The sequence below is a fragment of the Boleophthalmus pectinirostris genome, unplaced genomic scaffold, assembly GCF_026225935.1.
Source record: "Boleophthalmus pectinirostris isolate CB_2022bp ecotype Guang Dong unplaced genomic scaffold, ASM2622593v1 HiC_scaffold_8, whole genome shotgun sequence".
In the NCBI taxonomy this organism is placed as follows: domain Eukaryota; kingdom Metazoa; phylum Chordata; class Actinopteri; order Gobiiformes; family Gobiidae; genus Boleophthalmus; species Boleophthalmus pectinirostris.
Genome location: NW_026571515.1, coordinates 6,858,709 through 6,912,556, shown reverse-complemented (window position 1 = coordinate 6,912,556; position 53,848 = coordinate 6,858,709). Strand labels below are relative to the sequence as shown.

The 53,848-nt window shown below is 36.7% G+C and overlaps 2 protein-coding genes across 6 annotated transcripts; both read right to left on the bottom strand.

Moving 5' to 3' along the window:
- Positions 1–6,868: 6,868 nt before the first annotated feature.
- On the bottom strand, positions 6,869–35,479 carry arih2 (ariadne homolog 2 (Drosophila)). 5 transcript variants are annotated; one of them, XM_020920204.2, is made up of 15 exons: positions 35,324–35,479; positions 23,317–23,770; positions 17,573–17,640; positions 17,410–17,482; positions 16,451–16,592; positions 12,665–12,786; positions 11,928–12,037; positions 11,462–11,579; positions 11,247–11,297; positions 10,940–10,961; positions 10,604–10,755; positions 9,885–10,028; positions 8,517–8,585; positions 8,317–8,439; positions 6,869–7,092 (listed from the first exon to the last, which is right to left on the bottom strand). In XM_020920204.2, exons 2-15 carry the CDS (start codon positions 23,575–23,577, stop codon positions 7,021–7,023), a joined length of 1,527 nt encoding a protein of 508 aa, XP_020775863.1. In that variant the 5' UTR covers positions 23,578–23,770; positions 35,324–35,479; the 3' UTR covers positions 6,869–7,020. The 5 variants fall into 5 exon arrangements, with proteins under 5 accessions (XP_020775863.1, XP_055021749.1, XP_055021748.1 ...); XM_055165774.1 differs by lacking the exon at positions 35,324–35,479 and adding an exon at positions 35,150–35,300; XM_055165773.1 differs by lacking the exon at positions 35,324–35,479 and adding an exon at positions 35,138–35,291.
- A 3,465-nt stretch (positions 35,480–38,944) lies between these two features.
- Positions 38,945–53,222, bottom strand: xpc (xeroderma pigmentosum, complementation group C). The gene is made up of 15 exons (XM_055166361.1): positions 52,962–53,222; positions 51,680–51,943; positions 50,695–50,794; positions 48,706–48,790; positions 48,426–48,583; positions 46,615–46,735; positions 46,427–46,519; positions 44,805–45,176; positions 43,052–43,498; positions 42,395–42,555; positions 41,860–41,941; positions 41,636–41,767; positions 40,775–40,944; positions 40,286–40,379; positions 38,945–39,651 (listed from the first exon to the last, which is right to left on the bottom strand). The coding sequence occupies exons 1-15, from the start codon at positions 53,053–53,055 to the stop codon at positions 39,337–39,339; spliced, it is 2,688 nt and encodes an 895-aa protein (XP_055022336.1). The 5' UTR covers positions 53,056–53,222; the 3' UTR covers positions 38,945–39,336.
- Between the last annotated feature and the right edge of the window lie 626 nt (positions 53,223–53,848).

The window sequence follows — 53,848 nt, the reverse complement described above, 5'->3', positions numbered from 1 at the left end:
AGATTAATTAAATGTGTTTTACTAGGGATGTAACAATTACCAAAATATCGTGATATCGTTTCGAATTAGCTAAGAAAAGACAGAGGGAACTACATAGACCATGATCCTTTGCTCCATTTCAGCGCACACTACAAGAAGAAATAACAGTTCTAAGCACTTTTAAGTCTTAGTTCTTTGGATTAAGTCTTGTTAAGTCATTTTAAGAGGAAAAAGTTTTAGCTGTTTAGCCTCCACAATATATCGTAATAAACGTACGGTGAGATGTATATTGTGAAAATATCCTACAGAGAGAGTTGGATATTGTTACATCCCTAATCCTGAGCCTTCCCATCATATCGTGAGCTTTCCCATCATATCGCAATAAATATCGTATTGTGAGATTCATACATGACAATAACGTATTGTGAGACTTGTATATCATTACACCCCTACTTTTTACTATTGTACATGCCCAACTTTGTGCACTAATGAATGGATAATGGTCTATGTTTTATCGGTATCTAACTTAGGGTGATCCGATTTTCAAAAAAAAAAAAACTAAACAAAACTGGGACACCCTCGGTTTGTGGTGGTTGGTAATAATTAAATTGTGAATCGAGTGCCAAATTAAGGAAAACTTTTCTGCACTCGGCCCAATCATGACTAACATGGGTCAGTATAGTCACATTTTCTTTGTGTTTTGGTCATTTTTCAGCAGCTTCTCTGTATTTTACTTAAACAAATGGCAATTAAAGCCTCTCTTTACTGTTAGTAGGGATCAAATTGGTCAAAAATAGGGACACCTGAGACATTTCTTGTATAAAACTGGGACAAATCACTGGTTTTGGATAAATCTGCCAAGACAGGGGCCACAGGGCTCAAAACTGGGACTGTCTCGGGTAAATAGGGACGTCTGGTCACCCTAATCTAACTTTACCTCATCTAAGTCTTGCTGATGCTCTTTTGTACACTAAATTTCTTGTGACTGCTAAAACTAGTAGCTCTCAGGCATTTTTGTTTTATAAAGATGGCTCACCGGAGGAAAAAGTTTGGCGACCCCTGTTGTAGTGTGATGATGTCAGGCTCCCACGTGGAGGGAGTCTCACCCAAAAGATAAATTTACAAATATTGGACCATATAATCATTTGTAAGAACACATTTGAACATTTGAACACAGTCTATTTTAGCTGCCCCACATCTACAGATACAGTAAATACTCTTGTCCTTTTGCAGTGTTGGGAAGTAACTAAATACATGTACCGAGGACACGTTGAGTAACTGTATTCTGGTACATTGCAGTATTTAATCAAGTAACATAGGCTTCAAACTTAACAGAAAAATATAAAAACACTGATCTTGTAGTTAGTGCATGTGTAATTGAACAAACTACAACAGCTTTCTCTTTTTCGGAATGGTCTTTTGTAAATAGTAACATTTATTTTAGGAGACTGTAAAGGGATTCACCACACTCACTTTTGATTTTAAATATACATATACAATATAAATATACAAAATTAAACAAATATAAAGCTGTTATTAATCTTATGTTGTGTCTTCTTTACTCTATCAATTTAAATCAAACTCAATGTTAAAGTATTCTAAGTGTTCAGAATACAGTACTCTGATTGGACAATGTATCAGAATACCAAAATATTTTAATGTAAGTATTTTTGTATTCTGTAACTAAATACATTTTTAAAGTACTATTCCCATTACTGCCCTTTTCAGTGTTTTGATGTCTTCTGAAATACAGCAATTTACTGTAGTGTACGGGTCAGTCCTTGGCTCCTAACATTAGTGCTTTAAATGCCGCTCCTGACATAAACATTGTTAGGGTTTGTGGTCAGATCCACTCATAGAGCTAGAACTCAGGCCAAGGTTGTTGGTTCTGTGCCAGCTCCTACAGGTGAATAGCATCATTGTGTCCTTAAGCAAGACACTTAACTTTCTTTGCCTCTAGTGTCTGCGTACACTGCGGGTACACTTGATGTAAAAAGCTTTGAGAGCCTTAAAGGGTTTTGTAAGTGACCATTTTACCATTTACACTTGCAGCAAAATGGCTCAACTAATGTTATAATAATGCTGCTTTTTGTTTGTCCACACGAATCAAATTGTGGGGACATTTTTGATTACTTTAACACTTTATTTATTTATCGTTCATACAAAAATGAGTCTAAATGTTGTCAGACAAGCAACATTTTTGCTTAGAAAGCCAAAACCATACACTGTCTTTGTTTGTGTCTATAAAAACCATGCGCTTTTGCAATATCTTACAAACAAAAATCTGTAGAGACTGTCTGGTCAGGCACGCCTCCTTTTGTTCTTCTTTTTTTTCTCTTTTTCAGAATGATATTATGTCTTGTGTAAATAGTAGTAACATTCATTTTAGGAGAGAAACCCAAAGTGTAAAGAGATTCACCACATTTACGTTAGATTTTAATTTATGCGTTACACGTTTTGATCAGAAGTTTCTCTACAGTACAATCTAATTTCAGCTGATGAGTCAAACTTCAGCTTCATCCTCGCGGTATCCTTCACAAACACAGAAGAGCCATTTGTTCTGTAAAGCGTGTCAACTTTAAACTGGGTCAGACCTGAGCCCACCACGTCATGCCAACTTCAGCTGCCACTCTGACCCACATATTAAACAAGATGTTAATTCACAAAGGTCAAGGGTCGGATAGGACTCCTTTTTTAGACTACGATAATATTTGCTCGTGCTAAATATACTTTCGTTCCAAGGAGCTTAGTTTGTGAATGTTTACTCATTTCTTTGGGAAACAGTTTTGAGTATCAGTTACCGGGCAGATAAAAGTTGTTGTTGACATTCTGTTCTTATGGGCTCTTTGTACAAGCAAGTATAAGAAGTGTAATGCTTTGCTCCAGGACAACAACAAGCAGCCTAGAGCTAAAAAAATAAAGATTATTTAAAAAAAATAGTCTACTCTTTTACTGCAATTCATGTGTTTTTTTGGTTCTGATCTTTAAATTTCATCCTAACAATTCCAAATAAACCAACAACCACCACAAGGGGTCAGTAAACGTTAAAGGGCCCATATTATGCTATTTTCAGACCTGTGTTATAATATTGGAGTTGTGTTTTGAAAATTCACACAGGTTTAATACACAAACCCTGCAGTCGAAGTTCTTCTCTCAAACAGAAAACACTCTGTTCCAACTTGTGATGTCATGTGGTAATACAGGAAGTGGTCTACAGTGTTTTTAAACTCCATACACCTTCACTAGAATCATTTGGATAATTTCAGCCCTGGAATTGCCAATCTCTGCTGAAATAAAGAGAAAAGGAGCTGTTAACTTGAAAATGACCACTTCATGAAATCACAAGGTGGAAGACAGCATTTTTCGTGATAAAAACAGACTAATAATAATAATAAAGGGTTTCTCAAACATGATACAAAACAACTCCAGATATGTTTTTGAGGAGGTAACAGTATTCTCACAAGGCTTTAAGCTCACAAGAGTCAATTTTTGTCTAATATAAGCAAAAAAAAACACAAAAATAACACCCTTAACCAGAGGTGGGACCAAGTCTTTGTTTTTCAAGTCTCAAATAAGTCTCAATTCTTTGACCTCAAGTCCGAGTCAAGTCCCAAGTTAAATACAGGCAAGTCCAAGTCGTCTATTTTGAGCTTCAAGTCATTTCAAATCTTTAAATCAAAGTACTACATTTTTGCAATTTATATGACTTTTAAGATAAATTGAACTTTAAAAAAATCATAGTATTTTTATATATGAGTATTTACAGAGTATATAAAAGTTGTAGAAATTTATTTAGTTATTTTTTTTCCTTTTTAAATGTCTTGACAATATCTTGGTGTGAATCATTACGGTCAGAACAGAAAGAATTCAGATTTAAAAAGTGCTTCTCAAGTCACAGGCCTCAAGTCCGAGACAAATCCCAAGTTACTGACCTTCAAGTCCAAGTCGAGTCCCATGTCGTAGTCCATTTTATCAAATCAAGTCTCAAGTCCTAACATTGTGTGACTCAAGTCTGACTCAAGTCCAAGTCACTTTGGTAACCCCTGTAATTTATAATGTATGAAAAGTAAGTGAAGTGTGTGAAAAAAGACACAAGAGCCAGGTACCGGTTTTAAAAACTCTCTCAGTAACTCTATTTCTGTATTAATGTACAACCGTTGAAAATTACAGACATTTTTTGGTATTTTTTACTTTTTAATTTTTTTTAAACGATCTATCTATCAACAGCCATTTTCCAGAAGTGAAAGATGGGTGAGCGAGTTCAAAGAAGAACAAAACAAAGAGAAGGGGGGGAAAACTGTGGCGTCTACCGATGCAATGAATTAGAAGTGAGTGGAGAGAGATGTAGGCTGCTGCGGAGTGTCTGTGCATGCTGAGTATCAATAGGGGGCGCTGTAGTGTGTGGCAAAGGCACGAGCTACACTTAAGGCTTCAAAACAGGATGAAAAGTCTATTATGCAAAACCATGGATGTATTAAAATAACTTGATCTGTATTTCTTAGTTCATATGGAGGGCAGGAGCTTGTGTAAATCTATGGGAGATTCACCGGTTTTGAAAGAAATGCAATCCAAACACATGATTCACAAATGCTAAATCTTATTATTATTTGTTTGGGATGGGCTCCAGAAACTTGTCATATTAATCTTGTAATTGTTGACAGCTGAAAAGACTTTACGACATGCCTTCGAGTTCGAATAATGGCACCATTTTCAGAGGCTATCATGGAAAATATAATTCAATTTTGTTTATTTATACTGACAGAAGATGTTGAACTTTGCAGTTTTTGTTTTTCACGTGGACAGAACCAGTAATTACAGAAATACTGACTATAAACGAGGTCAACAAATCTGCAATCTGACAGTAAAACAGCAAATTTCACCATAGATTTCTGTCCTCCTGCTCCATTTGAAACTAAAGATTTTAGAAAGTTTGGGTGCATTGGGACATTAAATCTAGCATTAATACAAATCTGTAAAAAGTGCACTGCGTAACTTTGCTCGTAGAGGACCTGCCACTTGCTTGCTTCCAAAAAAATGCTATTATTTACCTGAAATGTTCCACAGTTTGGCATTAAGCTTATCCCGCGCCATGGAGACAAAAATGTGATGCCAGCAAACCAAATTATCGGTTAAATCTGAAGTGTTTTTTCAATTTTTTAAAGTCTCTTGGAGAAATAAAATCACATGTAATTGAATAAATGCAAAATAGATAAGTTTAATGCCATACTGTGGAATATTCCTAAGCAAAACTATGCAATCTATTCTATGAACCCAAGCGGGTAGAGGACGCACCATCTGAAAGTTACACCGTGCACCTTTATTAACGGTCGTTTTGTTTCTGAAATAAGCAAAAAAATTGTGAAATCTACGACAAATTGATTATATTCCAGATGAATTTCAAAATTACAACTTTATTCTCAGCAGTGGAAATCGTCAAAAGGTCTAAAAGAGCAAATGAGAAACGTGTTAATTGTGAAATAGTGGCGAAATACATTTAAAAAAGCTTCTTTATACACATACATTAACTATTATACATGGGCATGCAAATTAAGTAGGAAAATACTGTCATTCCCATATCTAGTGTTTATATGGGGAACACTATTTCATAATTAACACTGAAATTATGTAAGGTTTTTTTTTTTTTTTTTTTTTTAAGCAAGTTTAGCTTCAGCCGTAACAACTTTCGAGATCATCTGTCATTGTTGTAGAGGCTATAAGTATATTTTTAAATTTAAAAGTAATAAAGATCGGAAAGAAAACAGAAAAAAAAGTAAAGTTAAGATTTTAGCAGACCAGTTCAGAAGCAACTCACTGCCAGAATAAAGTTAGAATATTATGAAATGTAATATTGTTAATACAGGAAAAGGTCCTCTATTCAAAGCTGTAAGACTAAATTTACGTCTAACCTTGTTCAAAACATTTAAATTAGAACGCTTGCCCACATGATCTTTTTCTAAATTTTAAAAAAGTAAACATTTGCGTATAAAATGTAGTGAGATTTTACTTTACAAATTGAAAAGTTGTGTGTGTGAGTGATGTGAAATAACTTGAAAATCTGCCATTATTAGTTTTATTGTCATATCATGATTGAATATTTCTCAGCGTAATAAAACTGTCTGCTCAAACACAGACGACTTTTCCCCGCCCACCCCTCCTATTGGTCAATTTTAGCGACGCTCCGAGTTGAGTGACAGCAAGATTTACCCAACCACAGCGAAGTGTGAACATTCAGAAGAAGCAGATGACTTTATTTACCGATTAAAGCTACTGTTTTGAAGTTTATTTATTTATTTTTTTACCAGTAGATCTCAAAAAGCAGACCAAATCAGGCACAATTTCAGGCTGCAGTAAAGTAGAAAGCCCCTAGTGGTGATATGTGAGATTACAACAGGGGTGGGTCGGTCAATATAATAACGAATGGTAGCTTTAACTGGCAATAAAAAAATGTAAAAGTGAGTGAAATCGAAATTGTGATTGGCTCCAAGAAAATGTTAATATTAATTTTTAGCCATATCGCCTGCTTTTCTCTACAAAGGATTTAAATATACAACAAAATCCATAAGTACTTGGTAACTCCTCTTGGTGTTATAGTAATTTATTATAGGAATGAAATAATATCATAGCAGTTATATTAGTGCATAATTATTTACTCTAAAAGTGTCTGAATAAAGGACCTTTGCTGTAAAACTGGGCCATTTTCTGTTTAAGTTTGTTTTCTGGAACCTTGTAGCTGAATTTTTCATTGTTTTTTTTTTTTTTTTTTTTTTGAGTAAAAGTTTTGGGGCAATATGACATGAAGTTTTTAGTGAAACCGTAAGTGTAGCTCTGCATGTCAAAACAATGGATGGATAAAAAGATACAATCGTGCCATAGTGAACCCTGCAGTAGTTTGAGAGTGAAAGAAGAAGAAAAAAAAAAAAAAATTCTAAAAGAAAAAAAGACAAGAGATGTGAAAGTGAAAGAGGGATGGAGGGATGGAGGGAGAGCGATGTAGGCAGAAGGGAGGAGGAGAGAGGAGAGACAGAAGGAGGAGGAGGAGTCTTATGTGTCGTGAAAATCTTTGAGCAGTGTGCGTCTCCTCTGCTCTGCGATGTGCATCTGGTTCTCCAAGTCCTGAGGAGGAAATCATAAAAGTTAGTCACGCAATTACAAAAAAATTTGAATTGAAAATGCAATTAACTTCTCAGAGTGATATGCATGTTCATTTCTGTCCCTCAAAACCTGGAGCAAAAGCATGTTAAGTCAAATGTCAGATAGAGCATAGCGTTCAAAATTCTATATTATATTATATTACTCGATATAAACCAACTTCAAATACCAATTAATTTTACTACACTGAATATATTTGTAATAATTCTATGGGAAAATTATGCTAGTTTAGAAAAAAGAAAGTAACAGCATCTGTTAAATCTGCACATGTTAAATATAATAGCACATGGTAAGTGTTATCATTTATTTGATCTTGTGGCATACAGCAGTTAATCTGGCTCAAACCAAAATAATATATGTGTGCCATTCTGAATTGAGTTCTACACATTATCCATCAAGGACGGCTCTCACTGAAACAGAGCCAAACAGATGTCCAAATAAAATTGTGGATCAATAAAGTTTGACTAAGGGCCTGTTTACACGAGAACGCTCGCAGGTAACAATGACAAAATATTTGATCAGAAGTGTCTTTCGTTTAGACGGTGATGGCGTTTTGGGGGCTTAAAAACGTAAAAATCTGAACCCACCCTCCAGAGTGGAAAAGCTGAATACACTCCGCCGTAGCGTTTCTGTCTACACTGCCCAAGAAGCAAAACTCTGGTCAGATCTGCTCACGTCGCGTACATGTTTATGTCACATACATCACCACGTAGCGTCACCGCTGAGCCGCCTGGCATGCATACCCAATCGAAATCTCACACACTTTTGCATCACTGTATGCACGCAGATTTACTCCCGAAAACACTAGTCTAAACGTGAAATAAAAAGTAAAGACACGGCGCCACTTTTGAGTCTTCTTTTCAGCCTGTCATAATATAAAAGTAGCCTAAATCTAAGATCAGAAAATGCAGAACGTCACGCTGATTATTTGAATCTGACTGGCTTGAAGCGTCACAACAGCAGAACAAGACGAAAAATCTAAGTTTAGTTAAATCCATTTGAGAGAAAAGCACAGACATCCTCCCTGTCCACAAATGCACAAACTTTCTGCACGTTTTTCCCAAATAATATAGTTTGTATTGACGCCCGAAAATCTCTCAAGATGGATTCTCGTGAGTTTGTGACCTCTCAGATATAAAACTTACCCTAACCCTGGCCAAAGTTATAAAGTACCCTGGCCATACTGACCCCTCTGTCACTGGCACTGAGCTCCTCTCCTCCCACCACTCCTCTCTCGTACGAGTCTGCCCGCTCCACCTTCCACGACAGGTTCTCGATCTCAGCCTCCAGCTGTGCCTGCTGATACTCAAACTGTACGCACAAAACATACCTCAGTATTTACCAAAAAACTATTATTATTATCATTATGCAACTCTGATTTAACTCACCAGTTTCTTGCGGGGACCAGACTCCATGTAATAAGCATATGGATAGGTGTATTGTAATGTGTAGCGACACTAGAGGGCAAAAAACAAGACATTATTATTATTATTATTAATGCAATAATTTTGGTTTTGGATACTTTAAACTGTTACATTGCATTATCCATTTAGTCTCTCTCTATTTAATTTGCAATAGTCGCGTGACATGCATCAAAAGAGCAATTTAGGAAAGGCTAATGTACCACTATATTCATCACTGTGTAAAACCACTACAACATGATCATTTTCTCAAGAGGAATAAATATGTACTAAGTAGGGATGGGCATTCGATGAAATTTTCTTAATCGATCGTCGGAAGAATTAACGATCGATTATCGATTAATCATTAATGTTTTTATATTAAAATTATCATCATTATTTTTACTATCTGCACTACTAATCTGCATAAATAAATTCAACTTTACAACATATAAACCGTGACCACTCTAGAGCCACATCAGCCCGTTTGACATTATAATGTGTTTAATGCGCAAGTCTCACAGAATCAAAACTTAAAAATGCACGGCTAAATTGCATAAACTAAGCGAAGAAAAAAAAACAGCTCTTGTGTCGCTGATGTGGTTCAACTTCTGTTGGATTAAAAGACACGACTCAGTGGAATACAGGTTAGTGTGACCAGATTTGCATTTGTCAAAACCAGGACACCGTACGGGGGGAGGGAGGTGGGGACTCGTCATTGACATTGCGCGACTCTCACCTGGTAAAACTTCTTCCCACTGGACACCGAAACATATGTTCCTGCTTTATACACTGTGCACATGGACTCACACTTGTCCCGAACACAACGGAAAGCGTGGAATTTCATGTACAAGTCATAGTTAAATACGTATTTGCTCTTCGGCACATTGCAGGCTGACCGACTGTTTGTGTCTCGCTCCTTCTGAGTGCAGAGAGACACATGTACAGACCTGTTTGGTCACACTACACACAACAACCTACATTCGGTTTGTCGATTAAAATAAACGTAATCGATGAAATTCTTAATGATCAATTATTGATTAGTCGACTAATCATGCCCATCCCTAGTACAAAGTGTGTAAGATTTTATTTAATTTAACCAAAATAAACAAAACATTCTATAGGCCCAAATCATTTAATACAGGTGAGGGAAAGCTCAAATAAATATTGTTAAATGCATTTTGTTTGTAATACAGCAGGTTCAGGTTCAACATATGCAAAATTAAAATCAATAAAATTATTTTGTGCAAGACTAAGATTAAAAGATGAATTCACACTTCTTGTCAAACTGAACAGTGATTTAGTCATTTCTGAACTCTGACTCTGGTTTGGGGCCCAGATAAGTCCGCTGTGTACCTTGGCGAGCAGCTTGGCAGCGTTATGCAGGTACTGCCAGTCGATCCACGTGCCCAGGTTGTTCATGACTCTCTCTTGGATTTTCTCCTGAATCCTCTGATATGTCTGAGCCTCCAGCTGCAGAGACTTGTTGTGATTCTCCCACTGAACAAAGACAAACCAAAGGTCAAAATGTGAAATGGAAAAACTAAACCTCTGTAAATTTAAACTGCATGTGACAGGTTTTCTCCTTTTTGTAATCATTTGTTTAATGGGACAATAATTAAAGCATTTCTCATAGTTTTACCTCAGTTAAAGTCTGCTATGACAGTGTGTGTGAATGAAATTGTGAGGCCATGATCCTGTAGGATTCTCTGCGCTTTGTCTGGTGGTGGTGTAACTATTGTGTGAAGTTTTGGCCTTTGTGAACATTATCCTGGCCACTAGATAACAGGGATGTACTTGCCTCTACATGTGTCATGTCACATCTACTGATCATGTTCAATCAGGAAGTAAAATTTAACAAGTAAAAAAAAACTAGCCAAAATAAAACATTTAATTAAGAGGAAAAAAAGAACAACATTTTGTAAATTCATAAATATATATTATGTTAATTATGTCTGGGTATGTCTGTTTAGAAGACTAAACCAAGACACATTTTCTGAATTCAATATCTTTAAATTTCATGTAGATGTATATTTCACAACAAAGTGGTTAAATTCAGTGTAGTTCCTCCTCACCCTCTCGAAGTAGAAGAGGTATTTCTTGAGCGCCTCTCGGGCCTGGGCCTGTTGGCTCTGGTTCACTATGTCGGGGTTTTCTTTGTAACGGCTGCATTCATAATATTCACTGCCATGAGTCTTCCAGTCGCCCAGACACATCCAGCAGAAGTCTGTGAAAGGAAAATGAAAGGAAATATAAGAACAAAATGGACAAGAGCGACAGTGCAATTCAAGATATCCACATAGTTCAAATTGTTTTAACTATGTTTGCAGAAACATTTTTTTATGTACAGCTACTTTTACATGATAATGAGTTTTCTGCCCAATTTCTGAAAATGTAGAAAAGTTACATACCATGTTTGCACTTGGAGCATTGCTGTAAAGAAGAAACAGAAGGAAAAGTTATTACAGTAAAGACTGTTGGACTTCTATGTATGTGTTGTATATTGTATGAGCACAGACAGTTGTCAGCTCTGGTATTTCACACTTTTACACGTAGAGATCATGTTTATCATAGAAAGTCGGACTGTATAAACTAAACCTGAAATGGACACACTAAAGCATGAAGATCACAACAGTAGCACCGGACTTTCTAGTCCAGTCAGTTGTCTCTCAGCTGTACAAGTTCTCAGAACAGTTTGTGTTGAAGACAGTGACTCACCATGTGATTGCACCCGCCGTTTTTCTCAATGCAGATATTGCACTTAGGACACTGAAGCAGAGGAAAAGAAAGAAAAGAAGAGGAAAAATCTTACTAACACATAGTTACGTTTAAACTGTTACAGTCTGATCCAAAGTCAAACATTCTAGGAATAAATGTGCAGTAAATACATACAGGCTACAGGCTGTTTGGTAAATATGGTAAATATTATTTACATCTTTAGTGTGTGCGCTGATGTAGTTGGCCGTCTCGGAGTCATCGGCACATTTGGTTAGCCATTTCCTGATGGTTGCACAGTCTGTGGGTGCGTGGTACATCTGACGGCATTTAAAGCTTCAGTAGAGAAGAGAGAACACTTTAATACCACTAGAATATTCTACAGTATTCACGCGTAACCACTTAAACCCAATTTTCCTCTTTGGGGCCATTTTGGAGTCACATTGTGAACGCACACAAATCCAGTAAATGTCCACATTTTTGTACAGCACTTTTCCATCTTCAAGGTACTCAAAGCTGCCAACTTTTGGATCAGTTTACAAAAATATATTACATATATATTCAATTTTCTGATGTTTAGGTTCTCCACAGTAAGTTGGCATAGATCTGATTTACCATACAAGTTTTCACGGGATGTTTATTTATTTCATTGTTCATAAATGAGACTGTTGATGTTGACGTTACCAGAATACTTCAGAGCAGCGGCTGCACTGGACTCTGCGCGCTCTGGGCTCCTGGACTTTGATCACTATGGGACAGTCAGCTCCAGGACACAACTGCAGCTGGAAGTGACTCTGCAGAAACAAAACAAAGCAAAGCAAAAACATGTAAGAAAACATCCTGGGAGCATGAGTAAGAGATGCTGTGGGGAAGAAGAGCTTTATTTTTTGTGTTTATTTTATTAAGAGGGATAATGAAAACCAAATAAATACAGTGAAGAAAAAAAACACATTACATTTGACTTCGTTAATGATCATGTTTATGAAATATAGTCTGAAATTTCGATATACACTATTTTGAATACACATTAGGATCATTACTAAAGCTGGTTTAACCCTGCACCAAAACAGATTTAAATAAACTAGACCAGGACCAATCTTGGACAATACTTTCTAATCTGAGTGATAAGGAGTGCCTAATATCAGTGTTTTCTGTTTGAGAGAAGAACTTAGCCTAAACATTCAGGGTTTGTGTGTTAAACATGTGTGAATGAAACAAAACACAACTCCAGATCTCTTTGCAATGAGGAAATAACATTAAAACAGATCCGAAAATAGCGTAATATGGGCTCTTTAAAACCAAAAACCAAACCGAAACCACAATTTTCAGACCACACTCTAACAGTTGTTTACTACAGACTATTCGACAGTATGGAGAGAGCAAACAGAGTGACACACTGTTCTTTGCTGATGGTGACTCACCTCTACGTAGTCTCTGAAGAGGTAGCGTCTATATTTTTCTTTCAGCTCATCTCCGGGCAGCAGCGGTAAAACAAAATCCTCAGGCATGCGCAGAGAGCAGTCCTGAGCCATACACGAGATACCTGGAAAAATCACACACAGAAAAGTTAAAATACTGACATGTTATTCTTCTACTTTAGTCATACAAAACTGATGTGCAAAATGTGTAAAAAATGTGAAAAAACCTAGATATGTCTTCGCATTGTAAAAGGTTGGTACTTTTTCACTGGCCGGTTTCACGTCGTGGAACCAGTCTGACCTCGCAGCATTAGGATTCGTTCGTTCGATGGTAGGCAGGTACTGTTTTATTTAACCAATCGCTGCTATTTGGTCGTGACGTATGTAATGCGCCGCTAACGGGTCTAATCGGTATATTAAACTTTTCCCAAATCCCATAGGAAGAAGGGCAATAACGTCTTTCCCCTTGATGAAATTCACCAAACATTCTCTTTGTTCCGGCTTTAAATCCTCGATCTCAGGAATTGTTGCCAACACAGATTGTATGACTCTTCGCTGATTGGCTGGTGCCCGGACTCACACTTCCGAGGTTCTTGTAAACCGTCTAGTGTATTTTATCCTGACCTAGTCGCTGGAGAGAAATGAAACCGAGTGGAGGCACTAGGTGGCACCAGCCTGGCTACTAAGGGGAGTCAGAGTTTCAGGTTCATGCAGCTAAAACCTGGAACAATCTTCCTGAACATGTGAGACAGACTCTTCTGTGACGCTGTTTAAATCCAGGCTCAAAACATTTCTGTTTGACTGTGCATAAAACTGAAAGGTTTTCATTCCACACTCTTCTCTCCAATTTATGTCTCTCTTTTTTCATTTTAATCTTCAAGATTATTTATGTTTTGATTTGTTTTTATTATGATTTTAATGTATTTCTAATTCTGTAAAGCACTTTGAATTACTTTGTGTACGAATTGTGCTATACAAATAAACTTGCCTTGCCTACTTTTCCCGCCTTTTGTTATTTAGATATTTTTCAATCTGCAATTTTATTTATTTATCTTTGGCATCTAAACCTCACTTGAAATTTTAACTTACACTGTGATATTTATAAATCACCAAATTACGATTACCTATAGTTAGTTTTGTTATTAGTTTAAGGTACACGCTGTAGGGAAGTTGATTCTCTGCATTTGAGCCATCCTTCAATACCTTTTGAGGAACCTGTGGTCCTACAATGTCTCAAGATGTCGAGATAGTTTTTTTTTGTCAGGACTACCTTAGCTGGAGGATTTTACATTATGCATTACACCTATTTTGGGTTGATGAGGGAAAGCAGAGCGCCAGAACATGCAGATTCAACACAAAAAGCCCAAGAGTCAAACTTAGAACCTTCTTGTATTGAAGTGAGCGCTAAACAAACTGCTACTGACCTTATGTGATCTAATAAAAAAGTTATAATATTTAAATCATAGGTCTCCAGCTTTTTTTTTTACTCTGGTGAGCTACCTTTACAAAACAAAACTGCCAAAGCTACTAATTTTAGTGCTCACAAAAAATTAAGTATAAGAGCCACAGCCTTAGAGGGTTACAGTTAGATGCCAATGAAACAAATCATTATCCATTCATTAGTGCACAGAGTTAGGCACCAAAATGACAAACAATGACAATGGTAATGGCCATTTAATTAACAGCATTGTAGTTAATTTCAGCACAATACAAATAATTCTGAAACCCTTTGGTGAGTTACTTGAAAGGGGGTAGAGAGCTCTGATTTAAATAGTTTTTTTGGGAATATATTGCACAAAATTGATTCTTGTGAGCTTTATGCCATGTTCATGTTCATCACAAACATACCTGGAGCCGTGTTTTGTTTGAGTTGTCCTTTGTTATTAGTCTGTCTACATCCCCAAAGCTCAAAATGTTCCACCTTGTGATGTCATGTAGTGGTAGTGTTCAAGTTAACAGCTACCTTTTTACCTTTTGTTCAGTACAGATTGGCAATTCCAGGTCTGAATTTATCCAAATGATTCAAGTGAAGGTGTGAGGACGGTGGATTATCACATGACATTACAAGGTGGAACACAGCGTTTTCCTTTTCAGAGAAGAACTCAGCTTAAATATGAAGGGATTTGTGCGTTAAAAATGTGTGAATGAAACAAAACACAACTCCAGGTATGTTTTTGATGAGAAAAAATTATAACATAGATCAGAACTTAGCGTAAAAGTGATTGCTTGATTAAAAATAAAATCATACAGTGAACAATTGAGAATGAGAATGCTTTATGGCAGGAAGAGGTTTTTCTAAACATATGCAACAAGTCTACTTTGTGATTCTTAAATTACCAGATCACATGATGCAAATGATTTCACTTCCATGACGATGCTCGGAGGATATTTTTGGTTCCGGTAAACACTGACCCAGATGCTTCCCCAGTCCCTTATATTCAGCTTTATAAACTACCACGGCTTTTAAGGTTATTTATTTAATCTTACAACACATTTGGTACCATATCCCAAATCCACAGAGAGCTTTTTTGCCAGAGTACACAGCAGAGGTCAGGGTTGTACAGCTGTGTAACACTGACCCAGAAAGCCCGTGTAAACAAAGTAATGTGGAGCACAGCCACTTATCACACTCACAAGGATCTAATTATAGTTCAGCTGGGGGCACTAAAGTACAGCCTGGAAAGTTAAGGGCATTGTGGCATGGGACACAGTAATATTTATTTATTTATTTATCTTACAAGATTTCAGATAAGTAAAACAAGATAAATTAAGATTTCTTTTAAAGCAATGTCACAATATAAACATTTTAAACTAAGGAATAGACTTTAAACTCAAAACCGATTCTGATAATGACAATGATAATAAAAAATAAACTCGTTAGACCAAACTTGGGTATTGTGCAGCTCCCAGGGAACATTTGGTTGACTTTGACTGGCCCGTATAAGCTCATTTGGAATTACAAAATAAACTTATTTTATAATTTTACCTCAGGCATGGACTAAAGCTGTACTGCTTTAATTTTAGAGGTGTTAATGACTTTTGTAAGGTAACCTCAGTTTTTCATTGCCTAGTCATAACATAAACTCTTACCAGTCTTACCAGCTTGTTAAACCAATGATATTTACTGCTTTTTATAAAGAAATACAATTAATATTATGCAGAATTGAGTTACTGTAAGCTTTTTGGCCCAGCCCTCCACAATATTTTCTGTTTCTCATGTGGCGCCATGGAAAAAATAATTGCCCATTCTTGCTTTGGACAATGTTTTCAAAGGAAAAACGAAAAAACAAAATCATATCTGCTCATGTCTGTTCATATCTGCATAGAGTTTTGTCACTTTTAGACTTACTCACAGGGAAGAATAGCCAGAACTTTTACTTCTACTAGCAAAATTTTAAATGCGGCAACAATACTCTTACTTGAGTAAAAGTATGGTTCTTTAAAAAATACTCCGAAAAGCTCAATTTCTTTAAGAAGTTACTCAAGTAAATGTAACTGAGAACTACTCACCTCTGAATATTGAGTACATAATTCAGTCTATAATTATCCCAAATAAGGGTAAATTAATACTTCTGTCCTTTGCTTGACTCCTGCATTACTTGAACCTGAGCCAAGACATTTACAGGCACATTTTTAAAGTCCAATTAACCAAAAGTTACATAGTGCACCTTTAAAATATTGTCACTGCTGTCATAGAGAAAAAGAATAAACATACTGTATAATCATTTTTGTCAGTATCGCTTTTTGACGCCTGTGTGTAACGTGAACTGAAGCGAGGAGGACACTGACCGACTCCCATCCCGTCTTTGACCAGGACGGTGCAGTGCTGCTCCCAGCATGCTTTGCAGAAGGAGTGCTGACAGGGCAGAGCCAGGAGCGCGTCTCTGCGGACCACCTGTAGACACACGCCACACTGCAGCGGAGGGAGGCTCTGAGAGAGACAATACCAACACATCTGTCAGAAACTTAATCATTTTCAAGACAGACAAAATGTTAAAGAAGTGGTATTTTACTTCTATGGGGTAGTAACGGCTAAAACATAACATATTTAGATCACCATGTTACCATTCATTGTTTTGAAAATACCATATTAACATGTTTAATAAGTTACATTTTCAGTTTTTGTCCCTCTTTGCTCTGAAGCTTTTGTTGATTGAGGGAAAACTGTTCTGTTGTTCTGTAAGAGGGTTTGAATAGTACCCTGGAGAGATCTCTAGATTAATCAAACATGCATGGATGACATAAAACCACTGTCATGTTAAAATACGTTCACATTATAACATTAAAGAAAGCTCCCAGAAGTCGATTTTGCATAATAACTCTGAGTTCTCCGTTGCAGATCACATCGTATTTATATCCAGTATCAGATTAAAAAAAGTTAAAAAAACATCTATATATTACAAGACCTGTCCGAAACTAATTTATGCCACTGACACAATAACCCTGGGGCAGATTAAAACCACAAAAACTATTGTCAAAAACATTAGTTGCAATAAATAAATAGCAGAATGTAGCACTTAAGTATTTAGTTTGTCTCTATAATGAGTTATAGAAGTGATTAATTCAACCTTTTATGGCTTAAATCTTATCAAATAGCCAAAAAATTACAAAACAAACCTAGTAGCACAGAGAATACCCTAAAAATATACTGTTCCAGCTTTTACATATTGAATTTAAAGTTGATATATTCATTATCGTGACAGGTCTAGTAGTGCTGCTTGTGCTGTAAAATGTGGCGTGTCACTCACAGAGACTGATCTGCTGCTGCTGCTGGGCTGAACCAGAGCGTCTGACAAAACCAGTGAAGAATTCGACTTGTATCTGAGAGAGAAACACGCAGAGTCAGCGAAAGACACACACATTTTAACATGTACTAACAGCAAATGCATGTCTTATTTAACTGTGTCCTACCTTTCTATTATCTGTGAAACCTGCCAGTGGAAATGCACCAGGATCAGCTTTGCTTCAGACGGCAAAACCTACAAGAACAAAGAATGAAAGACAACACATTTAGTTAGTGAAGTAGACATCAAAAGTAGACCTACATCTTATGACTAAAAATAAATAAATTAGGTCTGCTAGATTACGGAAAAAATCATTATCACAATTATTTTGGTCAATATTGAAATCGCGATGATTTAAATTATTATTTTTTTAGATACACGGTGCATTTATTCAGCATTTCTCCCTCATCTCTCTCTATTATTTATAATTTACCCAAAAACTTTCAAACTAAAAATGAATATACGATACAAATATGTTAGAAGAGTTTTGCGATGTATAAAACATAAAATTAATAAAAAATATACTTTGAACATGAACTAAGGCATAGAAAAACATAAATGTATCCCGAATAAACTATATATTCAGCTGTTCCACAATCTCTATATTTAAAAAAAATAGTACCAGCATCATCCAAGTTGATCAGACAAACGGTTTTGTACAATGTTCAATTTGTACATTCTATAGTGAAAATGCCCGCACTATTTCCGGCAGATTTTGCTGGGTATTTTTTTCGCATTTCATTTTGTTTTCACTATCAATCTTATTTTACTCAGTAACGAGGCTTGGTTCCAATCTAATGAAGTAAAATACTTGGGTCAAAATGTATTCAAGTAAAAGTAAAATGACCTATTTCAAAAACTACTTAAAAAAAATTACTAATTACTCATAAAAACTGTAATTTGTTACTTTCCACCCTTGCCCCTGTCTAAATTGAACCCACAACACATTTATTTAACATTTCTCCCTCATTTCTGTCTATTATTGATAATTTATGCAAAAACTTTCAAACTGAAAATTAATATAGTCTACAAATATGTTAGAAGAGTTTGCGATGTATAAAACATAAAATAAATAAAATATACTTTGAACATGAAATACAGCACAGAAAAACATAAATGTATCCAAAATAAACTATATATATCCAGCTGTCCTACAATCTCTGTATTTAAAAAATTAAATAAATATACTTATTTAAGAGTATTGTTACCGCAATTAACATTTTACTAGTAGGAGTAAAAGTATGGTACTCTGAAAAATACTCTGAAAAGCTCAATTTCTTTAAGAAGTTATTCAAGTAAATGTAACTGAGAACTACTTATCCTCTGAATATTGAGTACATATAATTTACGCAAAAACTTTCAAACTAAAAATGAATATAGGCTACAAATAACAAATACCATACCAATATCATATCCAAAATAAACTATATATCCAGCTGTTCTACAATCTCTATATTTAAAAAATGAAATAAATATACTTATTTATATTAAAATATCCCAAAATAAACTTTAAGCTTAATCGTTTCAACTCGATTATAGGAGTTTGGAGATGGTTTGACACACAAATTGAAATCAAAATCAAAATTCGATTAATTACACAGCCTGAAAATAAATGAATAACACTAAATGAAAATGATAACTGAAAACATATGTAATTATGTCGTGGTTTTCCAAAATATGTACAAGTAAAGTGTTTCTTAGTGATATTATGTAGGGGGTGTAACAGTTGATACTGGTGTAAATATCGGCACAATTACTGAAAACAATAAATAAATCCGATATCCTGGTTAAACATAAACATTTAAATAATATATATAAGACCATTTACAGGTCATAGTCGGCCCAGAATGTCACAAAATGTTTGAAATAACAACAATAACACACCTGGATCAGTTTGGTTTTATTTTTGTCTAAAGGAAATTAATGCACTAATATTATGTCATATCCTGATTATTGAAATATACACGGGTTTAAAAGGACTTGTACCAGATCTCTTTAGGCCGAGTTTGTCATACCCGTACTACAGCAGTGATATGTGGTATAAGCAGCTCAAGGTCGAAATAAGACCAGTATGTTCTGTCTGGCTTTTTATTGTCTGAGTGAGTGAGAATGCCGCTCGCTGCCAACTGCTGCTAGTGTTACAGCCGCACTAAACTCCACGCTCATCTCTTGAAGCTGTGAAAAGCTCTTATAAAGTCATCTCAGGGAATATTTAGGATCCTCAGAATACATAAAGTAAACTGTTTAGAATGAACAAGTGCCTTTTTAAAATTTTTATAGATATTAAGATCAGGTACAGAGCATTTAAAGGGTCATATATTACGCAGAATGGACTCTTGTGAGCTTTAAGCCATGCTATAGTGCTGTTCCTCATCAAAAACATACCTAGAGTTGTGTTTTGCATCATTTACATGTTTGAGTAATTCTTTATTATTAGTCTGTCTACATCTCCAAAGCTCAAAATGCTCTGTTCCCCCTTGTGATGTCATAGTGGAAGTTTTCAAGTCAACAGCTCCTTTTGCTCAGTAGAGATTTGCAAATCCTCGGCTGAAATCGCCCAAATGATTCTAATGAAACTGTAAGGAGTTAAAAATCACAGAGGAGCACCTGCATTACCACACGACATGACAAGCTGTTGTCACAGAGTGTTTTCTTAAACCAAACGTAAAAAAAGACCGAATAAACTACATTCCAGACATACATAGACGCAAACTTGGCTCAAAAAGGAGTAGGTTGAAGCAATTGCATCTACTCCCATACAGTTTCTGATTTACAACTGCACAACCTTTCACTATTATTGTGTTATTATATTATTATCGTTTGGCACATGCACATCACCGTGTGCATGTGCCTGCGCCTGACAACACACAATAGTTACTTATACCTTGGATAATTGTTATGTTGTATATTGAGTAAAAGTGTTATCCCAGCCAAATACTCACAACAGTGTCTATTAGGGGTGTGCAAAAATATCGGAATATCGATATATCGTATCGTTTAATGTGATGATACAGTATCGATATCGTGGGCTGCTGTATCGATATTTTACCAAGAGTAGTATTAGGTGTGTTTTACTAAATTATTTTGTTACAGTGCTACAGTTTTGTTGCTTGTGGAGTGAAAGGAAACTCATTTATGCGACACATTTGACATTTTTACTGTTTTGAGGATTAAAATGTTTGTGTTTCATATGAACTTTGCATAAGAAGTGGTTTAACGAAGCCCTTTAGTATCACAGCCACGATTTAGCCTTTATTTTTTATTGAACCGTATTGAATCGATTTGAAATATATCATATCGAATCGAAAGTGCACTGTATCGACACATGTATCGTATCGTGGCCTGTGTATCGAGGTATGTATCGTATCGGCAACTCCTTAATGATACCCAGCCCTAGTGTCTATGTTCCTCTTCATGGACGACTCTTAATCTTTTAGAAAGATTATGTGTATGAACTCATGTTTCGGAAGTATAATTCTTGAGGATACTAAGGATATTTTACACTTTTTTTTTTTTTTTATTGCAGTAAACGTGTTGCATTTTAAAAAATTGTTATCTTACTCATTCCAAAAATTCACACTTCCTTCTTGTGATGCATTGGCTTTTGAGGGTAATACAAACACCCTTTACTTTGAGATTAAACTTTCCCCTGAGGTTATATCTTCCCTCTCTGTTAGAAAACATTTTTTGGATGTTTTTGTGAAGTCTGCTGTATCTGTCCTTGTATATTATGAACAATGTTACTATATTAATTATGTCTTCAAGTTTTACAATTTGAGATAGAGAATAACTTTTAATAACTGCCTTAATACACAGGATTTGTGAGTTAAACTTGAGTGAATTAAACAAAACACAACTCTAGGTAAGTTTTGGATAAGGAACAAAATTATAACAATAGATCAAAGAAAGTAGTGTAATATTGGCTCTTTAATAATGATGGATATTTAGGACTGTTGCCAGAGTGGAAAAAATGTAATAAGATTTGTACTGTTTTGCACCGTCTGCCGTGTCCAGAGGTGGAAAAAGTACTGAAAATTGTAATTAAGTAAAAGCATCTTTACTTTGCTTAATTCCTACTCAAGTAAAAGTAAACATCTAAAAATCTACTTGAGTAAAATTTTAAAAAGTACTTCATTTAAAATGTAATTTGAGTAAAAGTTATTTAGTTACTTTCAATTATTTGATGTAAAAAAGGCTGAGTCATAAATCTAATCCAGCACAAGTTGTTTTAATCAACTTTTAGGTGATACAGTGCAAACTTTGTACATTTTAAAGACAACTGAGCTCACTAACACTATATTAACACTTGCATATTATATTATTCCCTATTTTGTGTTTGAACGCAAATAGCTGCCCGAGGTTTGGCCAAGGGTTTCATTTGCTTTCCTCTCGAGAATTACTCAATGCACCTTCTTCTTGAATATCTTCTCTGGCCCAGCACCAGCACCAGCATCATCCAAGTTGATCCAAGACAGACTAAAACACAACAGGCACTCCAAAGAAGTAAAATAAGTTTTTTCAAAAATCGCACGAGGAAAAATATAGTTAAAAAGTCTTTATTTAAATGGCCAAAGCCAACATGTTTTGACCTTAACTAGTCTTTATCGGGGCTTAGTTGCTTAGTTAGTTTGGGTTTGGCCATTTAAATAAAGGCCTTTTAACTATATTTTTCCTCTAGCAATTTTTTACTTTTGTTTTACTTCTTTGAAGTGCCTGGAGTCCTGTTGTGTTTGAGTTTTGATCATTTTTCCAGGAGCACCCTCTACCTGCTCCCACTGCAGCAAACAGCCACACTTTTGTTCTTTTTGTCTTGATCCAAGATCGACTGACGGTTCTGTACAATGACTGAAAATGCCGTGTGTGCAAGCCTGCGCAATTTACTTTCATTTCCGGAGTGAGATAGTATTTTCACCCCGGGGTCAATATACCGCTATAGTAAAGTGACCCCCATATAGGATTTTGACTTCCCTTAATTTTTTCTTTAGTAGTCACTTATATGATCGTTATTTCTCATGTAATTTACTTTTATTATATATTGCTGCATATTCACTTTCTTTTAAGGTATTTTAAGGAATGTTTTGACGGAGAACGACTTGGTATTTTGTATAAATGTAACGTATTGTTAAAATTGCATATACAGAGCAATCTTGTCACTTTTTATATTGTATTTTACATTGTTATGGTTTTTAGTTTGCCATGTTCAGGTAATCCTTAATCATAATGTCAATTTAGGCAATGGTTTATAAGGAAAACAACCCCGAATTTAGTCATGTTGTGTTATAATAAACAATATAGATTACTATAGCCATAGGTATCCCCTATTTAACTACTCAACTGATCAGCCCTGTCTATTTTAACAAGATTCCAAATCATTATACATCACTTTGATTATCTAACTAATTAATAACAAGTTATCTCATTTTCAGTAAAATATGTTTAAACAACTAAGTAATCTTTTAACATTCAAAAGTTATAACCGACATAAAAAAAATGCATCTGAGTTCTTCAAAAAACACTTTTAAATATGTCAATATGTTTTAATTTGCAGATATAGTATTAATATTCAAAGTTTTTCTATATAATTCAAGTTCTTTAGTAAAAAATATAGATTTTCATAGGGGGGTCAACATACCATAATAGGATCCCGGGGTCAAAATCCTATACCACACTGGCAGATTGTTGTTGTTTTTTTTCTCTATCAATCTGATTTTACCCAGTAACAAGGGTGGGTTCCAATGCAATGAAGTAAATTACCAATTTCAGAAACTACTTAAAAAATTACTAATTACTCATAAAACTACTCAATTACAGTAACGCGAGTAAATGTAATCTGTTACTTTCCACCCTTGCCCCTGTCGAAAATAAACCCACCTTGAGCGCGGCCGCCACAGTGTTGACTTCCTCCGTCAGGACCCTCTGGCTCTCCTTATAGGTGAGACACGTGAACAGGTACTCTTCCGGGTCAAACGAGTCTGCCCCCTGCTGTTCGACGTCGCTCGCTACATCGTCGTAATACCCCTCCATGTCCCCCGCCTCCTCCTCCTCGCCGCCATCTTCCTCCTCTTCCTCCGAGTTCACCCCGAAGTCTTCCTCGTTGCTGTCTGACGCCTGGCTGTTCATGTCCACGGACATCCACGCTCCGATTGGCCCAGACAGGTAGACGGCCCGCCTACCCGCCCGCACGCCCCGCTCCGATTGGCTGAAATGGTTCCCTTCCTGTCCGGAGACTCTTCCTCAGCAGCAGCGGAAGAAGCAGAAGAAGTCGCACTCCCCGTCGCTCATTTGGAAAGTTTTACAGTGGCCTTGATCAAGACAAAATGGGACTCTGGTGAGAAAAAATGAAAAGCAACTAATGAAAACAAGGATCATACAAAAAGATAAATCGTGAAGAAGTAAAAGTGAAACAAATTAGACAAACTTTATTGATCCACAAGGGAAATTATTTGCTCAAACATCACAATATATTATAATAACAAAGAGCAAAAATATAAACGGTAATAAAAAATTCAATATAAGTAACAAAAACAGGACTCTGGGGACAAAAGAGACACGCAACTAATGAGAAAAGTGATTACACAAAATGGTGAAGAAGTCAAACAAATTCCAGTTAGTGACCCGTCTTAACCCAGTAGGGGTAACTCCCTTTTATAGCCAAATTATTACAAAAGAACATTACTTAATAACTGCATTTCTAACTGTCTTTCCGGTGAGATTTTTGCCATTTTCATTTAATAAAGTAAGACTTATTTCATTAATTATTTTCACTCTGCTAGTTATATGTTGCACCTCGGGCCTTTTTAATGATACTGCCTATTTAAATATGACAAAGACGTTTCAGTATTATCACAGTCTATTTCTGTATTGATATATCATGCTTTAAAATGTGTAAAATTGTGACAGGCCTGCAAGTTAGTGACCTATTTAAACCTAGTCTGGATAACTCCCTTTTGATACAGAAACAACAACAATAGAAACAACATCCAACTTGATCTCACTGTATAATTACACTGAAATTATTCGTTTTATTCAATCATCTAAAGCAGAGCAGGGTTGAGCCAAAAATGAATAAATATTAGCGTGCAGAGTACCAAATCTATTCATATTTTTCATGTAAAAAGTTGGTCAGCAAAGAGATTGAGTTTGCAGAGGGGGGTACACTGACATGGGCCTCCTTTCATCTCCGCTCTGTGCGCTGCAACAAATGTTATCAAAATGTATTACAAATCTCAGCACCCGTTCACAGACCAATTTAGAGTTTGGCTCAGGGGACCCACTTTGAAATGAGGCTTGAATTTTCATGGTATTTAAAAGGTACCGGTGCTATATTACGCAAAATTGACTCTTGTGAGCTCTTAGACATGTTATAATGCTCTTACCTCATAAAAAAAAAAACACCCGGAGTCGTGTTTTGATTCATTTAGTGGTCAGATTCGCTAACCCACAGGTTGGCGGTGCAATTTCAGCTCCTACAGAAGAATGCTGTTGTTGTTTCCTTGGGCAAGACACTTAAAACACCTCGCCCCCAGTGTCGGCGTGTACTGGTGTGTGAATGGGTGAGTGTTCCTTGATTGTAAAGCACTTTGAGTTAACTTTTAACTTGAAAACTACAGCTTCATGACATCACAAGGTGGAACAGAGCATTTGGAGCTTTGGAGATGTCGACAGAAGACTAATTAATCATTGCATTTGTATAGAGCCTTTCATTGTTCATTCATTCCACACTTGGTGGCGAGCTACCACTGTGGCCACAGCTGCTCCGGGGCAGACTGACGGAAGCGAGGCTGTCAATCTCCGACCAACACTCACGCACTTTCTTACTAGGCAATGTAGGTGAAGTGTCTTGCCTAAGGACTAGGGATGGGCATTCGATGAAATTTTATTAATGGATCATCGGGAGAATTAATAATCAATTTTCGATTAATCATTAACGTTTTTATATAATAAGTATCATCATTATTATTACTATTACTAATCTGCATGAATAAACTCAACTTTACAACATATAAACTAGGGATGGGCATTCGATGAAATTTTCTTAATCGATCGTCGGAAGAATTAACGCCACATCAATCCGTTTGACATTATAATGTGTTTAATTCAGTTTTGCGCAACTCTCACAGAAACGAAACTTAAAACCGCATCGCTAATTTGCATAAACTCAGCGAAGATAAAACTACAGCTCTTGTGTCGCTGATGTGGTTCAACTTCTGTCAGATTAAAAGACATGACTCAGTGGAATACAGGTTAGTGTGACCAGATTTGCGTTTGTCAAAACCAGGACATCGTACAGGGGGAGGGAGGTGGGGACTCGTCATCGACATTGAGCGACTCTCACCTGGCAAAGCTTTTTCCCACTGGACACCGAAACATATGTTCCTGCTTTATACACTGTGCACATGGCCTCACCCTTGTCCCGAATGCAATGAAAAGCGTGGAATTTCTTGTAGAAGTCATCGTTAAATATGCATTTGTGCTTCAGTACGTTGCAGACTGACCGACTGTTTGTGTCTCGCTCCTTCTGAGTGCAGAGAGACACATGTACGGACCCCGTTTGGTCACGATACACACAGCAACCTTCATTCGGTTTGTCGATTAAAATGAACATAATCAATGAAATTCTTAGTAATCAATTATCGATTAATCGACTAATCATGCCCATCCCTAAAATAAACCATAAGCACTTTAGAGCCACATCAGCCCGTTTGACATTATAATGTGTTTAATGCAGCTTTGCGCAAGTCTTACAGAAACAAAACTTAAAACCGCATGGCTAATTTGCATAAACGAAGCAAAGAAAAAAAAAAATGCAATTATGTGCGCTGATGCGGTTCAGCTTCTGTCAGACTAAAGGACACGACTCAGTGGAATATGAGTGTTCTCGCCGTGACAGAGGGAAGTTGATGCTGTTCTGTGTGTGTCGCAATGTTTTCAAAGATGGTACGTGTGCAGGTTTAGCGCAGCTCTTTATGTTGCAGTAACCGGGATACTGCATATACATGCACCATGACGAAACCAGGATACAGATGTGCATGTAAACGCACTCGCTGAGTGGTACAGTGGTCTCCAAGGAGGAGCCAGAGCCCAAACGTGGGACTGTGAGGCCGCAACTCCAGTGTTTGCGCTGTCAGACGCAGCTTTGTACACAGAAACCTACATTCGGTTTGTCGATTAGAAATTAATGTACTCGACAAAATTCTTAAATGATCAATTATCGATTAGTCGACTAATCATGCCCGTCCCTACTAAAGGACACAACGTTTTTGCAACTGTGGCCGAACTGTGGCACCTGGAATTCCCAATGGTCTCCCATCCAAGTACTAAGCAGACCTGGCCCTGCTGAGCTTCTGGGATCTGGCTTTGACCAGCCTGGACTAATAATAAAGGATTACTCAAACATGTGTGAATGAAACAAAACACAACTCCAGGTCTGTTTTTGATGAGGTAACAACATTATAACATGCCTTAAAGCTCACAAGAGTCAATTCTGTGTAATATAAGACCTTTAAATATATAAGACCAAGCCAAAGTGTAAGTGTTCCAGGCAGACTCTGTGGTATGTTTGTTTGGTGTGAATGAAAACAGCGATGCTCCAGTCTGATGCTTGACTCCTCACTAATGCAGACCCTGTCGTCCTTGTGATTACATTGGGTCAGTGGGGACAGTGAGTAAACAATAAATACAGTGATCAGATAAGGTTAAGCGTGAACTGCTCCAAGTTGAATGACTCAGCCAAAACACACACAGACACACACAGACACACACAGACACACACAGACACACACAGTACACCAGCTAAACTGGCCTTCTCAATTACAACTCATTAAATGGCCTCTACAGCTGCTAATCATTATATTACTAAACTTCTCAGTACGTCTAACAATGCAACTGTAATTACTCTTGGGAACAAGGGTGGGACATATTTACAAAAGGGAAAATGTCTCGGCAAAGGATTTTTGTAGATCTGATCACACTGTTTCTTATCCACTAAAAGACTTACAATACAATAAGTAAACTTTGAACTTTTGGCGTAGAATCAAGCCATTGTAACACATACAGTAGATAAAGGGTGTAAAAATACTGATATAATAGTTATTAGCAAAGTCACCTTCTTTTAGGTTTGCAAAATGAACATAATCAAATCAAAATCACAAAGTATCTGCCAATGCCTGATATCAATCAATACCAGCGCAGAGACTGAAAACAGCTTTTATTTCCTTTAAACTTAAAGAGAAAAATTATCCACATGTGTTATATCGCTGTTATTCAACTCTCAAGTAACCACAGAACAACTTTGTATAAATAAAAGTTCAAACATTATGAGTAGGGCTGGGTATCATTAAGAAGTTGCAGATACGATACATACCTCGATACATAGGCCACGATACGATATGTATCTCGATACAGTGCACTTTCGGTTTGATACGATATATTTCAAATTGATTCGATGCAGTTCAATAAAAAAATAAAAGGCTAAATCATGGCTGTGATACTCAAAGTCTTTGTTAAACCACTTCTTGTGCAAAGTTCATATGAAACACAAACATTTTAATCATCAAAACAGTGAAAATGTTAAATGTCCTTTCCTTTCACTAAACAAGCAACAAAACTGTAGCTCTGTAACAAAATGATTTAGTAAAATATACCAAAAATATACTTTTGATACAGCAGCCCACGATATTGATACTGTATAATCACATTAAACGATAAGATATATCGATATTTTGATATTTTTGCACACCCCTAATTATGAGAGTTTCAGGACCAGTAAATAGTTTTATTGAATACCAGCTCAAGTGTCTCTCTGGCTTGAAAGTCCCAGTGCGAGCGTCCCATCCTCTCAGCAGGAAAGTCCCCCTCCTCCCTCTGAGCGCCCCCTTCTCTTGGGCAAAATATTTATTATTTCCTTACCTGCTTGTCACAAATATAATCAGCTCATGTCAGGTGTCATGTTATGCAGCAGGTGCTCATCCTTCCCAAATCAGAATACTTGCTTATGCTCAACATGAACAAACGTGTTGAGATATACTGTAACTTGCATGTGCAATTAATACTATAAACCATATTTTTCGGACTATAAGTCACGCTTTTTCTCATGGCTTGGGTGGTCGTGCGACTTATACTCCGGTGCGACTTATATATTAAAATTTGACAGCCGCGAGAGGCTCTAGGCTCGTGTGTCAGTATCTAGTACTACTTTTACTCCTGTACCACTGTCACTTTGCACTTTACTGCGCATGCCTCTGGTAGAAAAAACTTTGTCCTGCTGCAAATAGTGAAATATGCAGCCGAAAATGGTAATCGAGCAGCAGAGAGAAAGTTTGAAATGAGCGAGAAACTTGTGAGGGAAAGCGGGAATGGAGAACACAGCTTCACAGCAACCGGGAGGGTGTGCCATGAAACTTTCCTGGAAATCACTGGGTCAAAGTGACAAAGTCTGAACTTCAATGACAACCGAAACCATCCTGTCAGGATTCAGAAAGGCCGGAATAATTCTAACTGGAACTGATGCTGAGTCTGACAACAGCTACGCAGAATAGGAAGCGTCGCTCTGTTTATATCATGGATCTATGGTTTATCTCCGGAGGTCGTGCAGAAGTGACACAGGGGGTGAAGAATTCAATTGATTTAGTGATTTGGAGTGAGATCCTGAGTTTGGTAAACTTATGTTGTTTATGCTATAATTATCTGAATAACTGTTAATATGTTACGTTAACATATTAACACCTATTCAGCCTGTTGTTCTTTATTCTATTGTTATTACTATAATTTGCCTTTCAAGATGAAATGTCGGTTCCTGTTCTCTGATTTTACAAAATACATTTCCGCAAAAAGTGCGACTTATATATGTTTTTTCTTCTTCATTGCACATTTTTTGCTCGTGCGACTTATACTCTGGAGCAATTTATAGTCCGGAAAATACGGTAATGATTTTTTTTATATGCATATCAATTAACTAACTTGGTTTCATAAAGGGCACAATTCACGGGGTCTTTCCAGCTTGGGGACTTTCCAGCTTGGGGACTTTCCAGCCAGGAAGACTTCCCAGCTGATTTTCATCTTATTACATAAATAAATCTGTCCAACTTGGATATTGGCTGAACTGATATTTGGAAGTCAACACCCGATCCAGTAAATTTTTCACTATCAGGACCAAATATTAAATACCGGTATCAGAGTGGAGCATCCCTATTGCAAAGACTGCAATTTTTTTTAAGTACCATAATTTCCACAAACAATAAAATATCCTCCCAGTCTTATTCTGCACATAAAATTCTAACCCTGTAATTTAGATCTGTATAAACAAGTTCTGAAATGTGATTCTTGTATTAGTTTGTTTCAGTCTTTTGACAATTCTTCTGAACATGTTTAAAATATGAACTATGAAAAAAAAAACTAATGGAAACTATGAAAAAAAAAAACCAGAATCTTATAAATAACAAAATCACAAATCTAGCCACAATGCCTGTCAGAAAAAAACAACACAGTTTATATATTTTTCCCAAACTGTTCAGCCCTACTGTCTTTCTGCCTTTAGGACTACAAACATGGCTGATTATTTTTAGCTTACAGAACTAATGTGATTTATTGAGAGAGGAGAGTTTCCCACGAGTTTGTGCTGGTGTTTAATCTCAGCGAACACGTGCTTCAGTCCAGGGTCACCGCTCAGAGGATTAACTGGACCAGCTTAAAGTGCAGTCCACACGAGGACAGAAAACCAAGCTCGCAACAACAACAGAAAAAAAACACAGAGACGTAAGAGAAAAGAAAGGGCACGTAAAGTTACTCAACAACTGTAAGAGTAAAAACAAAACAAAAGAAGACTCTAACCTAAAATTCTATCTTAGTTAAGTTAAAAAGTGTACTATTTTCAGGTGGATGGTCCGCCACCTGCTTCTTTTCAGGGAGATGTTATTGATTGTTTATGTAAATGGAAAATTGACTTGAAGGTTTTCACCTTTCTCTCTGTAACTGCTGCTTTGAGACTCAAATTGATCTTAAAGCATTTGTATTAACCCGCTCCACTGGTGTTTTTACTTTGGTATTTTGTCCATTAATAAATTCCTATTCCTATGACTGCTGTGATCTTATTTTGACTGGAGCTATGGGTGACGTCACAGTCCCTTAAGCCGGGCGTACGATAAGCCTTGTGTGATTTTTGGACACATTTGAGCCGAATTTTCACTCGTGTGACTGTTTTTGGGAGCGGGCCGAGTGTTCACTTAATAGTGTCGTGCTTCGTGTAATAAACATAGAGTAATGAGAACCGATTAATACCTCATGACCAGCTCCTGATCAGCAATCACAGGTCACAAGAATATCAAACCTGTTAGAAATCCAGTCGCCTCTCGTGACGGTTTGGCACTGTTGAAGCAGTTCACATAGTGTGAGAACATGAATGATGAGCTGTGAAGTTTTAAACCCTGTGATTTGGTCGTACAGTTTGAGCTTGGGCTGAGCGAAACGATCGAAAATGTTGCACAGTTTATGTCCAGCCTTAGTCGACTTCTTTATACAGTCTATGGTTTGATGATGCTGTTAGTTTAAAATGTAACAGGGATGCAACGATATCCAAATTTCACGGTACGATATTATCACGATATGCATCTCACGGTACGATATTTATTGTGAAATTTTGGAGAGGTTAATATAATTGTAGATTGGATACTTTTTTGCTTTTAAAATACCTTGACAAGATTTTAGTGTGAATTATTACCGTCATAATACCAAGAATTAACGTAAAAACATATTTTTTCATGCTGTCTGTGCTGAAATGAATCATGGGATATGCAGTTCCCTATGTTTTTAAGCTGTTGCTACTATAAAACCCTGCATCTAAGCAAAAGAACTTGTGATTTGATATATTGTGACAGCCCACGATATTATTGTGAGACTTTTGACGATACGATATCATGATTTTTAGGTTATTGTTACATCCCTAATATGTAATACTCTTTTATGTGTTTAATGCTACTCTCATTTGGTTCTTGGGAACTCTGAAATGTTTTTTGGACAGTTTTTCCGAGTTGAAAAATGCACATGAACATTCAACACTGATACAAGTCAAGAGAAGAACTTAGGTCAAAACTTCGGAGCTCTTTGACTACACAAATCTACATTCAGGGGTTCAATGTAAGTTTTCCATATCATAACAGCAACAGATCTGCACAAGATGTATCGATGTGCATCTCATGGTACAATATTTACTGCAATATTTTGTAGGGGATAACAAAATTATGCTATTTTTCTGTCATAATCCAAATAATTAAGGTTTAAAAGTGCTTAATAACAGTTATTTCATCATGTATCTTGGACTGAAAAAGAGCAAAGAATCATGGTATATGTAATTCTCTCTGTTTTTTAGCTGTTGTTGCACCATAACAAAGAATTTAAGCAAAGAGACTTGTGATTCAATATATTGTGATGGCCCAAGATATTATTGTGAGATTTTTGACAATACCACAATATTTTGGTGATTGGGAAAACTTTAGGGATGTAACAAACAAATAATTTTTAGCTTTTAAGAAGGCCAACAACAAAAACTTTTACTTAGCTTCACTAGACACTGTTAATGAGTAGAATCAATTAATTTATTATTGGTGACTGAATTTCAAAAGATAAAAGCACATGTCAGAACCTCAGCTTCTCATCTCGAAAAACCAAGCAACCAGGGGCCACAAAAGGCACAAAAAGTACACCGAGTCTGATTTCAATAAATAAATCAGAAAGTAAGTTATTTTCCCAAACTAAAAGGGGACTGATGTTGGAGAGAAGCCCCAGACCAGAGCTCACACATGGCTCGGGGAAGGTCCAAGGCTAAATATAGACTGAGTGACATAGATCCAGCTAAAACATCACAGTCAGCAGCGGTTTGATAAGAGCACAGCCAGCAGAGGGGTATGGGAGGGGGCAGACCGGGGGCAGAGAGGGCAGAGGGGAGTGAAGGAAAGATTGCAAAGTCTTTCGTTAAGTGTTAGATTTCAACACTGACAGAGCAATAACAAGATTTCCATTTCATTACTAAGAAGCTGCAGTACTAAAGAGTGAACTTCAAAAGGAGAATTATGTAACTTTTTGGCTAGGGGGTCCGTCACCTGCTGGTTTTTATGGATACGTCACTGCTTTGCTTGGAATGTTCCACAGTATGACATTAAACAGATCTACCTTACGTTTTATAAATTACAAGTGGTTTTATAGCTCAAAAATACCCCGAAAAATAGACATTCTGACTGTGAGCAGGTTTGTCTTTCCACAGAACTGACCTGTAACTTGGTCTGATTTGGTCTAACCTTACTAAACCAGGATAAAACTAAACTAGAAATGAAAAACACATTGAAATAATTGATAATAATGCAATAGTTGTTTAAAGATACACAAAACTAGAATACTGAATACACTGTCTTCAATAAAAACTAGTACAAAATGAAAAAAAACAGTCTGGTGTAATCTTTCAAACAAGAGCATAAAGTGATATTTCCGTTTTAAATTATGGTTCATTTACATTATGTGAGATACACAATCAAGACATTTACAGGCAGATTTTAGCACATCCCCCAAAATTGTTAAAATATTGTCTAAATATTGTTGTTGAGATAATGCCGCAACTGTTGAGATACTCGTTTTGGGTCAGTATCATCCCCCCCTTCGAGATGAACTTGGGAGTAAACTAGAAAAATCCTGCTTAAACCAGTAAAACCACAACTGAAGAATCACTGAAGTAGGTCACACAGATAAAAAAGTGACTCTCAGACACTCTCACCAATAAGGTTTTTTATTGTATAATTTGGATGATCTTACTTATCACAAGACTTTGGAGGACTTTTGAACAGCTGCTGCTTAGAACATTGGGTCGCTTTGATTAATACTGCAAATAATTATCTGGATAACAGGAAAATAAGTCTCACAATAACAACGTGGGCCATCACAACATATCGGATCACAAGTTTCTTTGCTTAAATTCATTGTTATGGTGCAGCAACAGCTAAAAACAAAACAGAGGGAACCACAGACCATGATCCTTTGCCCCATTTCAGTGGGAAGAACATGAAGCAATACAGAAAGAAACAACATGAGGAAGAAATGCATGAAAAAAATAACACTTTTAAATCTTAGTTCTTTGGATTATGACAGAACGAAAGGCTTGCCAAGGCATTTTAAAAAGGAAAATCTGTCTTAAGTTCCACAAAATATCACAATAAATAGTACCATGAGATGCATATTGTGAAAATATCGTACCGAGAGCTGGAATTAAAATCAACAACATCTGAAGGACTAACCAAAATCCTGAGTGATTGAAGACAAAGTTGTAAATAGCAAAAACACTAAGAAATAGATCTGTCAAAACAGGCATTATAAACTGTGCGTGTCTTCAGTAAATCATGTGAGGAAGTGTAGTTTTTGGGTAATGTTACAACACAAAAAACTGCAAGGTCTGATGCAATGTTGATGTAGTTACTGAAAGTATCTGGAACTTCAAGATTATTCATTTTCCTTGAAGCTGTTTACATTTTCTAAGTTAAATTTTTTCTTGGTATAAAGAATTAGTCATTTTGTTCCACCAAACTCCCTGATATCTTTTTAGTTCATTAGTCACATGGCCTTCAAATGTGGTCGTAATTCATTAGCAAGCTGACTAAGTAGTTAAAGACACGATTTCACACATTACTGTCATTTTGATTACACAATTTGCATAATAATGTACTGATCATATGTACATGATTCGTAGGGGTGTGCAGAAATATTGAAATATCGATATATCGTATTGTTTAATGTGATGATACAGTATTGATATCATGAGCTGCTGTATCGATACATCGCCAAGAGTATTTATGTTATATTTGACTAAATTACTTTGGTACAGAGCTACAGTTTTGTCGCTTGCTCAGAGGAAGGAAACTTGTTTATGAAGCACATTTGAGATATTCACTGTTTTGGTGATGAAAATGGGTGTGTTTCATATGAACTTTGCACAAGAAGTGGTTTAACAAAGATTTTTAGACTTTAACGATTTGAAATATATCGTATCGAATTAAAAACTCACTCTATCGAGATATGTATCGTATCGGCAACTTTTTAATGATACCCAGCCCTAATTATGTGTTCAATCATTGCGACGGTAGTATTTTCTTACAGTCAAAATGCTATAAAAATTGGAGAAAGGTCAGAGCAGCAGAAATTTTAAAATAAAATTGCATAATGACAACATAATAATTTCTAATACAGGGTAAAGTAAAGTGATCCAAAGCACAGCAGCAAATTATCTAGTACAAAACAGACATATTAAAACGTGACAAAACAATGATTAAGCCAGTGTGTGTCCGTAATCTTCTACAAATACAAATATTATTGAGCAAACTGGATGTAATCAATACTATAACAGTGTGTGGGAGCAATAGTTAAAACTACAAAAACAATTAAGTTTTTAAGAGATTTTAGAGAAATTGAACTAGGGAAAAATAAATCGTGCAGTCCCTGTTATAATCATAAAATTGTCACGTAATCTCTTTAAAACTTTAACACATTTCATCGCTGTGTCACTGATCGTTCGGCTAAAAGCGTTAGCATGATTAGCTCGTGTGCTAACTTGCTGTATTTTATAATCTGGCAGCGCGACAAAAAAAGACAAAGCGATTATTTTTAAAAGCTCGAGTTAGCAGAGGTGTCAGATTAAAATTAATGCACAAAGAGTAATTACAAGTGGGCGTACGTGGGGCGCTCCGGCCGTGTCCTAACGCGGCTGTCCCCCGCTGTGCCTCCGCCTCTCAGTCACTCGAGCCCGGGGATGGAGATGTAAACAAGGCCCGCTGCGACTCGGCGCTGGAGGATCCGGGGGGAGCAGCGGAGGGGTAAGTGCGTGCGGGGGCGAAGGTGAGGGGTTTACCTGGGTCCGAGGCACGGGTCCGGTCCGCGATGACACCCAAAGGCGCTTAGTTTGGCGGAGAAAGGTGAGGAAAGAGCGATTTTTACTGAGTCCACGGGGCTGGGACCTGGAAGTTACACGGTTACACAGCGACTTATACGGCACGTCACATCCGGTTTCCCCTGTCAATCAAAACAAAGCCCTCTGGAGCAAAATAATTATTCAATGTTTGGTTATATATAGGGTGACCAGATGTCCTTATTTACCCGGGACAGTCCCACTTTTGGGCCCTGTGTCCCTTGTCCCAGCAGATTTATCCAAAACCAGTGATATGTCCCAGTTTTATACCAGAAATGTCCCAGCTATCCTTATTTTTGACCAATTTCATACCTGTCTATGGTGACCAGATGTTCCTATTTACCAGGGACAGTCCCAGTTTTAAGTCCTGTGTCTTCTGTCCCAGCAGATTTATCCAAAACCACTGATTTGTCCCAGTTTTATACAAGAAATGTCACAGGTGTCCATATTTTTGACCAATTTCATACCTGACTAGAGTGACCAGACATCCTTATTTACCTGGGACAGTCCCACTTTTGAGCCCTGTGTCCCTTGTCCCAGCAGATTTATCCAAAACCAGTGATTTGTCCCAGTTTTATACAAGAAATGTCTCAGTCTTCCTTATTTTTGACCAATTTCATTCCTGACTAGAGTGACCAGACATCCTTATTTACCCAGGGCAGTCCCACTTTTGAGCCCTGTGTCCCTTGTCCCAGCAGATTTATCCAAAAACCAGTGATATGTCCCAGTTTTATACCAGAAATGTCCCAGCTATCCTTATTTTTGACCAATTTCATACCTGTCTAGGGTGACCAGATGTTCCTATTTACCCGGGACAGTCCCAGTTTTAAGCCCTGTGTCCTCTGTCCCAGCAGATTTATCCAAAACCACTGATTTGTCCCAGTTTTATACAAGAAATGTCTCAGTCTTCCTTATTTTTGACCAATTTCATACCTGACTAGATTGACCAGATGTCCCTATTTACCCAGGAAGGTCCCAGTTTTGAGCCCTGTGTCCCTTGTCTCAGCAGATTTATCCAAAACAAGTGATTTGTCCCAGTTTTATACAAGAAATGTCTCAGTCTTCCTTATTTTTGACCAATTTCATACCTGTCTAGGGTGACCAGACGTTCCTATTTACCCGGGACAGTCCCAGTTTTGAGCCCCGTGTCCCTTGTCCCAGCAGATTTATCCAAAACCACTGATTTGTCCCAGTTTTATACAAGAAATGTCACAGGTGTCCATATTTTTGACCAATTTCATACCTGACTAGAGTGACCAGATGTCCCTATTTACCCAGGAAGGTCCCAGTTTTGAGCCCTGTGTCCCTTGTCTCAGCAGATTTCTCCAAAACAAGTGATATGTCCCATTTTTATACAAAAAATGCCCCAATTGTCCCTATTCTTGACCAATTTTATACCTGCCTAGTGTGACCAGATGTCCCTATTTACCCAGGACAGTCCCCCTTTTTTGAGACCTGTGTCCCCTGTCCTAGGAGATTTATCCAAAACCAGTGATTTGTCCCAGTTTTATACAAGAAATGTCGCATGTGTCACTATTTTTGACCAATCTGATACCTCCTTAGGGTGACCAGACGTCCCCATTTACCCAGAACAGTCCCAATTTTGAGCCTTGTGTCCCCTGTCCCAGCACATTTATACAAAACCTGTGATTTGTACCATTTTTATACAAAAAATGTCCCAATTGTCCCTATTCTTGTCCAACAATTTTATACCTGCCCAGGGTGACCAGATGTCCTATATTTACCCGAGACAGTCCCCCTTTTTGAACCCTGTGTCCCCTGTCCTAGGAGATTTATCCAAAACCAGTGATTTATCCCAGTTTTGTACAAGAACTGTCCCAGGTGTACATATTTTTGACCAGTCTGATACCTGCAAACAGTAAAGAGAGGCACTTGTTGAGGTAAAATGCAGAAAAATCTGCTTAAAAATGACCAGAACACAAAGAAAATGTGACTATACTGACTCACACTGGTGATGAGTGCATAACAATTTTCTTTAATTACACACTCGTTTCACAGTTTAATTATTTCGAACTACCCAAACCAGAGATTTTCCAGTTTTTTATTTTGAAAATCTGGTCACCCTCTACCTGCCAACAGTAAACAGAGGAATACATTGTCATTTGTTGAGGTAAAATGCAGAAAAGCTGCTTAAAAAAATTACCAAAACACAAAGAAAATGTGACTGTACTGACTAACATTAGTGCTAAGTGCAACGCTTTTCCTTGATTATGCACTCATTTCAGAACTTTATTATTATCAACCAACCCAATCCAGGGACGTCCCGTTTTTATTGTGAAAATCTGGTCACCCTAGTTATGTAAGCACAATTAGTTTATTCCTTCTTTTATTTAATCTTTTTTATTTGAATTTTTAATGTCTTATTTAAAAATGTTTATATTTCTCATGGTTTTAATGCACCTTCGTATAGGCAAGGCAAGGCAAGTTTATTTGTATAGCACAATTCGTACACAAAGTAATTCAAAGTGCTTTACAGAATAAGAAATACATTAAAATCATAATAAAAACAAATCAAAACATAAATAATCATGAAGATTAAAATTAAAAAAGAGAGACATAAATTGGAGAGAAGAATACGGAATGAAAACCTTTCAGTCATATACACAGTTAAACAGAAATGTTTTGAGCCTGGATTTAAACAGCGTCACAGAAGAGTCTGTCTCACATGTTCAGACTGTTCCAGGTTTTAGCTGCATGAACCTGAAACTCTGACTCCCCTTGTTTAGTCGTGACTCTGGGCACCAGCAGGAGGCCGGTCCCTGAGCTCCTCAGAGTGTGAGATGGTTCATATGACACTAACATGTCACAGATGGACTTTGGTGCTCAGCCATGGAGAGACTTGTACACAAGTATAGGCTGACCAGATTTTCAAAACTCTAAACTGGGACACACCTCGGTTGGGATGGTTGGTTTAAATTAAATTGTGAAAAGAGTGTGTAACATTGTGCTTTCTTGCTGCATTTTTAACTTTTTTTTTTGCTTTATGGTCATTCGCAATCACAGATTTCTGTATTTTGGCTAAACAAATGACAATTTATGCTCCTCTTTACTGTTGGCAGGGATCAGATTAGTCAAAAAATGTGATAGTCCTGTTTTAGAGTTGATGTAGTCCTTAGTCCTGGTTTAGATCAAACTGGTCAAAAATAGGGACAAGGACACCTAGAACATTTCTTGTATAAAACTGGGACAAATCACTAGTTTTGTATCTGATGGGACAGGGGACACAGAGCTCAAACCTGGGACTGTCCCGGGTAAATAGGGACATCAAATCACCTTACTTCTGTAACCTCTTGTCCAGCAAGTTTAGGGTGACCAGATGTCCGTATTTACCTGGCACAGTCGCAGTCAGATCACAATAAAAACAGCAGTGGTCTGAGTTTCTCTGGTGGAGTTCAGAGTGTCATATGTTTTTATGGGCCAGAGGGACTTTGTAGCACTTGCCTGATGATAACAGTGTAAAGGAGTTATGGAGCTGGTGGGAGGAGTCCTTAGTGATCTGGTCTTACATTGCAAAACTTAATTCAAGATTTAATAAAGAAAATCTATGGAAACAACTACTCTCTTTATTTTTTTTTAAGTTTCTTACAAAAATACTTTGTACAAAATCACAACTAACATCTGTTTTTATAGAGACAAATACATTCATAGTGACATTAGACAATATGTATCAAAAGACAACATTAACTGCATTCAACAAGCTCAAAGTGAAATGAAAAGACTTTTGTTTATGTATATGTTGGTATGCTAGAGTGTAATTTACATATTTACAAATGATCAAAATGGTTGTTTATTAATAAAGTAAAAAAAAATCAAAATTATTATTATTTTTTTTAATTATATAAAATTGTGTGTACTGAATCACGTAAGTATTCAAAAACTTTTGAAATTGCAGGTTTTTTCAGGGTATTCTGTTCTTGTTCTGGACTGTATCTGAATTAGACTTTCTCAAATGGAAACAAATGCTTCTCTTGTCCTTTTTTGCTGCGTTTAGATTTCGTTTTGCTGGTTTCTTCCTCCTCTGTCTGTCTGTTCTGTGGCCAGGACAGAGCCAGAGCTTCGGAGGCAGTCTTTTCTTTTGGGCTCAGCTCTTCTTGGTCGTGGTCTTCGTCAGACGAGAAACCCCCGGCCTCCCCCTCAGGTCCCTCCTTAGACTCTTTAGACAGAGGACCATAGCGCCGTTTTAGACGCTCACGGATCAGAAGGCCTTTGGTCAGCAGAGTCCAGTTGGAAATAGCTTTCTTTTCTCGCTTCTGTGAAAACAAATGAAACACTTTAAAACAGGGGTCTCCAACTTTTTCCTCCAGTGAGCCACCTTCACAAAACAAAAATACCAGAGATTCTCATTTTAGTGGTCCCAAGATACTGAGGAAATATAAGAGACACCGGAAGCCTTACATGTCGAACAGTTAGATGTCAATAAAACATAAATTGTTATCAGTTTATCAGTGCATAAATTTAGATTTCAAAATGATAGTAATTAATCAAATTTGTGTTCAAATTTAGATTCAGCACAATACATATAATTCATATTTTGAAGTGGGTGAAGAGGTACTGGTCTCTCCCCAGCTACAGGTTTTCAGACCTCTGCTTTAGAAACCTTTAATGCAATCAACAGGAGACAAACCGTCGTCTGCCAGAAAACTTACACTGTGCTCCTTTACGTTGAAGATGTTTAATCTCCAAGAAGAACTCTTGTCAATTCAACAACAAATAATTTCAAACCACACTTGCAATGTAACAGAGTAGTACTAATAAAAATACACCATGAAGAAAAAAGTATTGTAATGATACTTTGACGTGGACTTTTGTGATTTCATTGATGCGCATATTTGTCCCCAATCATTTTAAACATGATTATATAAACTCACTGTGTGTCTGTCTTACCTCCTTCTCCTTTTGTTTGTAGATCTCTTGCTCTTCGACCCAGGCCGCTCTCAGGATCTCCTCATGTTCTTCACACACGATGTACCCATCCGTACTAAAAACATATACAACATCCTGGACTCAGTTAAAACTGCACTGTATAACTTTCCTGTAGAGGGTCTGCAACCTGTTTGTCTTCATGTTAATGATTTGTTTAAACTATCCACAGTTTAGTACTGAACTAGTCTTGCATTTATTCAACTACAGGTGTTATTTATTGCTCAAAAATATCTTCATGTGAGTGGGGTCGCCTCTCCACAAATCTAACCTATAATTTGGCTTGCAAGTCTCCATGGAGATTCTTAAATTTATGGCCATACTGTTGGATATTCTAGGCATGTCTACATGGAGACGAGCAGATAAGTTGCACAGTGCACCTTTAATTGCAGAGATGAGAAATTGTGTATTTGCAATTTTACAATTTTCTTAAAAACTGTAATCTTCTCTTACACAGCATGTGAGTATCCTCCGTGGAAGTCAAAGCCGGTGACCGCAGGAGCAGCGTCCAGGTTGAGTTTGCGAGCGACACGGTTCAGATTTGTCAGTTTCAGATGAACACAGCCCACTGGTAACATACAGGGCTTAAACAGGTACACGTTCCCATAATCATTCCGGGGAACCTACACAAGAGACAGGCATACATAAAAATATGAGCTTTATATGAGCATAGATAAAAAATAAGAGCTTGGAGAGGAAGACAGGAGCACTGCACTTGTTAAATGTATTAATCAGAGTCAGTTAGAGCTGAGTAATATGGTGATAAAAATCAAAATCTGATCTCATTCCTAATTTTTGGTAAAATTGACAGCCTCTGCAGGTGAATTACAGGTGGATTTAACCAATTGCAATGAAATGTGAACTTTCAGAAGAAGCTGATGCCTTTACTTACCTGTTCAATGTAATATTAAGAGTCTAAGTTTACATAAATTGCTATAAAATTGTGATCTCTTTTGCATATCAACCACATCTAAGTCAGCATCATGTGTACTAATGAGGCCCTAGTAATAAGAGAAGTAGTAAAGGTCCTATATTACACAAAACTGATTCCTGTGAACTTTAAGTCATGCTATAATGTCGTGTCCTAGAGTGGTGTTATGTTTCATTCACTCAAGTTTGAGTCATCCTAAATCATTAGTCCAAAACTCAAAATGCTGTGTGAGTGTTTTCCGTTTGAGGGAAGAACTCAGGAAACATCATCACAGTATGTTATAATGTGATGAGGAAAGATTATAACATAGAAAAGAAAACAGAGTAATATAGGCCCTTTAAGTATACAGCTGGAACTATAAATAGAGAGAGTATGTTATTTACCTTTCCATCAACAGCAATGGGCGGCTGGTATTCTTCCGTCTGCCACTCTCCGAACAGAGCCAGGTCATTTTCATTTTTGTTTTCAGACATCATTCTGGCTTTACGGGAGCGATTCGAGAAACCTTTCACCATCTGAGGAGGACCAGAGCACACATTTGTACATTGTAGTAGCAGTATAGTACTAGTAATAGATGTAAAAGTTGTAAAAAGTCAATGATTGGTACCTTGTATGGCTCTTCTCCCAGTCTGACGGTCCGAGCCTCTTTCAGCCATGTGTCTCTGGAGTGAAGAGTGTGCACACAATCCCTAGACAATCATAAAAATACAATACAAAAACACGCTTACTTTTTGTGTGTTTAAATGTAGCTGGACCATACTGACTTTATTATACAGTGGTTCTGAAACTTTGGTACTTTAGTGAGCTCCTTTGGGGCTATATTATGTTATATTCAGATCTATGTTATAATGTTGTTTCCCCTTAAAAAATGACCCAGAGTTGTGTTTTGTTTCATTCACACATATTTATCGCACACAGCCATCATATTTAGATTGACAGACCTTTAATGTAGTCCACCCTCCATAGGTTTAATCCTTGTTTAGAACTAGTATAGTAATAACTGAGTGGCTCCATCCCCACACCTGGTTTAGCCCCAATTTAGACCTGAATGGTCCTGGATCTGGCAGTATTTGAAAGGCTTAATATTTTATACTTGGTGTATAAAAGTTTTAGAGGCACAGGTCTAGTCTCTCCACACTCACCTGGAGTAGACAGGCTCTCCTCTGCAGTAGCCCAGCACAGTGGCGGTCTCTGGGTAGATGGCCTCATATTTGAGCAGGTGTCTCTTCAGGGCGTACAGGGGGTGGTTCTTATATTCTGTGATGGACACTGGCAGAGGCTTATTCCTCAACTTTGACTGGAGCTGAAAGAAGAGAAATGCAATGAAATTAATACTGATACATTTTTAAAAGTTCACTCCAAAAATTACTTTTCACATGTAAGAAAAATATTCCTATTTTTGGATTGGAAATGTATATGCAGATGAAAATTAGCCCAAGGCAATAATCTATCATATTAACATTTCATTAAGTGTTTATTTTTATATGCATTGTTCCTCCTTTTCTTCAATAAATTATTATATAAAACAACATTTACAGTTTGTGTAATCCAAAAGCAAAACTTGTTTTCTGACGGTAATAAGCAAGGAACAAATTATTTAACACAAAACTTTTGTCACTTACAAACTAGGCCAGTAATTACACCCCAGAGCTTTTACTCAGGTTATATCACTGCATTAAAAATGAAGCAGGGTGTGATAAAACTATAAACTATAAAACTAGTGAGTAACTATACCTCAACTACTTATTTCTACAAGTAATTAATGCCTGTTATTAAAACCAGTATTAACTCAATCGAACCTCCTTGTCCTCCTGCTGGCCCCGTTCATCTTCTGGTCCTAAAAATGGCTCCAGTGACTCCTCCCACCACTCGTCATCCACCCTCCTCTTCCTGGACGAGGTCATCCACGTGGGGTCATATTTGGAGCCTAAGTCCTTCAGGAATCCATCTCCATTCACAGAAATCACATAAGTCAGCGGCTGTGTTGCGTTCTGGGATATGACCTGAGGAGGCGCCACCCCCACGTCCACCTCCACGCAGACCCAACACTGGGGTTTGTCCAAATACACCTCTATCCACTCATCGGCTCCGGGGCTGTCCTTCTGTCTCCTCTTTTTAGGCTCGTTCACAGACGCTTCTTCATCGTCCTCGTCGTGGTTCTGTTCTTTGTCTTGTTTCTTTCCTCCACTTCGTCTTTTTGGAGCTGGAGTTTTGTTTTTTGAAGGTTTCTTGTCCTTTGGAGATTTCTAATAGATACATTAAAATATAAGTTATTCACAGTCAGTTGTCTAATTAAAAGTTGAGAAAAATGTAGCCTAATCATCACAGGCTTAGAAACACTCCAGGTTATGCTTTCAACTTATTTCTCAATTCCCCACAGTTTACTGAATCTAATCTAAATCCAGTTATTTCAAGTAGAAAGTTCTGAATAACTTATTTATGTGCAGTGTTGGGGAGTAACAGATTACATGTACCGGAGTTACGTAATCAGAGTGCAAATTATGAGTAACTGTATTTAGTTACAGTTACTGTTTCAGTGAGTGGTAATTGGATTACAGTTACTTTGTTGAAATAAATGGATTACACAGAGGTATTTTCCTGTTTTCACATTTCGGGGTATTCCCTTTTTTTTTTCGGTAATTCCACTCATTGCCGGACACCAGGTATAAAACCAGGTCTAAAACCAGGTCCAAACCAGTTCTAAACCTGGTCTAAAACCAGGTCTAAACCAGGACTAAACCAGGATTAAACCAGGACTAAAACCAGGACTAAAACCAGAACTAAACCAGAACTAAACCAGGTCTAAAACCAGGACTAAAACCAAGTCTAAACCAGGTCCAAACCAGGTCCAAACCAGGTCTAAACCCAGGACTAAACCAGGACTAAAACAGGACTAAAACAGGACTAAAACAGGATTTAACAAGGACTAAACCATGCTGTGCGGACCATGTCTCCTTCTCTTCTATCAATAATATTTTTAATTTGGTTAAGTAAAGTCTGGGCTTTTTAATGTCTTTTATCAGACAAAACATCTCATGTGAAGATTTCCTCGTCTTTGCTTCTCTACAGAAAATCAAGTAATCCAAAGTATTCAGATTACATTACTCACGTTAAGTAATTTAATGGATTATGTTACAAACTACATTTTGGGGTGTGTAATCTGTAATCTGTAGGGGAATACATTTTAAAAGTCACCTTCCCAACACTGTTTATGTGGGAGCTTTATATCCTCTGTACCTTTATCTTCTATCGTAATAAATATTTAGTTTACTTATTTGGGTGGCAACAAAGAATCAATGCTGAAAAATAGTTATACTTCTAATTTGGTGAAAATGTAGCTTTAAAAATGTCAAAGGCAAAACATTTAACCAGTTAACTAATAAAAAAATAACTAGTCACTAATATAACTACTGAAATAGTCATTATTTAATAGCAGCCCCATGAAATATCCCTTTTGGCTTTGGACATTACATTTCCATTTGCATCTGTTGTCCAAAGTTTGCCCTCCTTACAACAAAATCACAAAACCACACTCTGTTCCATGGACCTCACCTTCTTGGTCTTCTTCTCCTCTTCCTCCTCCTCGCTGTCTTCTTCACTCACAGCCCTGAACTCCTCCTCGCTCCCGTCCGTCCCTCCGTCACTCTCGCTCTCCTCTTTGTAACTCACTTTTGAAGCCACACTCCTGCGTTTGCTGTTCTTTGGTCTCTGTCCAGGCTTTACTCTCTTCTTCTCCTCCTCCTCTTCCTCCTCTTCTTCTTCTTCAGATTTGACTAACTTCTTTTTGGCTTTTTTACCTCCTCTCTCCTTTTTCTCCCCCGCTGACGGTCTCTTGGATCCGGGGGAGACCTGAGGTTCAGTGGGACTAGACTCGACTGAGTTCTGTTGGGAGTTGGTTTTGCTCTGGCTTTTGCTCCCTTTAGCCTGGAGAAGGAACAAAATAAAACTCTTCTGAATCAACTGGTCAGCAACTGGTCAAAATCAGGGCTGAACGATTTGGGAAAAATATCCAACTAGCAATTTATGTCCAGGAAAACTAACAAAAATACCTTAACATGACAAACTGACAAACTAAAACAAGAATCACATTTTAGAACATGTTAGTACAGAATAAGACAGGATGTTTTGTTGTTTGTGGAGGAAATTATGCTACTTCAATTAATCTAGGCCTTGATAATGGATTGATCTTTAAGCCATAGTCAACATTAACTTATTAAAACATGATTATACTGGTATATTTATGTGTTATTTTTTTGTTGTGATCCCAATACTATTTTTGTTATTTGCATTTATGAGTTTGTAAAATACAACGGGGTTCCCACTCTTTTTCACTGACAAAATTTCAAAACTTTTCCATGACTTTTTCATGACCTAAAGTGAATTTTCCATGACTTTATGACACCTACATGTGTAGAATAGAGCAGACGTTTAGGGCTAAATATGAAATGTTAACTCTTTCCACTCACCTTATGGTTTGGTTTTATAGTTTTTTAACATTCAAAATACTGTCAGTGCATTTATTGTCGTCCCTTTTAAACAAAAGGCGCATACGTTTGGAAATAATCATAATAGCCTAATGAAAACTTAACAAAACGCTGTAGTTGCGGAAAGAGATACTAAAATTGCATGACTATTCTAGGCCTGGAAAATTACATTTTCAATTTCCATGACTTTTCTAGGATTTCCATGACCATGAAAACCCTGATACAAAGTTATCTGAGCCGTATTGAGTTTCGCATATTTTGCAGTACAATTTTGTCAGAAAACCTAAATGCAAAAAAAAATATTTTTAAGGTTTTGAAGATTTGTGCCTACTTAATTATTATTATATTACCTATGTTATCTTTAGGGACGTGTGCTACTGTTGTAGTCATGTACCGCAAAATGTGCTGCATACCATAGCATACTACAAACCGTGCAGTGGCATTCAGAGCAGTCATACTCCCAAGTGGTATGTTTATTAGATTTTCTTTTTTTATTCACAGATGTACAACCTTAACGTAAACTAAATATTACATCTTTTGAATGAGCAAAAGTCCTTTGAAGCTGAAACCACTGAACAGAATATTGTAACGTACCCGTCAGTGCACATTCATTTTATTAAGCATTCAGACTCTGTGGCAATATGGCTATGATAAAACATGTATTTTTATATAAATCCTTTGTGTCCTCACCTTTGCTGTGGATGGAGGTTTAAATGGCACAGGCTGCAGAGACAGAACCAGTCGACAAAAAAGCTGCAGGGACCTGAGCACCAAAAGGAACAACTGCAACACAAGATGTATATTCCAGTTTAAATCATTATTATTTCAAATGTTCAAAGTTTAATTTCGATTTAAAATGAAATAAAGTAGCAGCTCACATGAGTCATTTCCTGATGGTTCTTGGCTGACAGACTTGCCAGTCTCCTCTCCAGAAGAGACCTGGGGCTGGGGCAATCCTCACTGGACAGACTGGGGTTTAGAGTGAAGGTCGCTTTGAACCTGACCAAAATAAAGAGAAAAAAAGAAACCTTTGTAGGGCAACTGTAAAGTAAAGTCTTTGTTGTAAATGTAACTTCATTAATAACAAAAAATGTAGAATCTTTAAATAGCAAACGTTTTTATGTTAAGGATACTGTATAAGTGTGTCACTTCATTACTATGACTACTACTTTAAGAAAATAATGTATCTATTAGGGATGGGCATTCGATGAAATTTTCTTAATTGATCGTCGGAAGAATTAACGATCGATTATCGATTAATCATTAACGTGTTTATATTAAAATGATCATCATTATTATTACTATCTGCACTACTAACCTGCATACATAAATTCAACTTTACGACATATAAACCATAACGACTCTAGAGCCACATCAGCCCGTTTGACATTATAATGTGTTTAATTCAGTTTTTGCGCAACTCTCACAAAAACTAAACTTAAAACCGCATCGCTAATTTGCATAAACTCAAGCGAAGATAAAACTACAGCTCTTGTGTCGCTGATGCGGTTCAACTCTGTTGGATTAAAAGACATGACTCAGGTGAATACAGGTTAGTGTGACCATATTTGCGTTTGTCAAAACCAGGACATCGTACGGGGGGAGGGAGGTGGGGACTCGTCATCCACATTGCGCGACTCTCACCTGGTAAAACTTTTTTCCCACTGGACACTGAAACATATGTGCTGCTTTGTTCACTGTGCACATGGACTCACACTTGTCCCAAACGCAACAGAAAGCGTGGAATTTCTTGTACAAGTCATCGTTAAATACACATTTGCGTTGCAGACTGACCGACTGTTTGTGTCTCGCTCCTTTTGAGTGCAAAGAGACACATGTACGACCCCTGTTTGATCACGCTACGCACACAGCAACCTACATTCGGTTTTGGTCGATTAAAATTAACATAATCGAAGAAATTCTTAATGATCAATTATCGATTAATCGATTAATCATGCCCATCCCTAGTATCTATTTATGTAATGTAAACAGTTAAATGTTTTTATTACTTTGAGTCAGAGGTGGGGACTTGCAAATTGTGACTTGGACTCAAGTCAGACTTGAGTCACCATTTTTAGGACTTGAGACCTGACTTGATAAAATGGACTACGACATGGGAGTCGACTTGGACTTGAAGGTCAGTAACTTGGGATATGTCTCAAATTTGAGGCTTGTGACTTGAGAAGCACTTTTAAATCTTTCTATTCTGACTGTAATGATTCACACTAAGATCTTGTCTAAACATTTAAAAAGGAAAAATTAACATTTCTACAACTCTTATATACTCTATAAATACTCATATATAACTATACTATGACTTTACAAGTACAATTTATCTTAAAATTCATATAAATTGCAAAAATGTAAGCTATATTTGGCACTTTGGTTTAAAGACTTGAAATGACTTGAAGCTCAAAGCAGACGACTTGGACTTGACTTGAACTTATGGGTCAGTGACTCGAGACTTGATTTGGCCTTGCCTGTATTTGACTTGGGACTTGACTTGGACTTGAGGTCAACTTGAGACTTACAAAACAACGACTTGGTCCCACCTCTGCTTTGAGTTTTGCCTGCAAACACTGAATATGTTTTATATGTGGTATGTGTGTGTGAGGTTATATCAATCCTAGTGGTGAGATTTGAGAAGCATGATGAAAACTAGAATATAACATGATTAAAGTTTGCGTACCACTTGTGCAGTCCGGAGAGGTAGTTCTGGTCGATACGTTCTTTGGACACATTTCCAAAGTGAGCAGGAAGTAAAGACAGAGTGATCGCCAACAGGTCCGGGTCGCTGCACAGAGAGTTCCGGTGCTGCGCGTTGGCCACCAGACACAACAAGTGCACCTACACAGGACATCAACAAACAACAGATTCAAGATTTAGGAGTCAGTTTGTTCTAAGTGTTATTTGTTCTTTGCTACAGTTAACTCGGAGATTTTAAAGTGGTTTGTGGAAATGTATTAAACCTTGTGAGTGTCTATGAGTAGGTCCTTCTTGTATCGATTCACCATTCTCCGCAGATAGGCCTCCCACTCGGCCTGCTGCTTCTTTCTGGAAAAAAAACAAAAAAAAAAACAGATCTTATTTAAAAAGCTGCACTGTGTAACTTTTTGGTTGAGGGTCCGTCTCGTGTTTGTTTGTGGGGATATGTCATTGCTCTCACATTAAACAGCTCTACCTTATATTTATGGAATTACAGGTGGTTTTATAGCTCAAAAATACCTAGAAAAACAGGCATTCTGACAACGAGCGGGTCGCCTCTCCACATATCGGAACTGTAACTTGGTCTGGTTTGGTCTCTATGGAGATAAGAAGGTTTTGTTTTTTTGTTGTTTTTTTTTCATATGGGCCCGGTCAAGCAGAAGTAAACAGCAAGGCCAAAAATTCAAGTTAATGCATCTGATATAAAAATGTATTGAACAGATACATATGTACTCTAGTTTATGAAACTGTTTACCTTTTTTCTGTACCATTTTTGGTTCTAAAGTTACATATGTTTTAAACAGACCATGTATGAAACATGGAACAAAAATTATTTCCCAAATTTCAAAGACCTGCAAATCATGTAAATAAATGGATGTATTTCATCATATCTTGTGTTATTCCATCTTTGAACTGTTGATGAAGGTACATGATTTTTCCAAAAAAATTTATTTAAAATGATAAAAATTTGCTTGGAAGGACTGACATATTTTATAGAAATAGTTTCCTTTCATTTTGAAGTAATATTAAAGTATTCGGAAGAAAAAAACTGACAAATTATGTAAAATCATGCACCTTCTACTTGTTTGCACAAATTTCCCTCCGTTACTTTTCCCTCCGTTACCATGACCTTTCTTAATAAAAAATCTCATGACTCAAAAAGTAAGAGGTTTTTCAACCTAATCTTGTACCATATGGTAGAAAACTATATGAAGCAAATATTCAAACCAGTTTGTTAAGGATATGTAAGTGAGAACCAAGAGTTATCACTGTTTGTATTTATTGCCCAAAAAGTGCTGCATATTTCATTCCTCTCCGTTACCGACATGAGTTTTTAAAATTTTTGTCAACAACTTGAAAGAATATCACAGGTTTAACTTTACCCTGTTGGAGTGTAACTCTTTCCTACATTCTGATACTTTACTTATTTCAATAGTCCCTCTAGTTTCTGAATAAGAGACATTTGAATGTAAAAAATCTGCCAGTTTCCCTCCGTTACTGCTTGACCGAACCCATTTGCAACATACAATATGCACACAGACATTGGACAGGACAATATAATAAGTACAATATGGAACAATGCAATACAAATGCATACACCGCCACAGCAGAGAAGGTGTAAAGTGTGTGTGTGTGTGTGTGTGTGTGTGTGTGTGTATATGAGTAAGACTGTGAGGTTTCAGAATCAGCAGTAAATATAAATGACTAATTGTGTATAGATACGTAGAGATTCTTAACAGTGTAACAGTGTATTGAAGGGATCAGCTCAATGTTGAGAATAATGACAACTATGGAAATAATCACAGTACAGGTGGGAAGAGGAAGAGGTGGGGGAACCTACTTATGTTTGTTAATGAGTTTTCCAGATTGGTGTTTTAACCCTCCCATTTTTTCATGTGCCCAAAAACAAACCTTACCTTTATGACAGTGTAAGAAATATTTTGTTGATGTTGTTGTTTTTTTTTTTCCATGTGCAGTTGTGCATGTATGCCTAGCTCATTGAGGTGCATTAGAAGACAGGAAGGTTTAATGCCATACTGTGTAACATTCCAAACAAAGCAATAACATCTCCATGAAAAAAGCATTTGACAGACCCTCCACGAGAAAACTTACACAAAGTACTATTAAGAGAAATTAAACAAAATGTTCTGCAATACTGCTTGATTGGTTGAAATATCTGAAAATCAGTAGTAGGCCCATGAGCATGTTCCAGGGAGATGAGCGCTGAAAAATCAAAAAATGTCCACTCTCACCTCTTCCTGGCCTCTGGAGTCTCGATCTCTATTTCCACTGACTCAGGGATGGAGTGAGTGGGAGCAGAGGGATCCACTGGACCAAGAGGCTCCTCCAGTTCTGAACAACAAAAACAAAACAAAGCGAGGATAAAAATATTACTCAAACCATTTAGTCATTCTTCATCTTTTTTTTGTCAGATTTAAAATATAAACATGCTGGTGATTCTTCAGTGACAATATCTAAACTCATAGTTCGGCTGTATCACATTATTTACAGCAGAAGAGAGACTAACACTGTGACAGAAATATTACTTATTGGCTAAAAGGTGTCAATTTGCCTTTTGTGCAATCAATGTTGTCATATTTCAAGAAAATAAGACAAAAAGAATTAATAAATAAATAATAGGGGTGTGAAAAATAGTGAAATATCGATATATTGTTATCGTTTTATAGTATTGATATCTTGGGCTGCTGTATCGATATATATCACCAAGAGTATGTTTTTGTATATTTTACTAATTTATTTTGTTACAGTGCTACAGTTTTGTTGCTTGTTTAGAGGAAAGAAACTCAAAGGAAACTTTTGACATTTTCAGTTTTGATGATTAAAATCGTGTGTTTGTGTTTCATATGAACTTTGCACAAGAAGTGATTTAACAAAGACTTTTAGTATCACAGTCATGAGTTAGACATTATTTTTTATTGAACTGTATTGAATCGTTTTGAAATATATCATATCGAATCGAAAGTGCACTGTATCCTATCGTGGCCTATGTATGTATCGTATCTGCAACTTCTTAATGATGCCCAACCCTAATTAATAACCGATGATGAAAGATAAAGATCACTGTCTATGTGTTTCTTTTAACGTTTTTATCTCACCGCTGAAAAACAACAGTAGTTTTAAGAGACTACGAGTTGATACGTTATTATTGTGCAACGGTTTTTTATCCTGAATATTGCTAAAAGTCAATAATGTTCCTATCCCCTAATATTCACAGACCTTCCACCTCCTCCCAGTCATCTTCACTTTCATCGTCCTCTTCTTTCACCTCTGCTTTAGGCTCTGTGTCTGTGATCTGTGGGACCTCCATAAACTCATCTTCATCAGACTCCTCCTCCTTCTCCTTCTCCTCCTTCTTCTTCTTCTTCACTGGAGAAAAGTATTTACTCGTTTTCTCAGCATCAGTTTTAGCAGCAGCAGAGGAGCGTGATTTGGACTGGACTTTTCTCTTGATGGGTTCTTCTGCATCTCCAGCACCGTTCACTAAAGAACAGCAGAAAGAATTTAAATTCAACTAACTGTATCATTAACCTAAATGCAAAAGAAAATTACAGATTACATTTTGTTTGTTGTTTTTTCCCACAAAAAAAATTCATTAAAGAATTTCAGTCAATGTTTTTTTATTTACACAAAACAAGAGAAGTAGAGTGCTTCACTGGGTCTTAAAATAGTAAAAAGTATGAGTACAGGTGCTCTACGAGGGTTAAGGCAGTGTTCTTAGAACAGAAAATTACCCTGAGAGGAAAATGTAAAAATAGGTAAGGTACAAACCCGAGGCATTCCAACTGAATATATTAAAAGTCCTTTGTTACATGAAGGGACGCCAACGCGTTTTGACCTGCAAGATGGTCCTTGTCAGGGCAAAGTAGAATGTTTTGTTTGTTTTATTTTGGAATTTGACATGATTCAGCCTGAACTACATAACTGACAAAGTATTAGCATTTTGATTCTTTAATTCTATAGCAGCAAATTTTACCTGTATACCAATTTTTTATTTTTATATAGATATTTTTTTTTTTATTTTCCAGTTACTACCTTAGCCCAAGACTACTTAATTATCAGTGTCAAATGACTATCATATGATTTTAATGCATTTAGTGTAGCAGCACATGCCAAATTAGAGTGACAATAAATCTTGAACTTCAAAATAATAATAATAATAATAATAATAATTTTCTGCTTTTTGATTGATATTTTAGTTGTTATTTCCCAGAAATGTTGTCAGTCTTGCCTCGTTTGGAAAGGTACTGCATAGAATAATTTGACTTGAAATTGATTGATTAAACACTTTTTAAAGCTTTTTCTAAATAAACTTGAATAGGCAACACTTTGATTTGGAATAATTTGCACAATAGCGAGCAATTTAGGGGGTATGAAAGGACAGGACTTCAAACTCTGCTTACAGAAGGGTATGCATAAGTTGGGATACAAAATAAAGAGTTAGGATTAGTTTCAAGTTTAAACTTTTTGCACAAAACCATAAATAAAGACTTTTTCGTACCTGTTTCTTTCTTTCTCCTCGCCTTTAGCGGCTGCTGCAGTTTCTTCTTTGGAGCTTTGTCACATGCAGTGTCCGATTCTTTCTTTTTCGCCATTTTTATGCTTTAAATATGCACTTTAGAGGTTAAAATACATGCACATTCGTCCAAGGAGCAGGGAGCAGAGGGATCCACATGGGGGTTAAGTAAGAGCGGAAAAAAAACGCAAGTTATTCAACATTTCATTCAGAAGCTTTCATAACCAGAGCAAGTGCGCGCCGGATGTTTTCAGGTGGAGCTGTGACGTCACTTCCGTCTATCGCTTTTTATTTTTTATAAATTCTCTAAAAATATTAATTTGACTATTTAATAAAAAAAAAAAAAATAATAAAAAAAAAGCTTAATTTTACTTAATTTTAATTTTTCTATATTTCTTTATGATCAATTCTGAATAATTAGGCCTAATATTTTAGTTAAAGGGCTGCTAATAATTCGTTTTTTTATTTTAATCAACTTTAACTGTTTCCTTAATTTATATGATAATATTAATGCAGAGTTTCAGCTTGTATTTTCGGGAGTAAATTCCGTCCTTACTGTAAAATCCAAACTATAGTGCAATAGCAGCATATAACCACTAAGGGGCAGTTGTGCGCTTGTGTTTGAAATGTCCAAGTTGATTGACTCACGGGAGATTGACAATTGAATCATCAGAAGTGTTGAGAAAGTTACTTTTAAAATGTATTCCCCTACAGATTACAGATTACATACCCCAAAATGTAGTTTGTAACGTAATCCATTAAATTACTTAAAGTGAGTAATGTAATCTGAATACTTTGGATTACTTGATTTGCTGTAGAGAAGCAAAGATGAGGATATCTTCACCTAAGATGTTTTGTCTGCTAAAACACAA

Coding starts and splice junctions, on each gene's coding strand:
- arih2 (XM_020920204.2), bottom strand. CDS start 23,577: ATGTCCGTGGACATGAACAGCCAGGCGTCAGACAGCAACGAGGAAGAC. Junction 12,038..12,664: donor TCTTCAGAGACTACGTAGAG/GTGAGTCACCAT, acceptor TTGTTTCTGCAG/AGTCACTTCCAGCTGCAGTT. Junction 10,756..10,939: donor ATGCTCCAAGTGCAAACATG/GTATGTAACTTT, acceptor TTCCTTTCACAG/ACTTCTGCTGGATGTGTCTG.
- xpc (XM_055166361.1), bottom strand. CDS start 53,055: ATGGCGAAAAAGAAAGAATCGGACACTGCATGTGACAAAGCTCCAAAG. Junction 43,499..44,804: donor AGGAGAAGAAGACCAAGAAG/GTGAGGTCCATG, acceptor TGTATCTATTAG/AAATCTCCAAAGGACAAGAA. Junction 41,768..41,859: donor TGGGAGAAGAGCCATACAAG/GTACCAATCATT, acceptor GGTCCTCCTCAG/ATGGTGAAAGGTTTCTCGAA.